This window comes from Sus scrofa, chromosome 10, assembly GCF_000003025.6.
Source record: "Sus scrofa isolate TJ Tabasco breed Duroc chromosome 10, Sscrofa11.1, whole genome shotgun sequence".
Classification (NCBI taxonomy): Eukaryota; Metazoa; Chordata; class Mammalia; order Artiodactyla; family Suidae; genus Sus; species Sus scrofa.
The window spans coordinates 65,811,840-65,883,928 of record NC_010452.4 but is presented as its reverse complement, the minus strand read 5'-3'; the positions used below and the strand labels follow the sequence as shown (position 1 = coordinate 65,883,928).

The window sequence follows — 72,089 nt, the reverse complement described above, 5'->3', positions numbered from 1 at the left end:
GCCTTGGAATTTAGATTGCCTCGTGAGGTCTTCTCTAAAATTCTGCATTTTTTTAATAAAAATAAGCAATCTTCTGAATCCGTAGCTGGTGGACCCACTTGAGACATACGGCCCTACAACATTGCTGCACAAACTGTGACTGCAAGTCAGTGTCTGGCATTGTCCGGGAGAGTATTAAAAATCCAGACTCAGGAGTCTCATCCCAGACCTGCAGGATCAGAATCTTCATTCTAGCAAGATCCTCAGGTCATTGGCCACGTGTATTAAGGTTTGAGACACACAGTTGCTGGTAATTCGTGAGAACATTTGTGATAGAACACTGGCCAAAGGGAAGGTAAAATAATTTCCAAACAACTACTCCCTGTTGCCATTCCCAGCGCTCTGTTGAATTCTATCATTCTTTTTTTAAATTTTTGCTTTTTTTTTAGGGCCGCACCCGTGGCACATGGAGGTTCCCAGGATAGCGGTTCAATCAGAGCTGCAGCTGCCGGCCTACACCACAGCCATAGCCATGCAGGATCTGAGCCACGTCTGTGACCTACACCACAGCTCATGGCAACACCGGATCCTTAACCCACTGAGCTAGGCCAGGGATTGAACCCGAAACCTCATGGTTCCTAGTTGAATTCATTTCCTCTGTGCCGCAAATGGGAACTCCTGTATCATTCTTATTCTTATTTTTCCTTCTGATTACTCTTTTCTCCTTGATGACTGCAATTCCAGAAGAAAACCTAATGCGTACTATGTTTATAATAGTACACATATAAATAGCTCTAATTAAAGCTCAATGGAAAATATACCGCATCACAGATGAAATTGATGTAATTAACAATAATTTATGTGGAATCCTTTATGTTTTGGTAGATCAAAATAAATTAGTTGATTGTAGGAAGTTAATAATTAATTTGAGATGTTTATGGCAAGATATTGATCCAATAATGTATTCTGTTTTCTTTCTAGATTTTAATATTTATATCATTTAGAAGCTGGTTTTAAAATGGGGAATATTTTAAAGTCTTATAATTGGATCTATTTCTATTAATTTATAGTCAAGTGGAGTACATTTATTTAAGATAGAGAAATACCATTTGCATTGCATTAACATTTTACTAAGAGAGACAAAATGCTGGTACTTATTAGTATAAAAGAGCTTATTAGAGTTCGAGTACGTGGCTTTGACTTGATTTTTTGTATAAGGAAACCGTCATTTTTTAAAAAAATATGGCTGTTTGGATACTTAGCCACTTTTCTTACTTTCTGTCTTTGTAGTTGTGTATTTTGTTTGTTTTTTTGGCCGCACTCACACACACACACAGCATGTGGAAGTTCCTAGGCCAGGGATCAAACCCACACCACAACAGTGACCCAAGCTGCTGCAGTGACAACTCAGGATCCTTAACCTCCTGCACCACAAGGGAGCTCTTGAAGGTGGTCTTTTTGTTTGTTTGTTTATTTGACTCTACTTAAAAATTTTTTTTTTGCTTGTTATTTTCACAACATACATCTTTCTATTTCTGAGAAACAGTCCTATAGTACATGGTAATACTTAATGACTAAAAATCTCTAGATGCCTCAGAATTACAGATGCACTTAGAGCTTCTAAATATTGCAGAATGCTTGCCTAAACTAGGGCAAAAACACTGGCCTCCTGTGGCTGGGTACGGCCACTTTGGAAATAAGACAGATCTAAACGAGCATCTGTGTAAAGAGATGCGGTCTGATGGAAGAAGCAGCAGGCAGATTCCTCATCTAAACTTACACAGGCTGGAGTTCCTATCATGACTCAGCGGTAAACGAACCCGACTAGTATCCATGAGGACTCGGGTTTAATCCCCAGCCTTGCTCAGTGGGTTAGGGATCTGGCATTGCCATGAGCTGCAGTGTGGGTTGTAGACAGGGCTCGGATCCCAAGTTGCTGTGGCTATGGTGTAGACCCCCGGCTACAGCTCCAACTTGACCCCTAGCCTGGGAACTTCCATATGCCATGGGTGCAGCCCTAAAAAAGAGACAAAAGACAAAATAAATAAATAAACTTAAACACATGACTGACAGTCCATCACTATAGAGGCTATCCTTCTAGAGTCTGCGTGTAGCCCTTGAGAGGGATACACCTTATGTCTTCCTGAGTGATGGTCCTTAGATTGCAGAGCGTGTGAGAATAAGCATTGCCGGGAAAGGGTCAACAGTCAGTCTGGGGAGCCTCGAGCATGCTCAACACAATTTCTGACTATTTATGAAATTGTCAACTCAGAGATTTTGAAGACAAATAAAGGCCTTTCATTAACAGAGAAAGCTGCCTTTTTATTTATTAAAGTATGGTTGATTTGCTTCTTCTATTTCTCTTGCACAGCAAAGTGACCCAATCACGTGCAGTTTTCTGTGCTGTACAGTAGTGCCCATCCATTTCAAATTAACATCCTGCATCTAAAATCACCAAGCTCCCCATCCATCCCACTCCCTCCCCCATCGGGAACCATAGGTCTGCTCTCCTTGGCCATGACCTGTTTCTGTTTTGTAGCTAGGGTCATCTGTGCCATATTTTAGATTCCATGAATAAGTGATGTGATATGGTATTTGTCTTTTTCCCACGCTTACTTCACTTAGTATGAGAATCTCTGGTTCCATCCATGTTGTTGCAAATGGCATTAGTTTGTCCTTTTTATGACCGAGTAGTATTCCATTGTGTATATGTACCACATCTTCTTATCTGTCAATGGGCATTTAGGTTGTTTCCGTCTTGGCTATTGTGAATAGTGCTGTGATGAACATAGGCATGAAAGTATCTTTTTTTTTTTTTATTTCTTGGGCTGCTCCCGTGGCAATGGAGGTTCCCAGGCTAGGGGTCAAATCAGAGCTGTAGCCACTGGCCTACGCCAGAGCCACAGTAATGCGGGATCCACGTCTGCAACCTACACCACAGCTCAAGGCAAGGCTGGATCCTTAACCCACTGAGCAAGGCCAGGGATCGATCCCACAACCTCATGGTTCCTAGTCGGATTTGTTAACCACTGAGCCATAATGGGAACTCCAAAAGCAACTTTTTGAATGAATGTTTTGTCTGAATCTATGACTAGGAGTGGGATTGCCAGATCACATGGTCATTCTATATTTAGTTTTCTGAGAAATTTGCATTTACATTTTTGTGTATGGTGTTAGAGAATGTTCTAATTTCATTTTTTTTTTTGTCTTTTTGTCTTCTTCTAGGGCTGCACCCACAGCATATGGAGGTTCCCAGGCTAGGAGTCTAATTGGAGCTGTTGCTGCCAGCCTATGTCACAGCCACAGCAACACCAGATCTGAGCCGCATCTGCGACCTACACCACAGCTCACAACAATGCTGGATCCTCAACCCACTGAGTGAGGCCAGGGATCAAACCCACAACCTCATGGTTCCTAGTCGAATTCATTAACCACTGCACCATGACAGGGACTCCAGGAACACCTAATTTTATTTTTTTTAACAAGCAGTTGTCCAGTTTTCTTAGAACCACTTATTGAAGAGACCATCTTTCCTCCACTGTATGTCCTTGCTACTTAGTCATAGGTTAGTTGCCATAGGTGCTTGGGTTTATTTCTGGGCTTTCTATCCTGTTTCATTGATCTATATTTCTGGTTTCATGCCAATACCATACTGTTTTGATGACTGTAGCTTTGCATTATAGACTGAAGTCAAGGAGCCTGATTCCTCCAGTTGTTTTTCTTTTTCAATATCACTTGGCTATTCTGGGTCTTTTGTGTTTCCCTAAAAACTCTAAAATATTTTATTATTGTACTGTGAAGAATGTCATTGGTAATTTGATAGGGATTGCATTAAATCTGTAGATTGCCTTGGGTAGTATAGTCATTTTGACAATATTTACTCTTCCAATTCAAGAGCATGGTATATCTTTCCATCTGTCTTTGTATGTGTGACTGGGTCACTATGCTGTACAGCAGAAATTGACACAACACTGTAGTTCAACTATCCTTTAATTAAAAAAGAAATCAAAAATGCTAATTTCAGGAAGGTAACACTTAATAAAAAAATTTTATTACCAAAAAAATTGCATTTACATAAAGGGAAAAGCCCTGCAGGGTTTTTTGTTTTCAGATTAAAGTATAAGAATAAGTTATATGACATTTGGGAAAAGACAAGGCCACTGGCCAGGGTGCAGGCCCTCTGTCCTCCGGACTCAAAGACCTGATGGTCCACTTGACTCTACTAAGTAGCTGGTATATTGGGAGTAATTTGCTTTGCCTCTTGGGGTCCAGGTTTGCTTGTCTCTGAAGTAAATAAGAGTAGATTATTCTGAATATTCCTGTATTGCCTTCATTTCCCAAAAAACAAGAACAGTGAAAAAGAAAATGAGTAATTCAAATTTTCCCTTCAACTAGTCTTAAAATTACCACCTTAGGCTTACAGATCTGGAGTTGTTTTCTATGATTCAGTGAATTAAAAAGAAAATTATTGGAGAAAAGGGGAAAATGACTTAAGCAAAACAATAAAATCATTATTTCATGTTGAAGCTCCAGGCTTTGTGGGTTTTGAGTAGAATTTAAGGCTGGATGAGTATTTTATTTCTTACTAGGCATTAACCCATTCTTTAAAAGTGACTTCCTGTCTTTCAAAGGACTGCAGTGATTTCTGATATCTTTCAGATAGTGTACTAAGTATGTTATTAACTGCACATGGATTTCTTTCTTTCTTTCTTTCTTTCTTTCTTTCTTTGGGTCACACTCGAGGCATATGAAAGTTCCCAGGCTAGGGGTTGAATCAGAACTGTAGCTTCCAGCCTACATCACAGCCATAGCAAGGCCAGATCTGAGTCCTACCTGCAACTTACACAGCAGTTCATGGCAATGAACAGATCGTTAACCCACTGAGGGGGCCAGGGATCAAACCCGCATCCTCATGGATACTAGTCAGGTTCAATACTGCTGAGCCACAATGGGGACTCTGGATTTCACTTTTAAAGGGAGGAAATGAAATGATTAAGTTCTTGCCTGAAGAGTTGAGAACATCCTGCATAAACTGTTGAATCCCATTAAAATGAATTTCACTATGAATGCACACATGAATAGTAATTATTGATAGGAATAAAATAAATCCACCTACTTTAAGAGTGCCAAATGCTAATGAGTGAGTACAGTTGCACCTGGATTAAATTAGCTAGAAATAGGATTATAAATTGTTTATAAATGTAGATTTTAGAAGCAATTTATATTCCAAATGATTTTCTCTGACAAACCATGTGTCTTTAAATATCCACAGTATCAATATTTTTACCTTTTTAATATCTAAGGCTTAAAGATGATAACGGCGTTGGTGTTGGGTTATCTATAGAGTGAGCAAATTCCACTTAAGCAAAAATATTTAGGAAAGATGATGCTGGAGTTCCTGGGAGCACTGGGATGCAGGTTGGATCCTGGCCTGGCACAGGTGGTTAAGGACCTGGCGTTGCTGCAGGACAGCTTAGGTCACAACCGCGCCTTGGATTGGTGGGGGCACTCCACATGCAGCAGGGCGGCCAAAAAAAAAAAAAAAAAAAAAAAAGGAAAAGAGATGATGATAAAAGATGAATTTGCATATCAGGTGGCGCTATCTAAGAGGTGTTCTCTACACCAACAGTAAGAGATTCTTCATGCACTCAGCCAGAAGTAGTCTGTTATAATCATATTAAATCACTTTTAAAGCCACATTAATAATAATATAAGATTCGAATGGGTTGAGACATCCACTCTTTTAGGATTTTTGGCAAAAGTCCTCTCCAAATGACCCAGCGTTTCTCAAGGGCATTCCAGGACACTCAATTCAAGGATCCGATGAGAGTGCTTTACAACAGTTTCAGTGACTTTTAGCGGTTATTCCCATGGGTTCTCGCCTCTCCTGGCTCAGGAGGGCAGCCCCTTGCCCCACCCATCAAAGCATCCACCACCCAGCTCAGGTTTTGGAGACCGGTCGATTGCTCTTAAGAGGTGTGTGCCGGGAGAGGCCATCTGACCCCACCAATCACACGGACGGGTTGCAGTTCTGCGTTCACAACCCTCTTACTTAAACGGGGACAAACACAAACTCTCTTAACTGCATGAGGCACCTAGAGACTGTCCCCCAATAAAAACAGGACGGAAGCTGATACAATCACGTCACAGAGATGCTTCAGATTTTAGACTTCTTTCTTTTTATAGAACGCCAGTGGAAAAGAGGTACATAGATCTTGGAATAATTTACCGAAGGGCAAAAGAGAAGGCTCTACACCTATTCTGATCTTCATTATTAAAATAGGAACATTATAACAGGCCGAGTGCCAAGTTTGTTTTGCTATCATTTCTATGACAATAAAAGCTGTGTGGCTGTGAGTTCCCATTGTGAGTCAGCAGGTTAAGAACTCGACTGGTATCCATGAGGATGGGGGTTCGATCCCTGGCCTCGCTCAGTGAGTAAAGGATCTGGCGTTGCTGTGATCTGTGGTGTGGGTCACAGAAGGGGCTCAGATCTGGTGTTGCTGTGGCTGTGGTGTAGGCCAGCAGCTGCAGCTCCAATTCGATCCCTAGCCTGGGAACTTCCACGTGCTGCAGGTGTGGCCCTAAAAAAAAAAAAAAAAAAAAAAGTATGTGGCTAGTCTTCATAAAAATATCTTAGAATACTAGCATATGACAGTGAGATCTTATATTGGCCATGTGTCTTATAAGAAAAAGTTTTGGGAGTTCCCGTCGTGGTTCAGTGGTTAATGAATCTGACTATGAGGTTGCGGGTTCAATCCCTGACCTTGCTCAGTGGGTTAAGGATCGGTGTTGCCATGAACTGTAGTGTAGGTCTCAAACGAGTCTCGGATCCTGTGTTGCTGTGGCTGTGGTGTAGGCCGGTGTCTACAGCTCTAATTAGACCCCTAGCCTGGGATCCTCCATAGGCCGAGGGAGCAGCCCCGGAAAAGGCAAAAAGACAAAAAACAATAATAAAAATTAAAAAATAAAAAAAAAATAGGAAAGAGTTTTGCCAGAGTAAATGTCTATAAAAATTTCTTGTCAGTTCTGTTCCTGGAAGAGCAGAATCTATGGTTAGTGATTAAAAAACATTTTTCCATGTCATACCTAATGCAGACTACAAACAGCTGTGTCGTACCGGTTTCAAGGATTATTTGCGAGAATAAGTAACTCATGGTCTGGACCCTAGTGACTTACTAGAAATTTGTATCTTCCACTCTTGACTTTTTCATTTTTTCACTATGAAAGTTCCAGAAACAGCCTTGTGGGCTAAAAGAACAGGTTTGCATTTCAAGGCAAATTGTTGGCCATCATTTTTCCGGTGGGTAAAGAAAGAAATGAAGAATGCTGTGTAATAACCGTACTGTACAGAGAAGCTGGAATATTAAGAAGAGCAGCTCCTAACTAATCTATTGATAAGGACATTCTTTTGAGAATAAAATACTTAAAGATGGAGAACGTATGCAGAAATCAGGGCTTCAAAGATTCTTGCCATCTGATAAAAATCGAACCCACTTCTTTGGCTGAATTGGCAGAATCATAAATCCACCGGTGGAGGGTATCCCTAATGTGACTTTTTAAATAGAAGGATTCCGGTGGTTGAGTTGACAGTTAACAGCATATCTGGGGATGAGACTTAGACTTTGTCGTCAGATAGAATCCCCGTCAATTCCACAGCGATGGAAAATTCTCCCATCCTTGCAGGGCTTTTAAACCTCCCAGCTTGCGGGCGGGGATACTTGGGGCAGGAATTGCTGTGCCCTCCTGATTATTCCTGGAATATCTGGTTCTTTCCACTTTGATTCTTGCAGTCACTTTCTGGAACTGCTTTCACAGGTAGGTTAGCCGGTGGACAGCAGTTTACTTCTAAACCACTCCGCCAAAGGGATCTGCAGTCTCTTTCCAGGTGAGAACCAAAGATGGTGACAGCAGTGTTTTCACTCTAACCGAAGGTGGATGCCGAGGATTTATAGCCAAGTTGATGCCCATATTCTGAGAGCAGGTGTTCCTGTAACTTTGGTCTCTGATGTGAGTTAACTCTGGTTAACCCTAGTTAACTGCATTGAATTCTTTAAAGGACACTGTCCCTTGAGCCCTCCTAGACCACATGCTTAAAATCCAAATTGCCTCAGTTATTTAGAACAAATAGGACTCAATATTAAAAACAATTTCTTAAAGCTACATAGCCATCTTCTGATGGCAAGAGGCTTCCAACCCACTGGCTCTCTTTTTTACCAAAGAGTGAAAAATGGTGATTATGGCGGGATGGAAGTAACAGTTTGTTGTGTTGTAACAGGGCCAGGCATTCATGATACCCATGTGAGCTTTAAAATTTGTGTCAACCATGTATTCATTCTCAAAAGTCATGAAGGCACAGAGGGAAGATTAAGGATACATTATTGATGAGAGATTATTCAGCAAACTCATGTAAAAATGTGAGGTATCTATTTTTCACCTGAGACCTGCAATTCATGGAATCGCATTCATAAAACAGTTCAATTATCGCCCTTGGAAAAAGATGCCCGCCCCTCAGTGAACATACTAACGTGGAGTTTTTGCCCTTTCATCGTCTTTGCTATTTCAAAAAACAATTTTAAATGAAGAGAAAAGCGCATTCTTAATAACTTCTTTAATTTGCCTATTGTATGCTTTGGAATTAAGAGATTGACACTCAAGTTCATATAACTTTTATGTAATTTTATTCAGAAGAATATATATTTTTCAAACTTCCTGTTTGGGGGGCATAAATGTGGACAGAATAAAATGCATGGAATAGGCTAAAATTTAGTCATGTAGACATGTCACTGGATAGAAAAGATAGAATTGTTAACATTTGAGAATACAAAAAGAATAAAGCATAAAATACTCTAACTTGGAGGCCCTCCAGCATCTTGGGCCAAATTACCTAGACCATTTACACGAGCTGGTCTTTTATGCTTGATATTTGAGTAGAGCTACTTATCTTTTCACAATTAAAACTTTTTATTTCGTAGTTTCCTATACTAAAACCTGCAAAAGCTATGACTAGTAAAATAGAATTTGGAATGAGACGAAGACTCAAGAAGAAGTTTGGATTGGGTTTCCCAGCCTCTGTGAAGTCGAGGACCCTAACATTTTAATTAAACAGAAACATCAACATATGGCACCGAATCCTATTTTCCCGGTCAGAGAAGGAGGTTTTAAGAGGCCAGGTTCACTCAGTTACACTGGTTTGGTTGTGGCTTCACTCCTCCTGTCTGTATAATTAACACATCCGTGGCCAATCTGCCAGGGAAAATTCTAACTGGGAAGACCATTTTGGTTCTCTAAGCCGCGTATTTGTTATTCGGTTTTGTTGATAACAGTTCAGGTCTGTTGCCTAACGCCTCCAAAAGGACTGAGATGCACACACTTTGGGTGGTGAGGGTGATGCTAGGTCCTCTGATGAGAGTTCGTAATTTCTCTATAGATTTTCAACAGCCCTCAATTGCCAGGCATCTTTTACATGATCCAAGGTCAGAGAAGCCATATGGCTTTCAGCATACGGCACACACTAAGTGAAAAAAATTGACGTGGCAAAGTTAACCTACTTAGAAGTGGAGTCATGCGTCCTTTAGGGCAGAAGGGACAAGCCTGTCTTCCTCAGGAAAGGGGTATTTTTAGAGACCTCGGGCAAAAAACGTGAAAACAACAACAACAACCAAACGCCTGCATTACAGAGACTGCCAGTGACAGGTAGGAGCCGGAGAAAATGGAGAAATTAAGTGAGAAATTAACCCCAGCCTCTGTGGTCATTTCTTGTATTGAAATTCCATTGTGTTAAAGAGTCTTTGTTATTAAAGACGTGATTTTTTCTTAGCCAAGGGGAGAAAGTTCAGTGGCTGTACCCATGTAATCATCCATTTTAAATCATTTTTGTGTAAAGACGGGGTGTATGGAATGGATTTGTCATACTCAGAATGAAACTGGTACAAATGAAATTCCTGCTAAGGGGCATTAACTTTACTATTTTCTCATTTGCTATAAAAGCCTCGTAAGTGCCAAGATTTGGGATAGACTGTGGCTTATTATCAACCCAGTAGGGGAGGGAGGAGCTTCCTGATGGGCTTAAAAGTGAGTTTTTTAGCTTATACTTTAGGGGGACAATTCAGTCTTCCTCTTCTTTTGGGGGGAACTAGACCATTCTTTTCCTGTTTTAACTCATTTGTTTTTTACATCTCACCGAACAGTATATTTTAATGGGTTGTTTAAAAGCTCACCCCATTTTCTCCATCATTACCATTCCACGTGCTAATCAAACAATTATCTTCTCATTAATTTTATAAGACATTCTGTAAGACCCATAGACTCCTTTCAGAATTAAGAGAGTAGAATTATATGGATCATAAAATCATCTTATTGAGTAGTTCATAGATAATTTGAGTAAGGAAACAAAAGCTAATGTAAATAAAGGGAGAATTGTTAAATTATTGAAACTTTTAAAAAGCAGTGTGCAGCTTTTACGGCTTTTAGAGATTCCTGGTAAAGTGAGCGGGGAGCAATTTTAAGTGATGTGTTCCAATAATTGCCCAATATTAGCTCCTTAGATTTTTGGCCGGTAAATTGTCATTTCTTTATTATTTACTGTCACCATTTAACATTAACCATCACATTCAAGGTACATGGTTTGGCTTAAGCTTTGCGCTAACGAGACCAGCCTGTCTCACGGCCTGTCCAACATGCACTGTACCTGTGCTCTAACCAGTAAAGAAAAGACTGCATTTTAAAATCAAAATGAAGGCGCTGTGGTTCAGGTACCCAGGATGGAGCTGGGTGGTTCCCGTGGATGTGGTTTCAGACGCGTTCCCGCATCCCTGAGAACTTGGATCTTCTAAACTGTGTGTCAGACGAAGGACACCACCTGCTGTTCTCAAAACAGTATCTGCTCGCAGCTGCCAGCTGCGACCTGCTGGTCTCAAGGTCTCTCCTCGTAACTCTGCAGCTTTCTGGACCCCAACCAATCCTTCCTTAACAAGCACCCTTTCTCCTTGCCAGCTCCAGTTATAATTCCTGACCAACAGCGTGTGTACGTCGGTGGCGTTTGCCTTTATGAGCCTCTCCCATCTTTTGTGCTTCTTGAACTGCGCCAAGTGCATCTCCCAGTTTGGCTCAAATAAAACCCTTTTCTATGCCTGTTAGGGGTTGTTTATTGATTACTTCCATCGACAGGCCTAGAGTTAACATTCCCTTTGAAAGAAATTTTACCCTCTTTTCAAGGCGCTGTGAATGACATTGGCAAAATTGTACAGACTCAGGGAGTTCCCTTCGTGGCTGGATGGTTAATGAACCCAACTAGGATCCATGAGGACGAGGGTTCAAAACCTGGCCTCTCTCAGTGGGTTAAGGATCCAGTGTTGCTGTGAGCTGTGGTGTAGGTCGCAGACACGGCTTGGATCCCGAGTTGCTGTGGCTGTTGTGTAGGCTGGTGGCAACAGCTCCGACTGGACCCCCAGCCTGGGAACCTCCATATGCCTCGGGTGCGGCCCTAAAGAGAAAAGAGAAAAAAAGTAAAGAGTCAAATCATGATTAAGGGGCAAAGGACGCATCTGCAAGCAGCCAGGCTTTGTTGTCCCTCCCACTCTGAGGAAAGCCCTTTGGGGGTCTCTCCACGCATTCTGACCAAGGGCAGTGGGACATGGAGGGAGGCCGTTCTGCTCCCTTGGAAGCAGAGGTTTTTGCCTCCCCAGCATGGATTTCCCCTTGGATCAAAGACCACAGCACAGTCTACACTGTCTCGGCCATGTTCATTTTTTAAACACGGCTTCTGTTACCACCAATCCATCAAACCTGAAAGCACCGGAGTCCCCATTGTGGCTCAGTGGTAAGGAACCCAACTATCCATGAGGACACAGGTTCGATCCCCAGCCTTGCTCAGTGGATTAAGGATCCAGTGTTGCCGTGAGCTGCAGTGTAGGTTGGAGAAGCGGCTCAGATCTAGTGTGGCTGTGGCTGTGGTGCAGGCCAGCAGCTGCAGCTCTGATTCAATCCCTAGCCCTGGGAACTTCCACATGCCACAGCTGTGGCCCTAAAAGGACACACACAAAAAAACAAAAACAAAACAAACTGAAAGCATGCAAGTGTCCCCCTATAGCAGCATGGTCCTAAAACCACGGTGTCTGGGCACCTGCGGTCATTCCTTAATTTGTCTGAAATTCACATTGTGGTCTCGTTCTCATTTTCTTCCTCCACTGGCCTTTGGTTTTCGGGGTTCTTCTGTGGCCTTCTGTTCTGATCCCTCAACTCTGGTGTCCTCTAGTGGCTTCGAGTATGACTTCCAGGCTGGGGTCTCCAATCTGTGCCTCCTGCCAGGTCCTCAGAGGAGCTGTGGTTTTTGATCCCAATGCTGGCTGCCACCTCCACCTTCTTTCCGCCCTGGGCATCTCACATTCATTGCATTCAAAACCAAACTGACTTTTTAAAATTATTTTTTAAAAAATATCTCATTGAAGTAGAGTTGTTTTACAATGCTGCGTTAATTTCTGGTATAGGAGTTCCTGTTGTGGCTCAGCAATTAACGAATCTGACCAGCAATCCCTGGCCTTGCTCAGTGGGTTAAGGATCTAGTGTTGCCATGAGCTGTAGTGTAGGTCGCAGGCACGGCTTGGATCCTGCATTGCTGTGGCTGTGGTGTGGGCCGGCGGCTACAGCTCCAATTGGACCCGTAGCCTGGAACCCTCCATATGCTGCGGGTGTGGCCCTAAAAAGACAAAAATAAAAAAATAAATTAAATTTTAAAAAATTTCTGGTACATAGCAAAGTGATTCGGTTATACACGTATATATGTATATATATTCTTTTTCATGTTCCTCTCCATTATAGTTTATCACAGGCTATTGACTATAGTTCCCTGCGTCTCACAGTAGGACCTTGTATTTATCCATCCTATAGATAATAGTTGGCATCTGCCAGCCCCAAACTCCGAAAATATCCTTCTCCCACCACCCTTCCCCATGGCAACCGCAAGTCTCTTCTCTATGTCTGTGAGTCTGTTTCCAAAACCGTGATTTTAATCTCACCAAACCTGTGTCTCCATTTGGACCTCCCAACCTCACGAAGGAAACCGCAGTCATTAAGGTGCCAGAAACTCTCCCTCCTATTTCCATAGCAACACGATCAACAGCAAGTGCAATGGTACAAACATTCTGGAAACAGTTCGATAGGGTCTTAAAAAAATACGTATGTGCCTACCATGAAAACTTGCTATTGCACCGCTAGACACTGATGGCAGAGAAACGAAAACGTAGGTTCACACAAGAGCATCTGCACAAATATTTACAGACACTTTACTCATAATAGCCAAAAAATGGAAGCAAAGCAGATAGCCTTCGATGCGTGAGGGGTGAAACTATGGCACATGCGTACCATAGAAGACGGTCAATTAAAAAACAGGACTGCTAGGTGTGACACGGTGGACCAATCTTTGTTTAAATTATGCTGAATGAGGAAAAAAGCCACCCCCCAAGTTATATTCTATACGATCCCACTTATACAACACTGTTGAAATGGCAAAAGTATAGAAGTAGAACCCACGGGGGGAGAGGCAGGAAGTGGTGGGGTGGAGACAGCCTGCTGCTCGACCGCATCAGTGGAGACACCCTCACGCTGATATTTTGCTCTAAGTTCACCCTTAGGTTATCACGCTGGGAGGGGAATGGTACACGGAGCCCAGGTTCTCTTTTTATTATGTCTCACGACTGAGTGTGAGGCTGGTCATTTCAAAATGAAAATAATTTTTTTTTTTTTTTTGTCTTTTTGCTATTTCTTTGGGCCACTTCTGCGGCATATGGAGGTTCCCAGGCTGGGGGTCGAATCGGAGCTGTAGCCACCGACCTACGCCAGAGCCACAGCAACGCGGGATCCGAGCCGCGTCTGCAACCTACACCACAGCTCACGGCAACGCCGGATTGTTAACCCACTGAGCAAGGGCAGGGACCGAACCCGCAACCTCATGGTTCCTAGTTGGATTCGTTAACCACTGCGCCATGACGGGAACTCCCGAAAATAATTTTTTTAAATTTAATTCAAAATAAATAAAAATAATAAAGAATAAATAAAATCGATTTTTGTCAAACTACCTTGGAGGAACCATCCGAAAGACAACCAAAATATACAATAAATAAGCTCCAACTCTGTCAGGCGAAGACCAGGGCTTATTTGAAGTCTGTCTTCAGAACCCAAAATGCAAAATTGGCAGCTCTCCTGGTCAGAAGATGAAACTAGTTGTGCCAGAACTGTTAACAATGAAGTTCCCCTCTTCAAAAACAACCCTTTCAATGCTCTTGCAAATAGGTTGAGTTTGCAAACAATTATTTTGTGTTATCACCTAGACCTTAACCACACAGATGGTGCCCCACCTACCAGGGGGTAAGGGCAGAGCTTCATTGTGCAGATTAGCTCAATGCCTCAGCTTGGGTGGGCCTCGTGCAGCTTTCGTCAACACAGTTTCCTCACGGTTGATAAGAAGACAGTGCCAGGGGCTATAAAAGCAGCTGCTGTGTTATAACAGCCCCGAGAGAGATGGACACGGCAAGAGCTTCCTATTGTGGGGAAAGCCCTGGACTGCATTGCTGCAAATGGAGAAAGTGCTGGAGTGCAATTACACATTTGCGATGCAGCTTGGAATTCCAGAGCCACAGAGGGCTGCCCTGTTTACGGTGCCATGCCTGCCAAATGTGACTCTGTGTTTGACCTTGGAACTGGCTGTCCTAACGCAGCCTGTGAGGCCCTCCTGGACACATAATGGTAGTATCTGAACTTGGAAATCTGAGCAGGCCAAGGAATCCTGGGATGCTGCAAACTACAAACTTATTCCTAAACCTGTTGCCTCTGACTCTAAATACTTTCCTTGGTGCCCCAAGGGTGAGAACATTTCAACAGCCACCTGTCCTCTCCAGTTACATTTTAACATTGGATATGAGATTTGGCATTAAGCCGGCTCTATCTTGCACATGTATGATGTACCTTCAAAAGCAGAAGTATGGCAGGTTTCTTGGCAGCTATTTTTGGATGGAATATTTCCAGCAAAGACAATAACTTACTGAGCAGTTGTTCTAAGGATATAAACTTAGAACAGATTACAGATGTCCAGGTTTAAGAAATAAAACAATCATTGATTCCAAACAGCATGAGGAAGAACCACTCAGAGGAAGAAATTTGCACCTGGAAATGAAAAACCACCAGCAAAAAAAAAAAAAAAAAAAAAAAAAAAAAAAAAAAAAAAAAAAAACCTTAAAAATTAAAGGACACATGGACTGACTTCAGAGTAAGAGGTGACAAGAGTGACAGATTTGGCCCCACTCCTGCCCCATGGAGTCACCACCAAAAACTGCCTTGCCTCCCAGTCACCTTCTGGAGACCCCGAGACCCACAAACAGACCCAGAACCTGAAAAAAGAAGCTGTAGGCAATCAAACAGCTGAAAGAACAAACTGCACCTGGAAAACAGCTAGAAAAACATCAATGGGACAAAATGCAGCAAGAAAGAGCCTTTCTCCGGGAGCTGAGAACCTGGAATTGGAAATTAAAAATTCACAGAAAGCAAGTTAGTTACCAGAAATCAGTGCAGCACATCTTCTACTAACCCCCCCACCCCCGGCATCTATGGACCAGCCATCCTTAATGGTCATCTATAACTTTAACAATTTAGTCAAGATTTTTGCAGAAAATAGGGCAAGGAGCCCCAAATACCTGAGAATAAATCTACCAAGTAATGTGCAAGAACTGTACCCTGAAAGGTATAAAATAAATCGCCGAGGGAAATTAAAGAAAGCCGAACGTATATCCAGTTCCTGGATGTGAAGCCTCAATATTCCAGAGGTTGATTCCCCCAAAACATGATACTTGACAGGGTGTATCGGAAATTTATACTGAAATACAACGCTCGACCAGCCAAAGTGATGTTTTAGAAACAGAACAAAGGCAGGGGATTCACCCCACACGATTTTAGGAGTTATTCCAAACCCAAAGTAAACAAGACTATATGGCCATTTTGGTGAAAGAATAGATCCATGGAACTTAAGATCTTCTTCTTTTGTGAGCCTGGAAAATCGTTTTCCGACTTTGGCTGCATTGCTCCTTGGGGACAGATAACACTCTGTCACGGGGACTGTCACAAAGTGCAAAGTGGTCTGTGACACCCCTGCCTCCAGCCTCTAGATGCCTCCAGCCTCTAGATGCCAGTAGCATCCTTGAGCTGTGGCAACCAAAAATGTCCAGACAGTCTCAAGCATTCCCTGAGAGGCAAGAGCGTGCCTTTAGTTCAGAGCTTGAGGTTTAGAAATTGACCTTCACATGTACAGCAAATGACAGAGACCAGACAATTCAATGAGAAGTGGAAAGTCATTTCAACAAATGGTATCATCTCATTAGACCCATATCCTTTCCTCGTACCATGTGCTAACACACTTAAAATGGATCCTAGGCAACAATATAAAACCTAAAACTAAAATACCTAGTACAAAATGTTAAAAAATATTTATATAAATTCTTTATGATCTTGGGCAGGTGTACACACACACACACACACACCCCATGAATCTTAAAAGAAAAAAAAAACAGTTGATAGGTTGGACTCATTAAAATTAAAACCATTTTTCTTCCAAAGAATTAAGAAAATCACACACAAGAAAATCAAAGGGCAGTGCACACCATGAGAAAAAAAATATTTGCGATACATATGCCAGACACAGAGTGCGTTAAAAAAATTCTTACAGCTCAATAATAGGGAAAAGATGATCCAAATGAAATAGGCAAAAGATTGAACAGAGCCTTCACGAAATAAGACACGTAAATTCCACCTCCTTCTAAAAAAGAAAAAAAAAAAAGATACACAAAAGATGCTCACTATCCTTAGCCAGCAGGAAATGCACATTCAAACCAAATCAGATACGACTGCACACCTTCTGGGGCGCCTGGAAAGACTCGCCTGAGGATACGGAATCCCTGACATCACACACACAGGGCTGAGAGCCTGACAACTGCTTTGGAAACAGGTGGACATGTTTTCAACATGTTTAAAGAACATGTTTCAGCTAAGAAGCACCCCTCTCCTCCTAAGTATTTACCCAAGAGAGAATGACGTGTGTGTTCATGCAACACTTCCCATGCATGTTCCTAGCAGCTTTATTTGAAATAGCCGAACACTGGAGATAGCACAGGCAAACAGCGTACTTTTCCAATTGAAAGCTACTCAGCAATAAAAAGCAACGACCTCCTAATACACGCAACAACGTGGACGGATCTAGAATAACCATTCTGAGTGGAGGGAGACAGACAAAATCTCAGGGCTGCTCTAGGATTCCTTTTGTACGAGGGTCCAGGAAATGCAGCCTAATCTGTCTTGACGGAGAACGGGTCATTGGCTGCTGATACAGGGTTGAGGGGATGGAAGGGTGGCCCAGGGGCATAAAAAAATCTTGAGATGAGAATGTTTGGTATCTTGATTAGGATGATGGTTTGAATGCATACATCAAAATTCTTTAAATTGTACAATGTAAGTAAGTGTAGTTTATGGCAAATGAGTTCTATCTCAATATAGTAGAAAAATAAAAGTTAAATGGACACATAATTTAACTCATGGATGCAAATTATGCCTTGAGTCTGCAGCTTTTCAATTTGTAAACAAAACTAAGATCATGAAATTAGCTCAAGAATAAGATTATTCTGGGAGTTCCCTGGTGGCTCAGCAGGTTAAGGATCTGGCATTGTCACTGCTGTGGCACAGGTTTAATCCCTGGCTCCAGAATTTCTCTATGCCACAGGCACAGGGAAAAAAAAAAAAAAAAAAAAAAGATGAGATTATTCCTGAGGGTCCTGAATTTCTGGTGTTACCTTTGGAATTCTTTTCTGTCAGGTAGTACGATTCAGGATTCTGCTGAATCGTACTACCTCTCTAGTCAGTGGCTGCTAGAGAGGTCATGTGTTTTCGCAAAATTTCTATCACACTTTCTGTAAAAACCTCTGGTTAGAAAAATACCATTGGGAATGTCACTAGCAGACTTTAAAAATAAATGCTAAGGAAGAAATGTTGAATTAGGTGCATTTTCAGTGAAAAAAAATTCACAGCGAGAGTACGTGCTAAATGGAGAACTCTAGAAATTAACTGATTGCCATTGAATCATCAGCATTGTTCTTTCCTTGTGCATTAAGAGCCTTGACTAAGGGCTGATGATAATTTACACCTGGAAGACAGTAGCTGAGTCCATCGATATTAAAACTGAAAGAAAAAGATTATTTTTAAAAGTATAGTGACATTCGTTGGACATGCATTGAACATAAAAAGTGGAAATTAGATCTCAGAGTTTTGTTTTTTTAATGAAAACTCGAGGGGCAACAGGTGAACAGATTCCATATTTCAAAACAAATGTCTTGACTGTGATGAATGAATGCACTCATCAAGAGCCATCGTGTTCAAACTCTTCTGCAGGGTAAATAATATCTAATTGCATAAATTGGAGGCAATTTAATTTTAAAAATCTAGAATTTGGTGGGAAAAACAAGTCATACTAACATCTAGGAAATTTTACTGGGAACCGACCGTTTGTATGTAATTCCCTGTACAACTCACATTTGACATCTGGGATCTTGAAGCAGCACAGGCTCCATTATTGAAGAAAAAAAGACTGCTGAGCTATTAAAGGGGAAAAAAATCATAATATGAATTACTAAGCTTTGCAACCATCTAAACATACACACACCCACATGCCCACCCCTCAATAACAGGAATACATGACTTAAAATAAACGAGGATTCCTTTAAGGCGAAATGTGAGAAGGATTAATAATAAGTGCATCAGTTTTATTCGACAAAGCGACATTGCCTTAACAAGCTGCCTCAGACCGGTGGCTTCACATCTATGTTTTTACTTAGCTCATGGCTTTGGGGGTGGGATTAAGACTGGACTCCGGGGCCTGTTTTCTTAGATGGGCTCGCTGTGTGTCGGGCAGTTGACGGGCTCTGGGTTGGGGCAGTGGGAGTATCTGTGCCCTGGGTCCTTCCTCCTCGCTCCGCTGCTCTGGGGCCTCCTGGTCACGGAAGTGATGCAAGAGTTGGGGACGCCCTCCCCGGGACACCCAGGGAACCGAATGGGACCACAAGCACTGCGTCTGAAAGCAGACCCTCCCCCAGTCCCGCTTCCGACGAGACGTCGGCTCCTGCTGACTCCCGGATTGTAACCCTCCGAGGCTGTCTGCTGGATGAGTCTACACCGAGGGAGGATCAGAACCACAGGAACCAGTAGCCAGGAAGCTGTCTAGAGTTCTGAGAACTACACATCAACGTACTGGGGCATCAGGTGCCTCGTGGCCCCTTTCTTTCTCCTGAAAAGAAAAGAAAAGAAAAGAAAAGAGAAGAGAAGAGAAGAGAAGAGAAAAGAAAGAAAAGAGAAAAGAGAAGAGAAGAGAAAAGAAAAGAAAAGAAAAGAACACACATTTTTAGTGATTTTTTTTTTAATTTTCATGCAGTGTTTTCCCAGGCTTCTTTTGTGTTAGTATATAAATGTCCTAAACTGTTGGACTTTTTGCCCTCACTTTGCCACACTTGCCTTTGGTTATCTTGACCCATTGCCTATATGTTTGCTAATGCAATGCTCACGGCCCTACATCAGCTTTTGCTTTACTGTTATATAAAAATACACACACACACACACACACACACACACACACATCCTTATCACATTGCCGATCTACATCTTTCATCTCTTCTGAACCCCTCGGGCAGCACTAGTTCAAGTTTATTCCAGCGTCCCTAGACACTGTCACGCAGGAAATCACTCTATATTACTTAAAGCAAAGCCTTAAAAAAATGGTAACCTAAAACAAAGGTTTCTTTTTCTTTTTTTCTAATTTCCAGAAGGCAACCCTCACAACTTAGCTCTTCACCTTGGAGAACAGAGCAGATGTCTCTCTTCCTTGCTTCCTTCAGAAAGTTCCAATTCTGAGATTCCGCATCTTTATGAGCAGTGCCAAGAATTCTACTCACCATTTCTCTCAAGAAACCAAAGGCTCCAAGCGCGTGGACATTTAGTGGCCAGTCCAGGTTCTCCAAAATATTGCCAGTGGACCAATAGGCTTTTACTGCAGACTGAAATACAAATAATGTTTCACATAGAATTTGAGCTTCCATTACTTTTATAAAGGCAAAGATCTTCATGAAACTATCTGGCAGTATCTTTTACAGCAAACAAGTCATTCAAAACAAAACAAAACAAAACAAAAAAAAACCAACCCGCTGGAGTTTGACAACCTTTTAAACCTGGGTTTCTAACCCCATTCTCCTGAAATATTGGAAAATGGGGACAAGGACGTGGGTGATGCTCACCATTAGGTTTGGGTAGCAGGTTCAATAACATTCATTAACCATAGCAACAGCAATCACGGTCAAGGCAATAGAAATGATCAATGACCTGCCTCTGGGCATCATGCCACTGATAATTGATCCCCTGGTTGCTGTTGAGGAAGGGTGTTGATTTCTGTGCTGTATAATATGTGCTTTTGAAGGTCACAGCATTAAACTTTTACAATCCGTGTGTGTGTGTGTGTGTGTGTGTGTGTGTGTGTGTGTGTGTGTGATTAGAACTTTAGGAATTTCATGCTTCCAATTAATGCCAGCTTTTTGATCGATTTTGACAGGCATCTTTTCTCTGTCACACCAAAAGATGCAGGAAAAAGCCTTAATTCTAAGACTACAGCTAAAACAAAATCAGGGTTGGAAGCATCACCATTTTCAATTTCCACTGGTATCAATCCTTTACCAAGATGAATGATACTTATAAAACATCCTCACAATTGCAAAATGTCCAAGTCGCACTAAAATAAACCCTTCTCTTACCATTTATTGGGATTAATTTTACCCTTCTTTCCTCCCTAATTAATTTTATAGGTTGCTTCCCTTGTTAATTTAATGAAGGGAGTCCTTTTGTTTAATATAGCAGAGGCAAAGCAGTAAGAATCAGTCTTTATCTAATCAATGTCTACTAGAAACAAGCTAGAAGTAATATTGCTCTAATTCCAGTGCAATACACTTCCATAGGCTCACATTTTTCCTAAATTTTCTATTGTTTCTGTTTTATACAGACTGTTACAAAGGGCATGCAAAATAGCTGAGAAAATTTAATAGCAATGACACAACAATGGTGTCATCAGCAAAAATTTGTTACAAGTTTACTATACTGTGCAACTAATATAGCAATGTACATCAATTACACACAAATTTAAATATATATCTATATAGATATATAGATACAGGTATAGATACAGATATCAGGGAAAAATGCATCCAAATGCCAACGGTGGTTTTCTCTGGTGGTGGGTACAGATCATAGATTATTGCTAATTTTTCCTTCGTGTTTGATGTATTTCTACCTATCTACAATGAGCAGATACCACTTATAAAATTAGAAAGAAAACAATAAATGTCATTTAAAAAAACCCTCGATTCAGCAAGCTTTAAAAGTCCAATATCAAACTGAAATATACACCATAATGTAAAGTGAAGATCTCACTAATACATTGTGATAGATATTTTCTTAAGTCTGTCAAAATTATTTTTCTTAAGCTATCTTTTATAAAAGGATTTTTATAAGAAAGAGTCCAAAGCATCTTTTACAGAGTCTGTGTCATTTACAGAGATGATTTGAGGATGTAGTTCTTTATGTCACAATCATTCACCTATGAGCATCTCCCAGGAAAAATCTATATAGGTTTAGGAACCCAAAGTACCATAGTTATCCCCAACAATCAGCTTGTTTTTAATCTTATAGACATTGTGAAATACGTGGTCTGATCTGCCAGGAGGCTGAAACACAAATCTAGGTCTAACTAACGCAATGCTTCCCCTGCTTTGGCTGTAGATGAGCCACTTATGGAAATCTTAAAAATCTCACATTATGAGGTGCCCACCTCATGAGACCAAGGAAATCAGACTTTAAGGCTGAAGGGGCTTGGGAACCTAAATCTTTATAATCTGCCACTATGGTTGGGAAGCGCTGACACTAAGTACAACCCATTAACAGGAGTGCATCTTAGTTACATACTTGTGAGATAAGCGTCCCAACTGTTATTTTATCATAAATTTTAACATAGTATCTTCTTGTAATTTACGCATCCTTATAAGCTGTCTTACCCAATTTTCCAAATCAAATAAGCAATACAGCACCATGGATTTGAACAGGGAAGATTGTGCTCAAGAGGAAATTCAGCTTTGGATTTTTGCTTTCTTTCTTTCATTTGTTTGTTCATTCATTCTTTCTCCCACACCCATGGCATGTGGAAGTTCCCAGGCCAGGAACTGAACCCCAGCCACAGCAGTGGCAATGCCAGATCCTTAACCCACTGAGCCACAAGGGAACTCCTCGACTTTGGATCTTGAACTCAGAATACTCTATGCTACCTTTTCTGTCAATAAATTAGTGTGAAGAATAAATAATTATATATTTATTTGCATTGACATGCCATTTTTATGCTGGGGAATATTTAGGAAAATCTAAAATATGAATAAAAATGCCATAGGGGGCTTCCTAACAAAGACTGCACTTAAACAATGTATCAAAATGGAACTGACCAAAATAAAAATATCTTGCACTTATAATTGATATAAATGAAACAAGAATTCCGAAAAAAATAATCGTCTCATTTATTTTTTCTTTTCACATAATATTTTTGATATTGTATAAAACCACAAACGTACTAGCTTTATGCCAAATAGTAACAATGAGTAAAGAATCCTGCAACTGACAGAATAAAATATTCATGAGGGCAGAATTTTGGTGTAAATTTTACTGAAATATCCCCCCAAATCTAGAAGAGTGACTGACACAGTAGATGCTCGATAAACGTTTGTTATATCTGAGATGCATAAAGTCCCCTAGATGAGCAAATATAAGCACAATAAGTGATTCTTATATTTTAATACACATACTCATAGATATACGCATATAAATATTTATGCTTAGATGTAACATAAATATAAGCATATAAATATTTATGCTTAGATATACGTTTAAATATTAAAATCTAAAATATGCAACATAAAAAAATAAAAGATGTAAACTCTAAGCATATAAATATTTATGCTTTGACGTAACCTAAATATAAGTACCCACATGTATAGACACAGAATAAAAAATAATATTTATCCAAATTGCAAAGAAATATACTTAAAAATGATTCATTATAAACACCGAGAAAACGGGGGTAATGTACGCTCATGTTTTCATGGATCTCAAAGTTACTACTCTGCTTTCACATAACAGAAAAAACCTACATGACAGACTATGAATTATGCAGCATAACTTATCATTTTACCATAGAATGTATACCAGTCAAGGTAAAATAGTTGAAGAATTATATTCATCCACTGACGGTGCTTTTAAAACAATATTTGCATGAAAGCAAAGTAGAGAAATGGTGAGATTGCATTTTGGGCAAAAAAGCCTCTTTTATAGTCAAACTGCCATTTCGTCGTAGAGTGGCCTTGCCCCGGAAAAGCTGATGACACTTGGAGCCGGTCACATTTCAGCCCTTAATGGACCTGGAGGGCCAAGTGCTCCTTGCTCTGTTGCGAGAGGCTTCCATGAGGACAACGCAGGCCAGCTTCCCTTCCGGCACGGTCCGCCCTGGCTTCGCTCACCTGCTGAGCAAGGTTTGGAGGGCAGGCTTCCAAAGCAGAAAAAGACACAAGAGATAAACAGAAAGGAGCCCGTCTGAGTCCTTTTATTTTCGTAATCTCTAATGCATGGAAAACTTTTCCATTTAACTGTGTGTTAACTTGTGGGTTGGATGGAGGTGCCCAGAATACAAAATCTGGAAGCAGGAAAAGCCTTACGTGGATCAGTTACCACCCCAGACACATTGACCTCACCATAACTGTCACCTGAGAGTTTCAGGCATCTTCTCAGAGTCTGAAACTTGCAAGCAAGCCTGCGATATAAAGCGAAGCACCTTGATGGCATAAAGGGCTAATTTGGCCTTTGGTCCTAAACGGAGATCTGGGCAAAACCCTTTTCTTGATGGGCGATCTGAGTGGGTCAGCACACAGACCTGGCCAGTACTTCAGAGCTCGTCCACACACCACACGTGGGAAACGGGGTCCAGACACGGACTAGAAAATGAAGGGGTAGCTGTCTTTACTCTCAGCAGATCATTATCCTGTGTGTATAACATCCTTGGAAACGTACAAAACAACCATCAGAACTAATACATCAACACAGTACAGCGCCTGGTCAAGAAACAAAAGCAATTGTAATTCTGTACTAGAGCAGCTAAAGCATGGAAAAATAAATGAGGATATAAAGGGTTTTATTTTTAAATGGCACTTAGAATAGTGTAAAAATAACGACGTCCATGAGGTAAATTTAACAAAAGGACATATTACCTTACAAGGGCCAGTTTCTTTGTCTATAAGACAAAAACATTACCTGCTTCTTGGATCACTTTGAGGCTGCAATGTCTCTTACACACACACACACACACACACACACACACACACACACACACGCAGTATTAACGTTGTCGCTATTATTGTGAGATGATTTTTTTTCTTTTTTTTGGTCTTTTTGCCATTTCTTGGGCTGCTCCTGCGGCATATGGAGGTTCCCAGGCTAGGAATCGAATTGGAGCTGTAGCTACCAGCCTACGCTAGAGCCACAGCAACACTGGATCCGAGCCACATCTGCAACCCACACCACAGCTCGTGGCAACGCCGGATCCCTAACACACTGAGCAAGGGCAGGGACCGAACCCGCAACCTCATGGTTCCTAGTCGGATTCGTTAACCACTGAGCCACGACGGGAACTCCATATTATTATGAGATGATTTTGTCCCTTAAACTATCCTGCATGAGATCATTAGAAACAGGCTGCACATTCGTTTTTCGAGTGTATTTCAAGGACGGGGAATATTTTCAAATAAAATGGTCTTTAAATTTTTATCATGGTTACTTGCACATGGACTCTCGCATCATCTATTCCCTGGTCTAGGGTATGTGCCTTGTCCCTGAGTGCACACTCAGTGTGGTTGACTATTGACTCAAAGCAAGTCTAAAATGAGCCCATACCACGTGTCCTATCTTTCCTTACTTAATCCCATGTCAGTCAATGAGAGAATGTCAATAGCGCAATGGAAAAGCATGGACGAAGGACCTGAGAAAACGCAAGCAGCAAGCAAATACATAAAAATATTGTGTTGGTCTAACAATAAAGGATGCTAATTGAGACAGCCGTAATTAGCATTGTTTTTACTTCCAAGCCAACAGGAATTAATAATCCATGTCAGTAAGAATGCTGGAAAATGAACATCTTTATACTGTTCATTTTTGTTTGTTTGTTTTCTTTTTAGGGCTGCAACTTCGGCATATGGAAATTCCCAGGCTAGGGGTCAAATCGGAGCTGGCGCTGCCAGCCTACGTCACAGACACAACAGTGCCAGATCTGAGCAGCATCTGTGACCTACACCACAGCTCATGGCAATGCCGGATCCTTAACCCACTGAGTGAGGCCAGAGATCAAACCGGCATCCTCATGGATCCAGTGGGGCTCTTAACCTGCTGAGCCGTGACGGGAATTCAGGCATCTTTACACCGTTGATGAAGCTGCAAATTATTGCAAATTTTATGGATGGTAGTTGTCAATATAGATTGAAACAATATTTAAATCTTTTGACCCAGAACTACTGTTAGGAATACCCCCTAAATCAATGAGAAGAAACACGTGTAATGATTTATGTTGGAAGAAGTTTATCACAGTTTATAATAAGAGTGGAAAATAAACAATAACCCAAATGCTTAACTGTAGAAAACCAGTCATGTAAATTATGAATAAAGTCAGAAAAGGGACAACTTAGAAGACTACACAATATGTATTATCAAGGACAAATATTCAAGTAATAACAACATAGTGGAGCAGAGCGTCCTAGTTTTAAAATCTGTCTACAGGTGTCCACTTTATTAATGCAAAATCTCCGGGTGGTGAAATTACAGGATGTTTTCTTATTCCTTATCCGCTTAGCGTTTCATAATAAGCACACATTATTTTATTAGTTGAGAAGCACATGCATGCACATCGATTTTAAGAAGCAGGTTACCAGAGTAAGAATTCTGGAGGCTTGGGGATTCTGTCTCAGGTGTACCAATTATTTTAATATAAAATCGTGGTTAAATTGCTACAGCATTTGTCTTGCATTAAATACTTATTAGGGAGGATCTTTAAGAAGACCAACAGCTCCAGCTTATATCTAACCGGGGAAAGTAGAATGGTTTCCCCGTAGTGGGGAGGGTTATGTAAAAACGGAAGGTGTTTTGCTAGCCTGAGGGGCGGTTGTTAGGGGACCATATATCATTAATGAGAACAACAGTTTCTCCCGGAGAGGCAGAGGGAAAGGCGACATTGGCACAAATGACCTTTGGTTGCAAAACTGGATATTCATTACCTTTGTAAGATAACTGTTTAGTTCTACTCAAACTTTCAGGGTCCACAAAATGAACTTTCTGGCATTTAGTACCTGATAAGGATAAAGAGCTGTCTTCCTAGCATGGTCACATTTTGTGTTGGTGCTGCATTTCATGGAATGTCACCAATAACAAAAGAGAGACTTATAATAACAAGCATGTACTTTTGGACTGTATTATTCTTCTGAGATATGATCTGAATACTTTATATATATTTATAGATCCTATATACAGCTATAAGCTGCTTATTCTAAAAATATTGAGATTTTTAAGAAAATTTCATGCCTTCACAAAGTCAGACAGTGCTCTTTATTTGCAAGTAATAGGTATTAGAACTCATCACCTCTCAATTTTCTTCTGTGAGAATAATCATGTTTCCATCGCAGAGCAAGAGCAGTGGTAAGAATTAAGTACAATCACATTTATGTAAAGTACATTAAAAAATAATAGCATAGGATCTTTCTGCCCATTTTACAAGAATAACAACTCTTTTGAAGTCATTTAATTGGAATTCTATAGCGTTAAATTATACTTTCCAATCTTTAAAATTGCCCAATAAAATATAGTGAAAATTATCCTCATGCAGATTTTGAGTCTCAGTTCTACCATGGAAAAATGGGCTTCCATAAGCTACAGAAAGATGACTCCGTTATGTTTATTGGGTGTGGAGGTCCCCTCCCCCTTCACGCACGCGCACACACACACACACACACACAGGTACAGTGGGCACTAACACCCACCATGCCCCTCAAGATATTGTAGTGTCTTTGTGAATACTTTTGTGGTCAAAGTAGCGTATTGGCATATACCATGATTCATACAATATAAATCTTTATATCTTTATTGGCATAAACCTTGGTGTGGCGTTTTGCTTTTTGTTTGGTTGGTTTTTTACTTTTTAGGGCCTGAGGCATAGAGAAGTATGGAAGTTCCCAAGCTAGGGGTCAGATCTAAGCTGCAGCTGCCAGCCACAGCAATGCCAGATCCAAGCTGCATCTGTGACCTACACCATGGCAGGTCACAGCAATGCCGGATCCAAGCTGCGTCTGTGACCTACACCCTGGCAGGTCACAGCAATGCCGGATCCAAGCTGCGTCTGTGACCTACACCCTGGCAGGTCACAGCAATGCTGGATCCTTTAACCCATATCCTCATAGATACTAGTCAGGTTCGTTATCGCTGAGCCATAAGGGGAACTCCAGATTGGAGTTCTTTGAACATATATCTACTGGAGATTGAAATATCACTTAAATGTATTGTCTTGATTTCAGATTTCAGTCTTAGATTTGAACGCCTAAGAGGAAAGGGACCATTTCTCTAGTTTCAACTCAGTCAGCCATCAGGCAAACATTTTAAAATTCAATCAACCGGTAAGCATCTGTTGAACATCTATTGCAGCAGTTTTCAAACTTAGGCAAGCATTATCTTCATGAGGGGAATTTATTCAAAACACAAGGGCCAATGTGCTGCTTCACACACCTGCCACTATTGTAGTTGCTACAGGGCACTGCTTGCTTATCCGCCAATTCCCCGCTCTCTGTTCCATGAGAAAGATAATGTTTCAAAATTAACTGTCCAAACTTTTATTCTGCTTCATGAAGGGGAAATTTTTCTCTCTCTGTAAATTATGATCCTGAAGGATCACCGAAGGGCTACTCAAAAGGAAATGAGCAGTATCTTTTCTCATCATTTGCCATCTTGATAGAGAGCACTCCCAGGAACGCCGTGAACCCGAAACAACCCTGAATCCATTTCTCCCGGACCATGGTTCAGACAAGCTGATGGGGAAGCAAGGGACTTGCTCCTTTGTGATGGTGCTGCTTGCCCACCTGTGGTGGGATGCAGGAGATGGGGGAAAAGAGATGGCTGATGGACCAGGATACACATTAGCTATCACAAAGGAGGCAGGTCCCCTTATGGAATCCAGTGCCCGCCCCCAGTATATTATATTGCAATACGATTGAATGAGAGCCCTTTCAGTCAACATAAAATCATCATTCTACCTAAGTAGAAAAATCCAAAGTTCCATTTAATAATAAGGCATGAAATATGATAATTGCTTAGAGAAATTTATGGTGCATTTTTATTATTATTACTTTTGCAGCTTACCAGTGCACTTTGATTCATGAGGCAATTGCAAAAGCGGAAAAGAAAGTTGCCTTTGTTTCTAGTGGCAGTGAATGGTGTTATATCTAACAATTAAATGGTAGGATCAAGTGCCATGATAAAAAGAAACAGCTATTACTAGTTTCCAAATTTCTTTGTATTTTCTATTATGAACAAATAACTGAGAAGAGTGTAATTTTATCACAAAGCTAATTGCAGGTAGGCAAGAGCTACCTCTTTTAAATTACTGTCTTAATGCACGGGTTTATGTATGATAAATGCTAATATGCCTGCTTGAATTGAAGATTTCTGCTTTAGTTGAGTTGTTTCTATTTTGACCAAGAAGCACTTACTTTAAATATTTAGCTACATAATAATAATTTGTAAGTGCTATATTTTAATGTGAAGTAGATTTCAGTCAAGAGGAAGGCCATGCTTCTAGAAATATAGAGAGTAATAAGGAGAATTTCAATTCTTTGTGAGCAAGACTTTCTATATCCAACCTAGTGCACTCATTTTTATTCTGCTGTGTAAATGACCTCTTAATCTCCTTGGTCACTCGGGTCAGGTCAGGTTATTTACACACACGCTTCAATCCTGATCCATCTTTGCCACCTCTTCCTAATATCGTCACTGGTGTGAAACCAGACAGCCACACTCCATTTCTTTAAAACAGCCAGCATACGCTACAAATTCCTAAAATTAAATTGTTTTGTCTTTCCACATGTGTGTTTCACCTAGAAGGAGGTAAAGAGTGTGTGTGTGTGTGTGTGTGTGTAAGAGGAAGAGTGGGGAGAAATCATTTGCTTTCGAAGTGACCTTTCCCTTGAAAAACCTTCGAACTTAATACATATTCAACCCACATATCCACTGACACATTCTTCAAAAGCCAATTTAAGAGTTGACTACAGTTCATGACTTGTTCTCCAGGCTTCTTACAGGTCTCTCTGACACGAAGCACCTACATTCCTTTCATTCTTGGCCTTGCTGAGAACTCACTCACCAGTTGTCTGAAGTACAGAACCAAAACATTCCCTACAGGTTTGATACAGAAAGAGAGGCATAAAATAGCAGCATCTCTTTGTCCTCTTTTCTGCTTTGTCTTCATTTTTTCTTTCATATAGAAAACATTTGTCACCTTAAGCAAAGCAAGACTTTTGCAAATAAGTTTTGGAGTCTTAATATAGTGATTCAAAATCTTACTAAATGTGCACTGAGTTGAGTCACCATTGGTGGTGACATGCATAAATTATACACCCCCCCACACAGTAAGACAGGTCCAACATTATTTAACCTAATTTTATTTCTTCATATCACAGAACACTTCAGTGGCACTAGTAATTTGCTTTGCAATGCCTTCTTACTTAGCTGTGTTTTGGGGGGTTTTGTTTTTGTTTTTGTTTAGCATTGAAGAGCTTTGCTCTTACCAAGTAAATGTCCAAAGGCAGATAGAAAACCAAAACTCACCTATAATTAAAATATTTAGTAACAGGAGTTCCCGTTGTGGTGCAGTGGTTAACAAATCCAACTGGGAACCATGAGGTGGCAGTTCGATCCCTGGCCTCACTCAGTGGGTTAAGGATCTGGTGTTGCTGTGAACTGTGGTGTAGGTCACAGATGTGGCTTGGATCTTGCATTGCTGTGGCTGTGGTGTAGGCCAGCAGCTACAGTTCCAATTGAACCCCTAGCCCCTAGCCTGGGAACCTCCATATGCCATGGGTGCAGGCCTAGAAAGACAAAAAAAAAAAAAAAGAAAGAAAGTTCAGTGCAGGCATCAGACATCCATACACACCCATGGAACAGATTCAAGAGTCCATGAAAAAAACTTTACATTTTTGGTTAATGTCAACATGGGAGCCAAAACAATTCAATGGGAAATAATAGTCTTTTCAAAAAAGGGTCCCAGAACAAATGGATATCCACATGTAAAGTAATGAAGTTGGACCCCTACCTCACACCATATTTAAAAATTGACTCAAAATGAATGAAAGACTAAAAGGTAAGAACTGAAACCATAATATGCTTAAAAGAAAATATGGAAGTAAATTTTTGTGATTTTGGATTAGTCTAGGGTTTTTTATATATGACACCAACAGCACAAGCAAACAAACAAAATAGATGAGTGAGATTTCATAGTAATTAACAATGCTTATATATATATATAAAAAAACTCTCAAGAAAGTGAAACAACAGCTCACAGAATGAGACAAGATACTAATAAATCCCATAAGGGACTTGTATCCAGGATGTACAACTCTTACAACTTAACAGGAAAAAGACAACCCAGTTTTTTACATGGACAAAGGATTTGAGTATTTTTCCAAGTAAATATACAAATGACCAATAACCATCTGAAAAAAATACTTAGTACCAATAAAAATGCAAATCAAAAATCAGTGAGCTACTACTTCATCCTCACTAGATAATAAGCAAAAAAGACAGTGTCAGACTTTGTCAGGGACGTCCGGAAACTGAACCCTCATACATCGCTGGTGGGAAAGTGAAACGATGCTGCCATCACAGAAAGCAGCTTTGCAGTTCTTCAGAAAGCCGAGCATGGAGTCACCTATGACTCAGCAATACTGCTCCTAGGTGTGTACCCAACAGAACTGAAAATCCATGTCTACACACAGCAAATTGCACAGAACAGCATCATTCGTTATAGCAAAATAGTACAAACAACTCCAAGGATGAGTTAGAAAATGTGAAGCTATTATTTAAAAGCAAAGCCATTAGGTAACCACAGTTCTGACAATGTCAGCTACCTTTTGTCTACCTACCCTTGTCAGGCACCAAAAGAAAAGCTCAGCATATTTCCAGTGAAAATCAATTTGTCTCTAATACAGAAATATCAAATATCTTCTTATCTGTTGTTTTAACTTTATAAAGTCATTTGAATTTTATATTTACAATCTTTTAAAATAAATTATTTTCATCCTTTCCTACAACAAAGCTATCACAAATCTGTCTATTTTTACACTAGTAAATTTAATGATTTTTTTTTTATGGACAAGTTTTAATCCCAGATTATTATTGGAGGTTTAAGGCTGAGTTCTCACATCTTATTGATCTCTCCATCCTCTTCCTATTTATCAGCTCCCTACTTAAAATTAACTTTTTGATAATAATTAATGTCATAATAATGATAATACTCTCTGAGTGCAAAAGCTTAAAATCCCCCAAATTGTGAATTTGTCCTCCTTCCTGCCCTGGCTATATTTTACATTGTATTTTTGTTTTACTTAGTGCAAGTAATTGGATTTATTTAGGTACATAGTCATCCCATATTAAATCCTATATTCAATAAGTGTGATTTAGAAAGTCTCACCTATTCTTTAAAAAACATATAATTGGATTTCTAGTTTATTTCTTATATGAAAATTAATTCCAGGAGAACCAAATAGTAAACCATTAGAAATAAACACAAAAAAAGCTTTATAAGAAAATGTGGGAGTTCCCGTCGTGGCGCAGTGGTTAACGAATCCGACTAGGAACCATGAGGTTGCGGGTTCGGTCCCTGCCCTTGCTCAGTGGGTTAACGATCCGGCGTTGCCGCGAGCTGTGGTGTAGGTTGCAGACGCGGCTCGGATCCTGCGTTGCTGTGGCTCTGGCGTAGGCCGGTGGCTACAGCTCCGATTCAACCCCTAGCCTGGGAACCTCCATATGCCGCAGGAGCGGCCCAAGAAATAGCAACAACAACAACGACAAAAGACAAAAAAAAAAAAAAAAAAAAAAGAAAATGTGAAGCCATTCATCTACAAACATGGGGTGAAAAAGCGCTTTCTCAGCTGGCCATAAATGCACATGCCATGAAGAAAATATTTAACTTTACTCATTCATACAGGCATTTTAACTTAATCATAAATTCATAACAGAAACAGAAATTGCAAAAAAAAAAAAAAGCCACAGTTTTTAGGCAGAGAGCTAACGCTCTTATTTTAAAATTACCTAAGGAGGAGAAAATAAACTAGTAAAAAAAAATGGGTCATGAACATGATCAAGATGTCACCAAAAAAATCTACACAACTAGATTTTACAAAAATCATGACACTTCCACTGCTCAAAGAGGGTAGGACAGTGAAGGTTTGTGATGGAAGAAAGTTGACATTTTATCTCATACACGACCATTCATTACAGCCAGAGACTCGGTGGCGGGAGAGTGGGGGACTTCCCCTTACAGTGTTAATTTCCCTCTATTTCTTCGTTTTCACACAAAGCTGTCAGTACCTGAACCAGACCAGGCCACACAATCTGGTGTAGGTTGTACAGCCGGTGAAAACGATGATGCAGGTTCTGTATCATTTGTTTGCACTTCAGTTGTAAACAAACAAACAAACAAATGAAAAAAGGGTAGAGGCACAAAGCACACACACTCAAAAGCAGTCAGTCATCGAGGTAAGCGGATTCTGCCCTGCAGGGCTTTTCCACCTTGTGGATGCGCACCCCAAATCCTGACCACCCCGCCCCCCAAGGAACTTGCAGGACCAGGGAGGGGGATCCTGGGTTTGCTGCCCTTTAAGCAATGAGGTCCCTGCAGAACCCCTCACCTCCCCCCAGATCAAAAGTTCTGTTGACTCTAATGAACAGCATCCTTTTTGAGCCACAGCATGTTCCTTCTTGCGGCAGGAGGCCTTCAGCAGGCTTGGCCCTGACCTAGGCGCCCCCTGCCCCGGTCGTGTGTAAGTGATGCTCCACAGAGACTGCGCAGACCCTGTGCTGGCAGGAAGCAGCAGGAGCCGGCAGGGTCCATGGGACCAGGACAGCCCACGAGAGAGGCTGATGGGCACCTGCCTTTCAGGCGTGAAAACACCGGGTGCTCCTTCAGCACCTGCACGCGGAAATGGCCACTTCTCCTTCCGGACCCAAAGGAGTTGTCTACACCGCCCCAAAGAGAGGAGGGACATAAATCACATCCCTTCTTAGCTCATGTTCGTGTTTGATCTTTGCTGGTCGAACAGTGGGTGGTCGCAGCGCTAAGCCACCAGGAGAAAAACCCAGGACGCTTCATGGACCCACCAACAGCCGCTGATTCTGAACGTCTAGCCTGTGTTGTAATTGCCTTGTGGCCATAACTGCCACGCAAATCCGTCTTCTTTAGTACGTTAGCACATTGTCATCAAAACCTGTTAACGCAGAAGCCGACTAGAAATACGGCTTCAATTGAGAGTATTCTCTTGGCTGCTTGTGATCTGCAGGCTTGATACATAACAGCTAATGAACAATTCAGGAAAATCATGGCAGTTTTCTGGAAGACGTAGCAAGATGTTATCCTAGCTGTCTTCTAGAGCCTTCGGATTAACAGGTATCTGCTGCTTATAACCACTAGATTTATGAGTACCGAGGATTAACTATGGATTCCTTTTGTTTCCTCCCAAATCAGTAACCATAAAGCACTGAAATCGTTTTCACATTTTGCTGCCCTTGAATTGACGATGTTGTCCCCAGCTCTGTGAAAACGTGGCACTTTTTGACATCTGTAGAAATAGCAATTATCCCTAGTGAGAAACACGAAGACCCCCAGTCATCCTGTGTGAATGTAACTGTTCCCACTGACATGGGTCCAAATTGCTTCAGGACACAGTTACTCAAGTGAGAAACGATGAAAGCAACACGCCCAGGATGGAGAACCTCTCTTAGCTGAACCAGGTAGGGGCAAACCCTAGACCAGCACTGGAGCAACAAAGTAGGGCCTGTGTTTACCGGAAAAGAAGGCCAAACAAACAAAAAGGAAGTTGCAGCATTTTACCTTATTTCTCCTTTTTTTTTTTTTTTTTTCTTTTCTGAGACGAAATTTCATATGAAGCATGTGGCCACGTCGCTGGGGAAACCCATACAACCTGCTTGATTTCCAAGCCCTGGTCTGACCTCTGAGGAAGAGCCACCGCTGCTGCTTCAGGCAGATGCTTGGAGCCCAGAGGTTGTGAGCCAAGCGTTAAAACCACCAGCCCAGGCCCCCCCAGCTCAAGCTCTGCTGCCAGCTTACAGGGCACTTCCAGCCCTTTCACTTGCCTGCTCTCCCGCCTCCTCTTCTAATCTGCAGGAAAAATCCAGACATGTCCCTCTAAGTCATTTTTTGATTCTTAAAAGGGGATTATAATACTCCTCAACCTTACAGGTATATTGCGCAAAGAATATTGTTCAGCTTTCATGAAAGCCAAAGAAATTAAGACCAAAATCACCGCTGTAATCAACACCATGACCCGTATCCTTTTAAGTCCCTTGCAGGTCTCGCAGTTTTGAGAACAGATTGTAATTATATCTTTTAAGGGCTTCAGAATATGCCATCAATACCCATACCCTAATCTGTTTATCTTCTGCTCACTCTCTCTCTCTTTCAGTAAATTGCGCTGTATGGCTCAGATCCGCCTCTCAGACCCTAAGGCAGGTCTCAAGAGAGACCTTCCCGATAAATCCTGCAGACCCAGGACTCTGCCTCTCAGCCTGTTTGCTGAGGACCTCAACCTCACACAGGACGTACCCCTAAGAAGGTGACAAGATCACGTCCCGTGACAGGTAGAGTCTCAGGCAAGATCCGAGTTGTGTTAGCAAAGAAAAATGGGGACATGAGTTTGGGGTAAACTACGAGCGCCTGACATGTTTCTAAAAACAAATTGGCCTTATCCATAACAAAGTCAAACTCCACAGCCTTAAAAAAATTAATCACAATATTAAAGACGTGTAGGAACAAGTCGGAACCATTAGGTCTTATGAGAACTATTATAATCATAGCTTAGGTGTGGAAACCTTGCAGAATTTCACTGTTGCTGCTGCTCTTAGTCATCATCGGCTTTACAGAGTTGGAAATAGAATCCCCCTTTTGACAGATGGGGTAACAAAGGTACAATAGCTGGGTGATTTGGCGGGGGGCGTGCATAGGATCGAATGGTGTCAAGGTCACAGGTAAACCTAAGTTCCTCACCTGCGTACCGATGCTGTCTCCCAGGCAGCCACTAGCCACACGTGGGCAGTCCAGACCGAATGTGAGAGAAGTCTAAAATGCACATGGGATGTTGAGGATCTAGTGCCGGTATTAATAAGCAAATTACCTCAGTAGGTTTTTCGTATTGGTCACTTTTGAAATGCTCTATTTTGGATATACTGGCTTAAATAAACTATCTTTAAGATTAATTATACCCATTTGTCTTTTTCCGTTTGTGTGTGTGTGTGTGTGTGTGTGTGTGTGTGTGTGTGTGCGCGCGCGCGCTTTTTAGGGCTGCACCTGCAGCATATGGAAGTTCCTGGGCTAGGGGTCGAATCAGAGCTTACAGCTGCCAGCCCTCTCCACAGCCACAACAACGCCAGATCTGAGCTGTATCTGTGACCTGCACCATGACTCATGGCAACGCCAGATCCTTAACACACTGAGCAAGGCCAGGTTTGGAACCCACATCCTCGTGGGTCCTAGTCTGCTCTGTTACCATTGAGCCTCGGGAAGTCCCTTTTTCCTTCTTTTATTGGTTGTTAGAAAATTTAAAACCATGTCTGTGGCTATAGGTGTGGATTTCATTTGCAATTTTTTTTTTTTCTGGTGGAAGGTGCTGTGATATATATGGTTTATGCTCTAAAGACATTTGCTTCCTATGTAACACACACACACACACACAAAACACAGACACACACCTCTTCCGAACTAGTCTGTCAAAAGAAAATTGCACATATTTTGTTTCTTCTTTGGGCTAAAATTTCAGGTGCCAAGTCCCTGATGTATTTAATTTCTCTACAATTAGAACTGAAATGTCCCTTTTAGTCACGACCAAAAAGACGTCTTTGTGATCAGTTACCTCTATTGCCGTTGTTAGGATAATGTAATTTGGTGTGATTCCGTGAAAGTAAGATTCAGTATCTTCAACTGTGTCTCCCTTGAATGAAACAAGTGCAATGAACACACCAAATAACCTCCCAATTTTACCTGTAACAAAAATTCCAAACCTACTGCTTTTCCCTACTAGTGCATTGATGTCCTCAATGACAGTACAAGGAAAGACAGAATAATAATTGAGGTTTGAGATTTCACCTTTTTGCAGATGAAGGAAGCAGGTATTGGATTTATATGCTACGATATCCCCTTACCAGCGGATGATAGCAGAGGGCAGAAAGACAAGGAAACAAAACCAAATAAAACATAAAACATACCAAAAGGAATTTGAACTGCTCTAACCTCCGATAATCAAGTAACTGGAATATTTGAGTTGCTCCCTGATTGGAATTAAGGATTTAAATTTGACTTCCGGATGCTCACAGCATCCATTTTCTTCCCATCTCCCTTGTCACCGGCATCCGGAAAGCAAAGCTGGCAACAGGCTGTGTACACTGCCTGGGTTAATAATAGCTAGATTTGTCAAAGAAGATGGCTCGTTCCCTCTCACAGTCGGATGAAGTTGATTTAATTCAGCTCCCTGAATTGTCCCATATTGTGAATTTCAGTATGCATGTGCAACTGCTTCCTTTCTAGTGAATTTTTCTGAGGAAGTTATTAATTGCCATTGGATTGGGTTGGGGGTATTTTCTCTTCATTTTCATTCTCAAAGGCTCTGAATTTATGCTCACTTAAAATTACATGATTAATGACACTATTAGCTTCATGATAAAATTTGAAAAGAATAAGCACAAACCACTTAACTAAAACAAATAGAACTTTTTTTTTGGTTAATTGCCAGTGACATAGTAAGGTCGTAGGTGGCCCACTTCCAAATCACCACTCATTTCCATCTGACTTAAAATTCTCTTCACCTGCTTCATTTATAATCAAGGACACTGAGCACTCATACATGAATATATTTTTTTCCTTTTCTTGAAAACTCATAATTTGGGATTTATGTCTCTACGTTAAAAATGTACTTATACAGTCATTAGGGCCATGCAATTTAGAAGTGCCAAGACATAATTCCGTGTAGTTTCGAAAGACATGTTTCATTTGTTCTCAACAACTGCAGTTCGTTTCCTGTTGTTCGAGAGCCCTTGAATCTTCACAAAGAGCATCGTCACTGGACATGGTGAAGGCAGGAGCGTATTCTGTCACCTGCTCCTTCTTTCCCTATGATGTTTGTGGGAATGAAAAATCAAGCAAAAATAATACTAAGGAAGCACTGATCTGTCATGTAACATCACCAGACACTGCGTTCCTTTGCATGTATGATATCCTGTCGCCTCCACTGAGTCGGTGTGGGAAGGGATTTGGGGAACATCCAGAAGAGCGAAACACGACACAAGCGCTCTCGGGTCGGCCACTGGCTCGGGGGACACGCTGCTGCATTCCACGTGCTGCAGGTCCCTGGGCTAAGCACAGACCTTCAGAGGGAGTGCACTTTAGTGATTGTGCATCTAATCTTTCTTGGCTTTTACCAGTGTTCAACAGAAGTATATTTCATTGCTATTCATTTGGAACTTTAATGGGCCCTGGGGGCCTGCTTGCACCCACCTATTACCCAAATGGCGAGCAACCCAGTTCCCTGCTAGTGCAAGCCTTGCCATTTCCCATAATTTTCCACATAATCTTCTCACCTGGTGCATTTGACCAAAAACAAATAAAATTACAATCTGATGCAAACACACTTTTGATGACAAAATTATGGATCTGTTATTTGCTTGATTTATGAAACCGACGCAGATTGTGCCAGATATCTGTTAATTCAGAAAGCATAAGGGGCTCTGAGGCTGACGCCTAGAATTCAGATAATGTGTGCCATAAGTTGGACTGATATTTTTTCCTTTTTTTAAAAAACGTAATGAAAAAGTCCAATTGACTAGCATGTCATTGAATCGTACATATGGACTATCCAACAGATGGTTCTTTTGGTGCAGCCTAATATTACAAACTAAAGTTCACTGTATTGCTTATGAAATTCTGATTCCATCCAGAGATTTCCAATACAATTTTCTGAAAAAAAAAAATTTTTCCCGCCTAAATTTTTAGGAAATTTTTGGACCATGAAAATGATGTAGCATATCTTTACCTCATATGTGAAAACTTTGATCATTGCATGGATTCATATTTAATCATGTCTGTACCAGATCAAAGCTATTATTCAAACTGAGGAGTTCCCCCTGCGGCACAGTGGGTGAAGGATCAAGTGTTGCCACAGCTGTGGCTCAGATTTGATCCATATGCCACAGGTGCAGCCAAAAAAGAAAAAGAAAAAAAAAAAAAACCACCTCAGGTATTCCATGAGTTGAAATTTATTCTGCTTCCAAATTGTAAAATATATGTCCACTGGTCCTTATTTTTAAAGAAATTGTAACCATAGTGATTATTGTAATGTTTATCTTTTGGAGAAAATTGTCTTTCCTCATCATGCCATCATAGGTTTCCAAAAGAGTCTAACTAAATCTTTACGTCATCGTTTTTCACTTTACACCCCACCCAACTCAGTTTTTAAATTTTTAAAAGCATGGATCGTCAGAAGAAAATGAAAATCTTATTTTTTTATTTGTTTGTAATTAAACTATCCAAATGTATTTTCATGAGTGTGTTTGATGTTAGGAAAACCTAACTCCCTTAGCGATATTTTTCTTTGAAGGAAGCTTTCTTTTGCCACGCACAAAGTGCAAACCCCAAAGGCTTTTCAGTTCAGTTGGAAACTCACAAGTCTTATAATAGATTCTTCGTTGACAATATATTTACTTCCACTTCATATAAAATGACGCTACAGAAGGATATTTGGGTATTTTCTTTCAAATGGAGAAAGTGTCATGTGCATTCTTTCTACTTAATTATCAGAAAGAGAAGCAGTCTAGAAGAGGAAAAAGAAAAAAGTAGGATACTGACATGTTTTTCAAACATTAAAAGACAAAACCCTCTTATTTCCTTGTGCCAAATCTCCAGCTCTGCTTCATTCTGACTTCTCTCTGTTTCTGCACACTCTGTGTTTACCAGGCTCCAGCCCAGAAGCGCTGAGGCAGACAAAAGTAAGGACCTGAAAAAAATCCTCCTAATGTGCCCTCAGTCTCAGTTTTGTCTTAACATGATCGAATGGAAAACACGCGAGACTAAACTCCTAGTGGCGTCTTAATGCTATTAGCTATTTTATGTGAATCAATTTTCAGTTATTTTGCTTATTCATTCATTTTTGAGACAAAAGTCATACACTGTAAATTTCACCCATTTAAGCATATGATTCAGTGAATTGTCATATCTTTACCAATTGATGCAGTCACCACCATTGTCAGATTCCATATCATTTTCATCTCCTGATAAAAAGGAACCACAAGCCTGCTGGCAGTTAGTTCATCCTCTGGTCACTTCCCATCCCAGTACCTGGCCATCAACAAGCTACTTTCTAGCTTCCTGATCAGCCTACTCTGGATATTTCATACAACTGAAATCAAACAGGAGTTCCCAACACGGCCCAGTGGAAACGAATCTGACTAGCATCCATGAGGATGCGGGTTCGATCCCTGGCCTTGCTCAGTGGGTTAATGATCTGATGTTGCCATGAGCTGTGATGTAGGTTGATGACGTGGTTTGCACCCCGTGTTGCTGTGGCTGTGGCGTAGGTCTGCAGCTGCAGCTCCAGTTCAACCCCTAGCCTGGGAACCTCCATAGGCTGCAGGTGCGGCCCTAAAAAGCAAATAAATAAATAAAGAAATAGAATTAAACAACATACAACTATTTGTGACTGGCTTCTTTCACTTAGCATAAGGTTTTCCAGGCTCATCCAGGTTGTAGCATGTCTGAGCACTTCATTCCTTTTTATGGTTGCATAATATTCCCTTGATTGACAGGCCTCCCTCTGATTTTCCATTCACCTGCTGATAAATGTTGGTGTTGTTTCCACTCTTTGGTGACTATGCCTGATGCTTCCATGGATATGCATGTTTTAGTGTGGACCTAAGTTTTCAGTGCTGTAGGTATGTACCTAGGAATGGAATTGTTAAGTCATACGACAGCTCTGTTTAATATTTTGTTAAATGGCCAAAATGTTTTCCAGTATGGTTATTATTCCAAGATTTTAATATACTGCTGCAATTTTATATCCTTCTACACATTAATGCCAAATGGTGTCCATATGTCTGATAAGCAAAATTAGCATGTTAAATTCTTTGAATCCTTTCTTCTACCTTTTAACATGTCACTGATATCAGCAATTTTAAAAGGTAGGAATTTTCATGAATTAGATTGATTGTAAAAGTTATTTTCTGAGACAGTAGTTGAGGAGTGAGTTTCAGTGAAGATGATGACTGGGTCATTTTGGATCCACTGTCCATCAAACACTGTAAATTTTGATCCCCAACAAGAAATTTCTTTAGAAATGTACACCCTTTGGCAAAAGTATCTTCTTGGCAACAATTACAAAGTGAATTATTTCGCTATAATCATTCATTCAGGATAAACCAATAAAAAATTCAGCCCATTTTCCATAATGAGCACGATTCATGAAGACCATAAAAAGTACGTGTCAAGAAATTAGCTCTGTGTCATTGACAGCAATGTGAAATAGCATATAACTAATGAAACGAGTGACATGAAACTAATGAAATATCAAGGAGAATTAATATGATGCCCTTCCTATTTCTAAAAGCATTTAGGGAGAAAAGGCCCCAACTCTAATGGATCATACAGCATGATTATCTCCAGCTGGTAATTCTAAAACAATCATTGATCATGTGCAAGAGATTTGCTAAAAATCTTACCTTTACTGAAGAACCTCCCTGCCTGCAGTGACTTTGAAATAGATGACATGTCAGCTGCCAGTTATGCTAATTTCAGAGCAGAAACCAACCAAGGTGAATTACTGAGCTGCCTTCCAATGCTAGTTCCACGTTGCATCATCGATTTTTCAGCCTTTGTTCTGATTTCGGATTAAATGAGACACAGTAAGCCTCTCTCTCTCTTTTCTCTCTCTTTCCCCCACCTATCTTTCTGTGTCTCTCTTTGTCTTGCTGTCTGACTATCTCTATTTCTCTCTCCAACTCTTTCTCCTTATGACATTAATGTAGTAATATCCCAAAAGAAATGCCATTCCTGACAATTTCATACCTGTTCTTTCATTAAAACTCTTTTTTCATCATTAGTCTATAAGAATACGTTGGATGAGAGAGTTTATAAATTGAAAAAAAGTATAATGTGCTTTGGTGTAGCATATGCTTTCAGAATCAAACTAGCCTCTTAAATTCAAACAAAATACCTTTGACTTCTTATTTATGATATGAAAACCCAACTTATTTGCTTGCTTTCTAATAAAAATTGACATGGCCTTTCTTATAATCATGAAATTTTCTAATTAAAAAGAGTTCTATTTATCCTCACATGGTAAATTGTCTATCACGTCTTTCACGTCTTTCACCAGCTAGTTTAACTTGTCTTCTTTATTCATTTTTGTATATATTTTAGCTTTGCACAGAGAACACCTCCATTGCTTTTATGTCTGAGAAGTGTGTGTGACCCATTTGCCAAATATTAGTTGAGTTAATTTCCTCTTTGCAGTTTCTGTATCACTTCTGGCTCCTCCACTTCTACATCGGACTAAGTTTCCACAGGAATAAATAACCCAGATTATGAAACGATTATGGATTGATTAGCAATCGTGCATAAGAAATATCTCAGCGCGTTTCTAAAACGAAAGAGGTCAAAGTGCTTATTCTCATTTTACAGATGATGAAACAGCGGCTCGTTGAATGGAACACAACCATGTACAAGGTTCGGCACGCTTTTTAAACATTTAACTTATTCCATCATAATAAATGTTCTTTATGTCAATTACATTTGTTAAAATTATTGTATGTTGGGAAGGGGGTGAAAATGAGGCCATAGCAATTGTTCCGTGAACACAGGTATCAGAGGAGGTTATATACCAGGCATCATTGCTGAACAGTTAGTGTCGGTTATAACAAAATTCAGAATCAAACATGGTACTCAGGCACCCTTAAACCATCACCCACACTCTCTCGTTTTACTGCTGCTGATAATAGGCATGATGTAGCAATCTCAGGAGAATACAAGGAAGCTGGTGATTTTGTTCGTGGCTGGGAAATTCGCGGTGCCATTGACAAAGGAAGGACACAGAACTGATTGGTTGACCTGGGGGGAGGATGAACTATGTTTAGATGCTGTAGCCATTCCCATGCATGAAAAGTTTTTTATGGGCACTTTCTCAATAAACATATGGGTAACTGGGCAAAGGCAGGTTTCCTCAAGGTCAGCCTTGGCCCAACGTCGCACTCAAAAGAAATCATACCCTGAAACTAACATCCTTGAAACGTCATCAGTGTTACTGCAGGTCTTCCTGAAGTAGTGAATCAGGGGGTGGCACAGTCTTCACACCTCCGAGATTTCCAAAACTCTTCTTCAGACACCTCTCATGCTCCCCCGTGTTTCACACTCAAGTGTGAAATGGAACGGCAGCTGTTAAAATTCTCTCGCCCTGCTTCGGGTTCCTTTGCTTTAAAAAATGCTTCTGTTTTCTTGTTCTCCCTCTACCCCCCTGCCCCCACACCACTCACAAATGGCTCCTGCTCTGACAAGTGACATTTCATCTCCCTGGTGTCTGCGAGCTGTCTTCTGCTCTTGCTTAGACGTGTTTTCTCACGGGCACAGCTGTGCTGGAAATTTTTGCACCTCCTATCCCCTCCCTTTTCCCCAAAGAACATGATGTATCGTAAAATTCTTTCAGAAAGTTGGGTAAGAAGAAGACAAAGGACATTGTCACTTGTGATAGTTAGAGACTCAAGTGGAACAACCCATGTCCCCTTCTCCTTTCCTTCTCCTATTGCTTGGGCACTAGGCTGGGCTCCTGACACTCCAGGGGACTGGAGGGTGTGAGTCAGCATTGTTTTAAGTGATCCTTGAAGTCGCTATTCTGTAACTGTTCTGGGAGCAAACACCTCCCAGGGCTCTCAATCTCCTACACTTCTCTTCCTGGGCCTTTCTCTGGCTTTCTCCACAACTGATGCAATATTGGTCTTGTCTTCTTTTCTGATTGCTACACACCTCTTCTTATAAACCAAACTCTTCCAGGTCCTTTTAACAAGCAGACAATACTTAGGGCCAGAGACAACCCCAGTAACCAGGGGTCAGGCATCTTATTGCGCAAGCAGAGAAAGACGGTTGCTCACTTCTCTGCCCTGTTCAGAAAGATCCTGAATTTGTAATCAAATGGCTCTGATACTTGTTTGAAAAACTAATTTTCTGCTTGTGACTTCACAAAATAATTTGTGAAATGTGCTCAATTTAGGGAGGTAGAGTAAGGCCATTTTTGTTGTGTGTCCATTCTTGGCTGTTCATTCTCCTCCAAAAAAGCAATCATCATCTCATAGCAGTCTACTTTCTTTCTTCCTTGGATAGTATTTCAAGAATCATAAAACCCATGATGAAACTGCTGCCCCAGGAGTTCCCATTGTGGCTCAATGGTCATGAATCCGACAAGCATCCAAGAGGACGTGGGTTCTATCCCTGGCCTCACTCAGTAGGTTAAGGTTCTGACCTTGCCATGAGCTGCAGTGTATGTCACAGACCGCTCAGATCCCATGTTGCTGTGGCTGTGGTGCAGGCCAGCAGCTGCCGCTCTGGTTCTATCCCTAGCCTGGGAGTTTCCACGTGCCATGGGTGCGGCCCTTGAAAGACAAGAAAGGAAGGAAGGAAGGAGGGAAGAAAGAAAGAAAGAAAATTGCTGCCCCAAACACTCCCTTCTTGTATGATTGTCAGCAAATAACATAATTCCACTCATGATCCTTCTAAGTGACGTCCATGTTCTAAATGCAGAGGATGAGGGCTATTCATTTGGAACTTAATTGCTGAGGAATTAAGGTTTATTAAAATGTATTATTCCTGAATCAAAATTAGCACATTTCTGGAAATTTAGAGGATTTCAATGAACACTTCTCCTGGAAAATCTGCCCCCTTCACCCCTTAGGACAGAATTGAGTGTTTCTTGGACAGAGGGCTTGGAGGAATTCCTACAGATACATCTATAGAATAACTACAGAAAGCACTGTGGTCATGTTTGTATCAGTAATGTCTTGAGCCGGAGTTTGAAATGGCAGCTCTGTTTTTTACTTTAAGGAAGGTACATTCATCATTTTCAAGTTAATTGTTGTGACTTGGTTAAGCCGTAATGTGTGGTGTGACCACATTTTCATCACATGTTTTATCAATTTCCATTAACTGCTCCTTGAACATGCACATATAATGTAAAATTATTCATCATCTTCATCTCATTATTAAAGCCAATTTAACAATATTGCTCCAAAAGGGCTTTGGGTATGATGTTTTCTTGTGTTTCACGGATGTCTTTTTCTAGGAAAAGTTGGAGAATGTGGAAACTTTTGCACCGTCTTGGGGGGCTGCCATTTAGAAAGTAGGAAATCACCTTTCCAGAAAGTGGTAGATTGATAGTGTTAAGAAGTAAACTGCAGTGTGCTACCTTTTTTCCAGAGTTTGAGTATGCATCAGTTCAAATTGGGCAGCACCAAACTCAAGGAGTAGGACCACTCCATAGGAGCTGAGGGGTGGAGGGGGCAGTTTTTATGCAGAAGACACTGAAGCAAAGCAAAGCAATTATTTGCTTGGCTAAAGCTTATGTATTTGCCTTATTTGGAAAAATCTTAGTTGGATTTTGTGACCGGTTGTGTATTAGGGAAGAACGAAATTGACTGCATTTTGGATCTGTTCATTTTATTTAAGCTTTATATTCTGTCGCTTTTGCCACAAGTTAAGAATGTTGCCTGTAGTCTGAAATATACAGGATAGCCCATTCTCAAGGCTCTGACCTTTAAGGGTATAACACTTTACATTCATACAGAGATTAAAAAGTTGACGAACAGAGAATAACATTTGTCTTGTCAGAAGTTTATAGGAACATCGTGATCTGACCTGTGTGGATAGCTGCAGGAACAAAGGATTCCAGCAGCAACAAGTTTGCAACAATCAACCATACTTCCTCCACCTTTCAGTATGAAGGAAGTCTGAATTCTAATTTGGATAACTTGGTTCTTTGGGACATTAGTCCACCATCTTGGTCTGCTGGCTTTCCAAATATCATTGCTATTTCTTGCCCCAACACCTCATCTCTCAATTTATTGGCTTGTCATGCAGTGAGCAGTCCAAGCTTGGACACAGTAACGGAAGTGCTTAGGTTTTGCTTTCTAAGACTCTTGCAGGTTGACTCTGGCTTCAGTTTTGGTGTGGCCGTAGAGCCTCCTCAGTCCAATGGTCACCCTGCTCAACTACTTTGACACTAGTCTTGGGGATGATACAATACAGTAGTGAACATAACAATAGAACACTCCATATAAGTTTAGAGGTACCTTCTTATTCCTTTCTTAGCTCCTCTTATTTGCATAGCAAAATCATCTAGGCATTAGTTTCTGCTGTTGGAAATAGTTGAGACTGTGCCCATCAAATGGTAAACTGAAGAATGGGTCTTGATTTGTTCTCTCTCTCTTTCTTCCTCTCTCTGTTCCCCTCTCTCTTCCCACCCCTCTTGATGGGGAAACATTACTACAAAAACCTCCTCTTGTACAAGTCATAGAACATGTGTTTTGAGATTGCAAAATTGATTTTTATTCAAGTTTAGCATGCAGTGTAAACAACTGCATTTAGTGGAAGATTTCCCAAAGCCTTAGTAACTACAGGAGGAAAAAATAGTGACTCTAAAGTACTGATAAATAAGAAAATACATTCTAGAAACTTTAATATAGAGCAGGACCATAAGTCACTCGCCTAAAAAATTAAAGAGAATCCTCCCTTTTCTTAATCCAACTGGACATTACTCCACGTTCACTTTGCACAAGATGAAGCAATGGCTGCAACTGCACTTCCGTTGAAGTGTGATACTCTTTCTTTTCAAGGGAAGCAGTTGAGTTTGAGATTGAGTCAGCACATCTGTAATCAAAGCCAAGCTCCTGCTGAATGCAATTTTGGTCTGCATGATGATAATTTACGGAACAGGAGTACCACACTCAGGGCTTTGAAAAAGATGGATGGAAGGAGATAGTGGATACGTGTGTGGTTTTGAAAACTAACACTGGATCCAGGTCCCTTTCTACCACATGGCTGATTCAGAGGATGGAGCTGGGTGCTAAGTGTGGTCATGGCAGCAAAGACAGATTGTTAAGGACTTTTGCAGATTCCTTATCAAATGGAGCAAATTCTTGAAATTTCCGTATTGGGTCATAGATGATTTTGATGAAACCAGCATACCTAGTTGAGATCCTGATGTTTCTTCTTGGAACCTCTATGAGTCTCAGTTTTCCCACTAAAAAATGTAGACAATTACAATAAAATATAAAGTTCCCGTGATTTTTAGTTGGATAAATGTGCAAATGTGAACCTAACACCAGGCCTGGCATTTGGTGATTTTAACTTTAGCTGTAATACTTACTGGCCAGTAAGGTTATTCTTCCAACAGTCATTAAGACAACTGGTCTTCTGACCTCTGACTTGGGATCTGTTCCAAGGCTTCACATTGTTCCTAACAGCCCATTTTCAAGCTCACTGCAAGCAGGAAGCTCCCAGGACACTTTGTTTGCTTAGGGGTGGTCATTTGTTGGAAATAGGGAGTGGGGTCCAGGGAGGGCTTAAAATCAGCCCAGAGCCACCATCAGAGGAGAATGGAAGCAGGTGGACAGCTTGATGGTGGTATCACCCTGCTTCATTCCTACAGGGCTGCATGTCAGTCTCTGTGTTATCTTTTCAGCAGGTTTGGGGGCACAGAATCTCCTTCCCAGCCCCTTCTGGAGGTGGCCTTGCCCTGGGCTCTCCTTCCCGCCACACTACTCTGCTCTTAAGGTCTCCAAGATCCAATGCATCTTTCAGAATCTTAGTGAATGTCACGGGTATTCATTAAATCCTGCATATCACACTGAGTTGTTGGATTTAGCTTCAAAATATTTCCACAGTCAAGACCTTTCTCCCATCTTCACTGCTGGAATCCTAGTGGATGTCATTAAGACTCCTTAACCGAGAGCCTGCAACTGTCTTCTAACTCCTCCCCCTGACTCAGCGCAGCTGGCCAAGGTCTTCCAATCAATGTCTTCCAATTAACATAGGATGAACTGCAAACTCCACATCAGGAATCCAAGACAGTCTTGGAAGAACTTCCCTAATTTCCATCTCAGCCTCACCTCCATCCACTCTGCCAGTAGTTCCTCAAACCCCAGCCATCCTGACTCCTCTTCCAGGCCTTTGCACGGGCATCCCTACTGCCTGCACTGTTCTCTACCCTTCAGAGTCGCTCACATGCCATCTGGTCAGAGAGGACACCAACACATCTTCCAGGTTCTTGGCTCCATGACTGAGGCATCACCCATTTATTTCCTCTATGAGTCTTTCTATGCTAACAGAATTTCTTTCTTTTTTAAGGGCCTGTACCACATGACGTGCCCTGAAGTCTGGGCCAGCATTCTGAATCACAATGCCAGTCTCTCAATCCTTCAGTGTTGGGTTAATTTGATTAATTGATCAACTGAGGACTATCAAAAATATTTTAGATACTTTTGCTAATTTTTAGTGTGCTAATCTTTTCTGTCTTACAGTACTTAGCAAATTAACTCTATTGATGTATCTATGTATCTATCTATGTATCTATCTATCCATCGTCAGATGATATTATAATTCTTCATAGTGCTTATTCCAGACCTTGGCTTTACTAATTTTTATTACTGTAGGGAAGGATGAAGTTAAGGTTATGGGTCATTGAACAGCCTTTAATTGACTCCAAGTTATACAGTCATTTTTTTCCTTTTGCTTTCATTTTTGCTAAATCAGGTAATTTCCTCCTATGCTCTTTCTCCCAGATCTGAGGCCCAGTTATCTAGAAACCTCATCTTCTCTGCATTTAACTGTCACAAGCCAGCTAGCACACGAATCGCATCTCCCCTCTAAGTGCAGGAAATGTTTCTTTTAAAGAAGAAACAACAGAAGTTCCTGCCCTGGAGCAGTGGGTTATCTGGAATCCAAGGGCAGCAGCTCTAGCCGCTGCAGAGGCTCGGGATTGATCCCCGACCTCGGACACGAGTGCAGCCATAACATGGAATCGATAAATTAAGAAGAAGAAATTGGGGTGTCTGTAGTGTTAGAAAATCATAAGAAATTCTTGGAGTTCTCTTTCGCAACAGGCACTCTGGCCGGGCAGTGAGAGTTACTTTCCTTGCTCCCCAGGGTGGTGACATGAAGTATGGCCCTTCTCAGTCTACATCTGTGTTTTCCAGGTACACTGTCACCTCAGGAGGGTTTCGCATATGCGGGTAGTTCCACTTTCATGCTGAATGCCTGGTGAAGGTGTTTTGAAAGCTGTGGTTACAGTAGCATCATTTCACGTGAAAAGTAACACAAAGATTGACTGTCACAATTCAAGAGCTTTCCTAGATTAACAACCAAATTCTTTTTTTTTTTTTTGTCCTTTTAGCTATTTCTTGGGCTGCTCCCACGGCATATGGAGGTTCCCAGGCTAGGGGTTGAATCGGAGCTGTAGCCACCGGCCTGTGCCAGAGCCACAGCAATGCAGGATCCGAGCCGTGTCTGCAACCTACACCACAGCTCACGGCAACGCCAGATCCTTAACCCACTGAGCAAGGGCAGGGACCAAACCCGCAACCTCATGGTTCCTAGTCGGATTCGTTAACCACTGCGCCACGACGGGAACTCCACAACTAAATTCTTAATATATCTGATTAGCTAAATTTTTAATTCCTGTTCATGTCTCTTTTAGAATTTCCCAAGCCTGTGCTTTAAACAAACAAACAAACAAACTACTCCTAAGTCATAGAGAACATGTTTTCTGGAGATTTCAAATAATTACAAATTACCTAAGGTAACTGTCTTTGGCAAACATTTTGCATAAAATCTGTTACTCTGTTTAACTTTATAGTGGAAATGTAAATAAGCAGAAAGGGGAAAATCTACTTTGTCTTCATTATTTAAACACACAGCCACATTTTACTTTCCAGTAGCTTCAGATAGTCTCAGTAAAAACTGTCTAATGGCAGTAAACTGCACTATAAGGAAAATTGCAGAAAAGAAGGTAGTGTGTAAGTAAATAAAATTTAAGATTTCACTTGCCCCATAGCGATCCTTTGGAATCCAGGAATGTTCCAGAAACCTAGACATTAAGAATGTGCTTTGTGGGAGTTCCCATCGTGGCTCAGTGGTTAACAAACCCAACCAGTATCCATGAGGATGCAGGTTCGATCCCTGGCCTTGCTCAGTGGGCTGAGGATCTGGCATGGCCATGAGCTGTGGTGTAGGTCACAGATGTGGCTCAGATCCTGCACTGCTGTGGCTGTGGGGTAGGCTGGCAGCTACAGCTCCGATTCGACCCCTAGCTTGGGAACTTCCATATGCGGTGGGCGGGGCCCTAAAAAAAAAAAAAGAGCAGAATGTTTTTTGTATAATTACGCCAACTTTAAAAAACGTGGTCGCCTATAATGCCCTTTGTTTAGGGTTACAGTTGTGGTTTATTGTGAAACCTGTTATTCTCCTTCTTCCTTTCACCTCCCAGCCCATCCCAAACATGTCTTGACCCAAATGATGAATGAAGCTTAGGAAAAGAACAGAAATTGTTTTAAATTTTAATGTTGGGGGGGTACACATATTTTTATATTTTAATAGAAGCAATTTCATACAAGTTAATTATTCATATGAGTAAACACTCTGGTCATGTGACCCTCAACTGCAAAAGCAAACCCCAAAGCCCATCACTGGAGGCAGTTCCTACAAGGGAAGTTCACCTCCTCCATTGCCTGTTGTCATCTGCAGCATTGGGGGACAGCTCCTGGGAGGGGGAGCCTGCCCTAAATACTAAGGCATCTCTAACCTGCAGCCACGTTTCTAAGTACCTGGATGTAGGATGAGATCCTATAAGTGAGCCGCTGCCTGCTGCCGTGGGAGCTATTGCTTCTAAGCCCAAGGAAGTAGGGAAACCCATTAGAAAACTGATTAGATGCAGTGATTTTCTCAAAAAAAAAAAAATCCTTCCTTTTCTCCCCTTTTCTTCTTACTAGGTCATTCCATCAATATTATAAGCAAATTCAAAATAAATAAATAAATAAATAAACAAATGAACACGCCCCATTGGAGCCAGGCTCAGCTCACCTCACCCTGTGCTCCCACTTGTACCCAAGACACACTGTCCATGCCTGTGCTTCACAAACAACTGCCTCACCAGTCGCACGGCCTCTGTCCCTGTCCCCTAGATTCTCTTCTCAGAATGGCAGCTAGTGTGACCCTAGGCATATGTCTCTGCTCAGAGCCTTGAAAAGGTCTCCCTTCTCCATTAGCAGAAAAGCCAAGCCCTTCAACAGCTGAAGGCTGAGTCACACCTTCTCCTGCTCCTTTCAGCCTCACCCCGACACCCTTTCCCCCGATCCTTCTGCTGCAGCCTCCGGCCTCCTTCCTGTTCCTCAAGCAGCAGCTCTATCCTTGCCCCCAACCCCACCTTTGGCTTTTGGTCACTGCTGCATCTCCAGCACCTAGAACAGTGCCTCATGCAGAAGCTTGATCAATATCTGCTGAAGGGAAGATGCAAACTATCAATGAATATCCTTAGTTTTCTAAGCATCGATCTCTAATTCTTTTCAGACTCCTCAATAGACATGCAAAACACCTCTTAATAAGGTCAAACACATTACGGCAATCTATCTATTTCCTATTTTCCTTCCAGAGGGAATGAAGATAAAAACACATGGAAACACTCTCACGTGTACCCAGAGGTTCCTTTTCTTTATCACTAGTTTGACTTCAAAAGATGCCATTATTTTATAGAGAAGAAAAAAAAAATGAGTGAGTGATGGCAGATATAAACAACGTTCTGAAAGGTTTTCTTCCCGTTTGTGTAACTCTGTCAGAGTGGATTCACAGTTTGTGTATCTTACCTTCAAACAAAGAATATCATGTATTTTACTTCTGGTCTTCAGTCACCCTGTGCATCATATTGGGAACAAAGGAAAGGGTTCCAGGAAATGGTAATAAGAAATTATCCTCCTTTTTATATGATGTTACAGTTCCTGGAGCGTTTTTATGTGCTTATTTCACACATTGCATTTAGAAAATATGTTATATTCTTCACAGGGTTTTTCATTAGCTACACAACCCCGGTAATTTAATCACTATCTGGACCTCGATTTTGTGTCCACACAGTGAAAAGATTTGGACTCTGCCAGCCCAAAATTGCTTCTATGTGTGGAAATCATAGACTTTGTTTCATTCAATTTCTACAACAGCCCAGCAAGTTAACACAACCGATTTGGGGCGGGGTATCAATTTAAACAATAACTATCTCAGCTTGAATATTAAAGATCAAAAGCCAGGTAAAAGGTTCTCTTTAGAAATTCTGGAAACCAACTCCGTGGAAAAACAAAAGTAAACAAATACATCAACAGTGAACAAACATGGCAAGAACACCTTTTCTGTATCTAAACATGTGAATTATTTGAAAGAGTTCTTTCCAACAAGCAGAGCACGACAGGAGCACACCTAAGAAATTTTTTGTACCAGAAAACTATGAAAAGGTTACTTAAAATTAGAGAAAAACTATAAACATCAAGTATGCGAACTCCCAACCACTGGATTGGTAGGTTACAAATTGGCCCAGACTGCCCTAAGACCATGTAGGGTGAACACCTGGGTGACCAATCAAGGCTTAGCATCTAAAGGATGGAGGAGTCAGCCAAGTCGGCGTGGACTGATGAGAAAATCACCAGGGTTTACCTAGAACCGAAGTTCAAGCTTCCAGACCCCACAATCACCACCAGGGATTACACAGATATGCAAAATGGCAACGTCTGAGTCAACAACATAAAGCATCTTCTGGAAGATGGACTTTCCCCCTCCCGGTCCATATGTGATGTGAAATAAATGTCAGATCTGAAACCATTAGTTCTTCATGTCAGCGTGCAGCATGAGTGTGCCGGGGGCCAGCTGTAAGTCATCCATGCACGGGTCATACAGCACGATAATCGTACCAGGTACAAAGGGAGTGCAGAGTTGATACCTTATGCTCTGATAAGAACAGGCTTCTTCCCATGCATTACTGTCAGCCTCCCAGGCTGATACAGCCTGGTGCAAGCAGAGCGCTGAGTGTGGAATTGCACAACCAGAATGAATTTGTTTCCAGAACTCTGTAAATCATGCTGGTCGGCTCTGGCCCAACTGTAGGGCCTGTCCTAGTAGAGGTCTCTGCTGGCAGGAGACACGAGGAATCTTGGCTAACAAGGAAAAACAGAATGCTTTGGAAGTACTTGGTGTACCTTGAATAAGTGAGAAAAAGTCAAAACTGACCTCAAAAAGGAAGGGAACTAGAACAGCTCTAAAACGGGTCGGCCCAAGGGAGTTGAACACTGATGTGCACACACAAAAAGCCTGCACATGAACATTAATAGCAACCTTATCATCTTTTCCAAAACTTAGAAGCATCCACGACGTCCTTCCCTAGGTCATGGACCCGGGTAAACTGTCACCTTCACTAGGTGACTGTGGTCCTGTGAACAGTGGACTATTATTCAGGGTTGAGAAGAAACGAGCCATCGAGTCATGAAAGGACATGGAGGAAAGAAACGCAAATGCATGTTATTAAGCGAAAGAAGCCAACCAGAAAAAGCTGCAGACTGGATGACTCCAACTCTATGGCATTCTGGAAAAGGCAAAATTATGGAGACAATTAAAAGATTAGCGGTTGCCCACAGCTGGGGGAGGGGAGAGGGAACAGGCTGGGGGAGGGGGGAGAGAACAGGCAGAGCACAGAGGATTTTGAGGACAATGAAAGCACTCTTTAAAATGCAGTGATGGGCAGTTCCCACTGTGGCTCAACTAGCATCCATGAGGATGTGGGTTTGACCCCTGACCTCGATCTCTGGGTTGAGGATGCAGTGCTGCTCGGAGCTGTGGTGTCAGCTGGCAGCTCAGCTCTGATTTGACCCCTAGCCAAGGAACTTCCATCTGCTTCAGGTATGGCCCTAAAAAGCAAAAAAACAAAAACAAAAAAAACATACTGGGAGTTCCTGCTATGGTACAACAGGATTGGAAGCATCTCTGGAGCCCTGGGACATAGGTTTAATACCCGGCCTGGTACGGTGGGTGAAGGATCTGGCGTTGCCACAGTAGCAGCATAGGTTGCAGCTGTGGCTCAGGATCTGATCCCTGGCCTGGAAACCCCATATGCCTCAGGGCAGCCAAAAATTAAAATTAAAATAGAATAAAATACCGTGATGGTTATTATATGCCTTTATTGACTTGTTCAAATTCATAGAATGTTATGACCCCCGAGAGTGAACCCTCAGGTAAGCTGCAGACTTTGGGTGATGACTATGTGTCAGGGTAAGTTCATCAGTTGGAACAAAGGTCTCAGTCAGGTGGGTGGTGCTGCTAAGAGTTGAGGCTGTGCCTGTGGTGGGGGAGGGGTAAGAAAGAAATCTCTATACCTTCCTCTCAATTTTTACGTTGAACCTAAAACTGCCCTAAAAAAAAAAAAAAAAAAAACTAAAGTATTTTATTTTTAAAAAATAGACATAAATATAGCTACTAAAGCCAGAATACTTTTAAGAGCAAACACAGATTCTTCTGAGGAAACCAGTTTATATACTTAAAGAATTGAAGTCCCTCCATTGGGACCCAAAAGGAACAAATTCTGTGTCTGTATAAATATAGAAAGGGATGTGTGTATACCTATTTATTAAGTTCCTGCTGTGTACACACACTCTGGTAGGTTCTGAGCATCTAATGCACTTGAACCTGTGCTGGTAAGACTGAAGGCTTCAGGGCTTCAGATATATGGCCCCATGAAAAGCAGGGCTTACAGAAAAAGGGAGAAAAAAAATCCAACAGGCACATATATTTACAATAAACTTCAGGGTAGATATCACCTTTCAGTTATTCAATGAGATTTCTTTGTCTCGGTGGGAAATTCTCTTTCATATCTTGTTATCATTTCACAGACAATAATCCTGTTGAGATCAATGTACGAACAGCACAGGAAATTACAGATAGGAACTTTGGATTGTAAGTTCACCACATGACAGAAATGAATTTGCTTTCATTTTTTGTAGCGCCTATTTCTAGACATTGCTACCAATTGTTGCTGAAAGGGTTAGGACAGCAGAATTGGTAATGCAGCGAAACTCAAATTTCTTTAAGGTTCGTGTGCTTTGCTGTTAGTACCTTTTACATTTCTGAGATCTAGTTTGGCTTAATATTATTTTTAAAAGCCACAAAAATGTATGCTTGGCAGACTCTAGCACTCAAAATAGGCCCCGTTATTTTGTCCAACGACAAGTCATCTGTTTGATTCCACTCAAGTGGAGAATGAGATCGCCTGGCCAGACCAGTGTTTGGGTAACACCAGTGGCTAAATGGCATCAAGGAAATGCTGCCCAGGATAACAAACAGGCCACAGGTGCAGGAGGTGCAACCCCGCTTTTAAGAGAGCCCACCACGGACCCTAACAACGTTGGCAATAGGAGTCTTCGTTAAAGTGAGATAAATGATTTAGCTGATGCAAATAAGTGAAATTTAAATAGGAAGAACTCCACATAAACCCACCCACATCACGTTCAACTTTGAGAATTTACTGATAAACATCAGCTTAGAATTAGAAAGGAGAATCGGCCATATGGCAAACTTAGTTAAGCTTTGGATAGTCAAGAGTAAATAACAGACAATCCTGCTTTCAAAGTGTTGGATAGAGCAGGTAAGTACATTAGCTTCATAATCACTAAGTTAATCTGAAAATTAATTTTAGGAGGGACAAATAAACAACATACTGCCCAGGTAAAGACCCTGAGGGCTGACGGGGCCCTAACATCTCACAGGGACCAGAAAGTCCCTCTTTCTACCGCTGGAGGGTAGGTCCCATACGAACTGGAGACCTCGCTGCTTCTCACCGAGATCATCCAAGCACCTCGCTTTGTGTGCAGCACATACGAAATATTAGCTTAATATCCCACCGTGCAGAATTCACAGGACATAGTCATAGAGTGAATGTGGGTGTCAGGTGGCAGGGAGGAGAGTCTGGAAGGAGTTAAGAATGATAGATGCTTCCCACCCTAACAAGAATTCTCCCCGCAGCTTTAGGGACCCTGAATTACCAACTGAGCACCACACGTGCTCACTACTTACCAAGGCTTCCTAAGCCGTGGCTGGGCTCGAACAGACATGCTTTTGCAATTTTTTGATCCATCTTCTCTAACTTTTGTGCCTCTTCTTAAACCAGTCTCCCGTAGAAACACACACACAAATAGCCACTACGGTCACCCTTTTCTCCGGTACACGTTAAATATTTTCCACCCTGGAATTATCCCTGTTGCCCATTTTCTCTTCCCTCCTCCAAAACATATCCCAGTTTTCTAAATCTCTTCCCATTCGCCTTTTTTCCCTTAATTTGAAGGCACTACATTCTATTAGTCAGTTAAGCTTAAAGCCTTGAAGTTATTTTAATTTCTGTTCTCCGAATTGACATAAATTATTCCCCAAAGGATTCTAATTATATCCCCATTGTTCCTCTCATATGCATCCTGTGGACTCGTGCTTGAGATTTCATAAAGTTCACTCTGTTCTCCTTGGCTGTGCTCATCGGGTTTTTGTTTTGTTTTGTTTTCTGCCTGGTTCCTATGCCTTTGTGTTCTCTTTCTTGAATATTCCTCATGAATAGCTGACAAGATGAGTCCACTCTTGTTATCAAAGGCACTGCTGTTGAGTTACGGAAAACCCAGGGACCAATTACGAGACCCTTAGGCGTTTTTCTCCACGTGGCCAAACCTTACTGTGAAGGTGGAAGGAGCTGCTGTGTTTGTGGGAGCAGAGACTGAGCAGGATGGAGGCAAGAGCACTTCCAAAGAACCTCCCCCAGGGAGGTATTAAAGCGACATCCGCGATCAACACGTGCAGATTTTTTTTTAGAAAGTTTTAGGGATGCAGAGTCTGGGGCATCACAAAAGGAGCTCGAGAACCCGCAGGGCTAGTTCACCTTGATGTGAGATGCACTTCAGCCAGTGGGGAGACAAGGGACAGGCCACCCAGGGAAGCAAAGGTAGTGCTATTTGCTCAAAAGGGGCTGTGTGGGCCCTTTCCTCTCCAAACAGCAGGAGCTCAGAAAATAACAGGCTGCAGCGTGTCTCTTTCATAGAGGCACCAAAAATAGTTTTTTTGTCATCAGTCTTACTGGAGCTAAAAAGTGAGCCCCATAGAAATGAGAAACCACGTGAAGCTTGTCTAGATTTTCCTGGCAGGAATGCAGTTGAGCACCAATGGACAGTCTCTGCATGTTGTCACGTGTGACACGCAAGCTCGGGCGAGGGGAAATTTAGAAGAACCCGTCTCTTCACAAAGACAGACAGGGAAGAGCAAAGAAAATGGAAGACGTTGGAGCGGAAAAGGCCACATCCGCTCTGCCCTCTCTGCCTTCCACCCCAAACACAAAGAGCGCGGATTCCTCCCGGTTTTCGGTTTGCTGCCCACTTGCCCAAGTGTCAGAGGTAGAAGGAGAACAATTTAAACAATAGAATTAGTGAGTTTTAAATGTTAATGCATTCCACTCCTGGTAATGGAAAGCCATGCCAATTCTTCAATATTTTATCCTCAACTTAGATGTACCAAAAAGATGGAAAAATCTGTCTAACATGTAATTTATCTTCTCTATACACGTAGAAATGAAAATAAGATATAAAAAGAAAAATCGATTTGCTTGATGGTTTTCAGGGCCAGGGCATTTTTTCCAGCAAACATGCAAGGTTGTTGTCTCAGAGAATAAGAAGGGTGTTGCCAGGTGACGCGGGCAGGAAGAAAATACTAGACTTTTAATTCTGACTGCATTTCTTATTTTCACGCCGTTCCTTTGAAAGTCTAATAGGAATCAAAGTGCCAAGGCCTTGCATGTGTGTGTTGGCTGTAGTTGTGTTTCAGGAACCCAGACAGGTAGAGACACCACCCTTTGGGGAAACCCCAGCTGCATCCTCCGGAGAAAAATATGGGGTTTTCAGTGTTTTACCCAGAAAGGAAACACGCACACCCCACTTATACTCTACCGCCAGGACAAATGGCACAGTATTGCTATTACCCTAGTTCACTCTACGTTAGCTGGGGCTTTCTTAGTGAATCGTGGCCAGCATCCTGGGAGACAGGAAGACACAGAGACAGAGAAGGAGACAAAGCAGAGGCGACTGCCTTCCAGGAGCTGACCTCAGAAATCATGCAACATCGGAGTCCCCTTTGCAGCTCAGCAGTAGCAAACCTGACTTGTGTCCATGAGGATGCCGGTTCAGTCCCTGACCTCGCCCAGTGGGTTAAGGATCCAGCGTTGCTGTGAGCTGTGGTGTGGGTTGCAGACGCGGCTCAGATTCTGTGGCTGTGGTGTAGGCCGGCCGCTGCAACTCCAATTGGACCCCTAGCCTGGGAACTTCCATATGCGGCGGTGCGGCCCTGAATAAAAAGGAAGAAGGACGTCACGCAGCAGCATCTCGACCTCATTCTGTTCATCCCTAAGCCCAGACCATGTTCCAGAGGAAGGGAGTTAGATTCCATCTCTTGACAGAAAGACGATCAAGGAAATGGCCAACAGGTTTTAAATGCAGCACGGCAGAGGCGAAGGTTGGCTTGAAAGAGAGGAGAACGTTGGAAACTGGAAGAGCCAAACACAAATCTCATCACACACGCACATTTCACGGTATTTTGTTTCACCCAAGGTTGGTTCCTGAAACTTCTTCAGCGGTGGAATCCTGACCATTTGAGACACGGCATGATGAATATATTCCGTCCATTTTCAAACATTCCAATTTGATATGTCTTAGTCAAAATAACGGACCCAGGCAGCTGTTCTGGAAGCAGGGCTGTGGGTGGACAGACGGTGGTGACTCGGGGGGTGGGGGTGAAAGACAGCAGGCGTCTCACCTCCTCCCTGAGCCCTGAGAGGGAGGGAGTCAGTCCTGCCCTCATCAGCCAGAATCGGAATCTGGAACCACTCAACCATCATTTAAAATTTGTGAAGAACTTTCCAAATTTAGACCCCTTATAACCAATTTGACATTGGTACTGCATAGGCTTCAAATACAGAAATTCTAATGTACAGATACTGATGCCTGCTAAGAATGCCAGGCCAAACTTTAAAAAAAAAAAAAAGACACAAAACTAGATACTAGGGAGAAAACCTCACCACTGCTCACCAGTCTGCAACCACGGACCACTTCTTACGTCCCCCCTGGTGTCTATGACTTGGGGGAACTATGACACAACCATTTATATTAATCCAAAAGTTCCCACTACATGCGCAGCCATCTGAACCGTGTAAATATAAATAAAAATATCCTCCACTGGATATTGCTAGCAATTTGTGTTCTTTTTGAAGGATGTTAAGGAGTGTAGGTTTTCACCACGAGCGCAATTCTGCTTATGACACCTTAAGATGATTTTGAAACATTTGATGGCTAGAGAAAGCAACGTAGGGGTAAAATAAAAATAAAGCTAGAAATTAAGAAGTCGATTAGAAATCTCTATTGGAGGTCTGAGCATCTGACATAAAAATTAGTATGATTTATCCTTCCTAAACTGGAAATCTAGTAGGTATTTTAGGTAACTTACCATAGTTTTGATTCAAAATTCAGTGAACATATTATAACTTCCCAGTATCGCCAAACACAATGGAAGTGTCAAAATGGAACGGAGTGACAGTGTTAAAAAAATACATGGTTCCAAAAATGATGACATTAATATTCGCATCCACGAAACACTTTCGAACTATATTTCAGGCCCTGGTATGACAGAATTATTTCCTAGAATTTCATCATCAAACACACATCACTTATTGCTGCTCATAAAAAAATCTCTTGCTTGAAGAGATTATAAATCATAATAATTTTATATCAGATGCTCAGACCTCCAATAGTGATTTCTAATCGACTTCTTAATTTCTAGCTTTATTTTTATTTTACTCCTACGTTGCTTTCTCCAGCCATCAAATGTTGCAAAACTTCTCCACACATCAAATGCATGTGTGTTCTTGCAAGGGATGGGGAGTTCCCTGGAGCCTGATCTCTATTTACTCTGGAAACATCAGCAGGAACACAACGGGTGTTTAGGAGTGGAGATTCTAGTTCAGATGAGTCATGATTTACAGGGTAGCCCTCTGTGGTTTTAACTGTATTATCGGCATCCTTCGTGTTAAAAACAACAACACAGTTAAATCAATGTCATGCTACCCATTCACTTGTTCAAGGGATATTTATTGGGCATCGCCGGGTGCCCAGTAAACCAGGAGTGAACAGTCTAGTCGTGGAGACAAGCAAATCGATCACTAGCTATGTGTGCGTGAGGGTTGATAGAGGAGGCGTGGTTTTTAGATCAGGGAGGAGTTCAGAGGAAACACAACGCCTAAGCTTCAAATGTAGATGACCAGCCTGGAAACATTCCAGCTCACTCAAGGACTGCCAGCAGAGGAGTTCCCGTTGCGGCTCGGTGGGTCAAGAACACAACACAGCGTCTGTGAGGACGCAGGTTAGATCCGGGCCTCTCTCGGTGGGTTAGGATCCAGCATTGCCATAAGTGCAGTGTAGGTCACTGATGTGGCTCAGATCTGGTGTTGCTGTAGCTGTGGTGTAGGCCAGCAGCTGCAGCTCCAATTTGATCCCTTAACCTGGGAACTTCTATATGCCTTGGGTGTGGCCCTAAAAAGAGAGAGAGAGAAAAAAAAAAAGGACTGCCAGGGGACGGCTGCTTTATCAAGTTATAGGCCATAGTCTAAATCAATTGCGGTCACTTCGACAACTCATCAGGTTCACCATCTGAGATGGGCGTGGTCCAGGGCCCCCCAAACCATCACAAGACGTCAGAAAGAGCAGCGATCCCAGATCCCTGTAACCAAAATGACAATAGTGAGCCAGTGAGAAATGATGCCACCAAGGGAGCCGGGGCTCTTGGAGAAATGGTGCCGACAGCGTCGCTGGACGCAGGGTTGCCACACGCCTTTAATTTGTAAGAAATGCAGGGTCTGAGAAACACAACAAAAGGAAGGATGCCTGTATCCTTCTGGATGTAGAAAATGCATGGATTCTTAAATGAAAGAGTGACGCGAGGTTTGTAAGTTTCTTTGCCAACAAATTTTAAGCTCTGGAAAGTACTTGCTTTCCTTAAATGCACAACACGAAGTCTCCCAGTCTCTCTCCTCAGGCCCTTGGCTCCCTACCCCCGACCTGTTTTTTGCGGTGGTTCTTTTACATCCAGAGTAAGACACACGGACAGGATCTGTCGGTTCCAACTCAAGCTGCCTTTGGATTGTAACTCCTGTCTTTGAGTCTTTGAGGAGGGCACAGATGACTAAGCAGCCCTGGGACTGAGTGACATTTAATAAAAAATACTATTTGTTTAACCTGATTGTGGATGTTTCTGAATCATAAAAATACTGAGCATTACGGTGGCTGCCAGAGGCTATTATCTGCGCCTGGATTTTAAGTGACTTCAGTGGGATGATTGTGCATATTGACGTTTTCTTTTTCTTTTACAACAAAAAAGGAACGCGATCGGATTGTTGACATCGTTGGGGATGCGAGGAAGGAAATACGACATGATTTTAGCAGAAATGTGGCTTTTAGGCTGGGAGGCATGACACATTATAAACGTCTCCATCGCTGTAATCGGTCCCCTGACATGAAAATAACGGTGCTGCACATGCAAGGTCTATTTCCATCTTGAGCAAAATGCTTTAGGTGAAAATATCACGCAGAAGGGTTGTCAGTGGAAAGGACGTGCATCTTGGAAGGATGTTTGTTTTAATATTTGAACTTGCTTTGCAAGGCTACACACTCTTTGGTTAATCTTGAGGACGATTTGGCAAGGCTGTCACTTGAAGGGTGTGACTAATCCAGATCCTGCCTCTGTAGGTAGAGGAAGATTAACCTGCTCACAAAATACTCATTTCATGGGTGAGAAGCTCTCTGGATTACCATTCTCCTCTACTTGCTAATGTTCTGGACATACTGCTCAATCCAGGAGCTCCATTTCAGCTTCCGTTTCCACTTTCTTTCCATTTTTTCCCCTCTGATATCCCAGGACCTCTGTCATTCCCTGATTAAAACGGGAGTGACTGCTTCTCAGTATTTACTCAAAAGAGTTAAAAACACCGTCTAGCAGAGAGCTCTACCCAACACTCTGTGACAATCTCTGTGGGAAAAGAACCTGAAAGAGAACGGATGCATGTGAACCACTCCGTTATACAGCAGAAATTATCACAACCTTGGAAATCAACTATACTACGAACTTCAAAATGAGAAAAAAAACACACCTATACAAAGCCCTGCACACGAAGGCTTATAGCAGCTTTATGCATAATTTCCAAAACTCGGAAACAACCAGAATGTCCTTCGGTAGGTGAATGGATAAACCATAGTCCATCAGACGATGAAATATCACTCTGATAAAAACACATGAGCGCTCATCCATGAAAAGACATGCGGGAAGTTTAAATGCCTATTGCCAAGTAAGAAGCCAATCTGAAAAGGCCCCGTGCTGTATGCTTCCAACTCTATGACATTCTGGAAAAGGCAAAGCTACAGAGACAGTAAAAAAAAAAAAAAAAAAAATCAGTGGTTGCCAGGGGTTGAGGAGGGAGGACTGAAGAAGCAGAGCCCAGAGGATGTTTTTGGCCGTGTATCTGCTCTGTGCGACACTGTGCTGGTGGACAGAGGTCATTAAACATTTGTCCAAACCCTCAGACTCTACGACACCAGCGTGACCCCTAAGGTAAACGAGGGACTTTGGGTGACGGTGATGTGTCGGTGTAGGCTCATCTGATGTACAGACAGAGACGGATATACGGAGAGAGGTAGGTATATAGAGATACATGCCATTCTGGTGCCTTACACTGGTCATGGGGGAGGCTGGGCTTGTGTGGGGTCAGGGGTAAATGGGAAATCTCCGAACCTTCCCTGTTCAATTTTACTATGAATCTAAATCTGCTGTAAAAAAAAATAATAATTAAAAAAAAAACTGCAGTAGCTGGGAAAACTGGCTACATCTTCTTATGTGGTGTTACCGCCGGCATCCTTTTAGGGTTGAGAACGTGATGCGGTGCTTTGGTTTGTTCCAGTGAAAACGCTAAAAGCCCATCTACGTTTCCTGTTCAATATGGTCCATGAGTCATCACTGCGGACCGTTACACCTGTCTGTCTCGCCTCCTCTCCCAGCTCACTGGCTGCTCCCTTCTTCTGTGTACCCCTTGGCTCATCTTCTTCCTCTGGACAGCCAGCTCTGACTGCTTTAGACGGCCAGAGGCCATCTTCCTAACTTCCACAGTCTAGTCTTCTGTTTCATAATTGTAGGCTGGGAAAAAAAAAAATATGAGAGACTAAGGTCTCTCGTACCAGTAAAATGTGAAATTCTGAGCTGCATTTTTGTGACGTAAAGGGGGCTGACCACCATCACCGCCCCCTCCCCAACAGTGGTTATCAGAGAGAAATAAAGGTATTGCCCTCATCAGTTTTTATTTACCAGTTTCCTCTTAGGAACTATATAAAAATATGGACCTGAAATTGAAGATGAAGGGTTCTTCATTAATAAAAAGTAAAGAAAGAAAATGGAAAAGAAATTTGCAGCTAGATAGCAGAGAAATAAATAAACTCTCATATCTTGCTTAAGGCATGCACAAATGTTTTCAAGCAGGTTTAACAGATTTTGCTTCTGAATTTTGTAAAGTATTAGAGTAGTACTTCACGCATTATCCATTTATAGATTGATAAGGTGTTTCATTTTTGTATTATTTTGTCTACAACCTGAAAACATTTCAATGGAGCACCGCCTATTGCTAAATGGAGCCAAATAATCCTATCACATGGTCAATGTTATTTAAAAGAATGAACAGAGCAACTTTTCAAAATAATCTTGAAAAGCAATCTCAACCATTCCCCTGCCACCACCAGAAACTCCCTGAAGCTGACTGTGATGGTAACTTACAGACACGAGGACACTGTAAAATCACAGACTCATTTCAGCCAACGATTTGCTTCACAACCACTCATTAAAGATGAGAAACTTGCATCTGTCACCACGGAGGTGGGATGCCTTGCTGGTCTGACCCAAAGGCTTTAGGCTTCAGCACAGCACTCGAGTCACCCACAGCAGGCAGCGTCTGCATCTTCCATACGAATTTTAAAGCATTAAAGGGTTTCCTTAGGATTTATCTTAAACTGGATCTTGGGGCCTTTGATGGCGTCATCGTTTTGCCCATGGTACTCGGTGGACGCCTGGAAGAGAGAAGTGTGTCCACAGAGGAGGGAGGGAGGGACAGAGTCTTACAAATGATGTATGCGGTGCGCACACCGAGGTATACGCAAGGGTTAGCCAACGGGGAGCTCTACCGTATGCTACGGTAGTCTCTGCGGGAAAAGAATCTGAACGCGGATGGGTGTGTGTACACGTACAACTGAATCACTTGGTTGCACAGCAGAAACTGTCACAAGCATGCCTCAAGAACACTTTAAAACGTGACAATAAAAACGCTCTGTGCAAAAGCTTTGGAATTACATTGGTGGCTTTTCAATCCTACCAAATTATCCCCAGAAAGAGTATGAAACCGAAAATATAGACAATGGGGTGATACTAAAAACTATTAAATGGGAATGATATCCGATGCCTAGTTTTGAACGGTGGTACCGTCCTTCCACGGCTGGACTTTTTCTTTTTTTCCTCTGCACTCAACCATCTGGACTAATTACCTTCTTCCCTACGCCCCTTCCTAACAGCGCTTAAACTTGACGGTCTTGCTCATCTCCCAAGCCAGCACATGGATATCCACGGGTCCCCTCATTCCGCTCCTATTTGTGTTCTGGGAGTGATCTTTCTTCAGATCTTATGCTCCATGAACTCTCCTCTCTTCCCTGAGATTAGCTTTCACTCGCACATAAATTTACAATTACAAACAACTGTATTTCCACTTAGCTTTTTCCTGCCTTGGCTGAAGACACCTAAGATTTCAGGCACATCAGGATCTTTGGCAAAAGCAGCCATTTTCTTTTGCATGAATGGAGTTGATTTAGTCCCGTTCTTTTGTTCTTAAAAAAACACATTGCTCTGAGAAAAATGTAAACAAAATTATACTAACGTCGCTTCTCTCAACTGTCACATCCATCTTAACTTAAATGAATAGCACCAGATCCTTTTAGTGGCTCTGTTTAAATTGTTGGAAAGACAGACCGAGATTATTTTAATGAACAACCTCAGGAAAACAAAAATCCAGGGAATAATAAATTCTCGTTTATAGCGATATAAAACTATACTCACCAATGCTGCCAATGGACATTCAGTTTATTTCCCTTTTTTTCCACTATTTTAACACGTCTGCATCATTTTATTGTCCTATAAAAATTCACCTTCTGTGAAGTGTTCTGTTCTCCTTATCTTTCCCTTTTTTTCCCCTTTTTTGGTCTTCTTCTTGGAGTTATGTTGTAAAATTCTACTTTGGTTGATAGTTTTGTATTAATTGTATGCACTGTCAGTCTCTTTATTCCTCCCGTCTGTGGCTTGTTATTTTTAATCAAAAATTTAATATAATTAAATATTTATTTAAATTGTTTTAATTTAATTTAAATATATTAAATTTGATTGATTGATGAACTGATTGCATTCATGATTTGTGTTTTTCCTTTCTGATCGGACTTAATTTTTCCCTCCCTGTGGACATGAAGAGACTCTTCTGTGTTTTTCCTCCACATTTTAAAGTTTTGTTCTTTACACGTAGTTCCACCTTAGGTAAAATTTACTTTTTAATGTCATTTACCTTTTCCACGTGGATAGCTGATTTCCAGTAATATTTATTGAATTAGAAGCAAATTTTTTTTTAATGCATGAGAGTATCTAATATATTCTCTAGCAGAACCGGATGTTGGCTGAATTAGGTTGATTTTAATTAAATTAATTGTCCCAGTGGTTACAGGAAGGCCTTAGAAGTCATTAATGAGCCCCAAGAGTGCAAGACACGGGGTTTGAGCCGTAACCCTGGGACCTACCGCATTCCTCGCCTCACTACAGACCTGCGAGGTCTCTAGGTTTGTGTGCCTGACTCAGTAATGTCCAAACTAAAGTTTTTCTTTCTGTACCTAGAGGTGACAGAGAAACACATCACTTTGCTGCTGAGAGTGGCATTTTAGGCAGAGGCTAGAAAGTAGGCAAAGTCTGCCTTGTGTAACATTTGTCCATGAATCAGACTGCAGCAGAGTCTCACAAAATATTTATTAAGAGAAAGAGTAAACTTAGCTGATCTAATTTCTGCCTGTTAGTTCTTGGCAGTCTGAAAGATTATATTAGTCAAGCTTTCCAAGTTACCCAATAGAATACAAAAATGATGGGAAAATATTCCAAGTAAATACTGCAGAAAACATGTCTTCCAAAGGCTGGAAGATGGCAAGATGGAAAGTTCTAAGGCATAAAAGTCGTACCACGGTACCGCATGTAAAACCAGAGCTTTTAGCAATAGGATATGCTAAGATTTTGACATCCTTAAACTAGCTAAGGCTCTTTGCAGCAAGTAGGGTAGAATATGAGCTTGCAATGAAGTCTCTCCTGAGTCTGTGACCCAGACGTGCTGATGAAAATTGGAGATATGCCCTCTTTTTTTTCTTTTCTTTTTTTTGTTTTTGTTTTTTAGGTCCACACCCGTGGCATATGGAAGTTCACAGGCCAGGGGTCGAATTGGAGCTACAGCTGCTGGCCACAGCCACAGCCACAGCAACTCGGGATCTGTGCCGCATCTGCGACCTACACCACAGCTCATGATCCTTAACCCACTGAGTGAGGCCAGGAATCCAACCCGCGTCCTCACGGATGCTAGTCGGGTTTGTTAACCACTGAGCCGTGAGGGGAACCCCCTGCCCTCATTTTATTTCATGGAGCCCACAGTCAGTACAATGCTGAATCCCTTTTGCAGAGTGCTCAATTCTCATATATTTTGTCATGAAATGTATGTGTTCACCACCCAAACTGAGAAAAAGTATAAATGAAATGAGAAGAGAAACAGAATATAATTGAGTATTTCAAAGCAATCTCCATTTTTGAAAACTATACATGTATGAATGATATGGTATATGCAAATATGATATAAGATATAAATATACATTATATATTAAATTATATAATTTTGGGTATTTCATAATATAATTTTCATTTATATTCATTTTGTAACATTCATTTCATAATATAATTATATATATATACACACACACACAAATACACAAAAACATATAGGCAGAAAACCAAAATATTGTCAGAATATTTATTTCTTGATGATGGAAATTTTAGTGGTCATCCTTGGTTTTGTTTCTGTGGTCCTACCTTAGGTATTTTCCAAATTGTTCACTGAATTTGAATTAACCTTTACAACGATAAAATGTAATTTGTTTCAAGGCTGAAAAGACTTGAAAAGACGGGGAAATCTTCACCTGAAAACTCTAATTGCAGCAATGATCTGAATCAGAGTTTCCCAGCGCCAGGGAAGCACAGCTGCCCCAAATGCAGAAACGTGGACACCTGTGCCCCCTAGTGGCCACCCTCAGTAAGTGTCCGGGGAGCCTCGTCCTCTGTTGGTAGGAATCTCCAGGGAGACTTGTGTTTATAAAACCGGGAAACCCCGCTCCCTCCTCCCAGGCTGGGGACCCACAGTCTACACTGAGAAATGAGGACTTAGAATTAGGGAATATCCTAATCACGGCTAATGAGAGAGACCCGGAAAAAAGCGGCTGCCACCCGTAGGAACACAAATAAAAAGGAAACTAGGTTTCTTTCAGTTTTAAAAAATACATCAGTATATACTATAGTGTGTATTAAAAGAGTATATATTTTAAAATATATTAGTCTATATACTTAGAATATACTACTAATATTAATAATGGTATTAATGTGTAATATATTACATATGTGTATGTAATACATGTACTAATAATAGTCATATATTACATGCACACTTTTATAGCATTTATGTACTTTAGCATACTTTATATCTTTGAACATATATATTTTTATAGTGTGCTTTTTAAATGTATGCCTGTGTTTGTGTCCGTATTTCTATACCTGTAGTTTTACATAGTATTGTGTGTGTGTATACTGCATATGATGTATATATGTAGAATATGTGTAGTATTCACACATGCCTATTTTTACAAATGATTCTGCATTTGTCAGGGTTTTGTTCTAATCAAGAGCCTAAAGTATGACACATCTGCATTTCTAAGTCCACAGCTAGCAAAAGCATTTCTTCCTTTTGAAGTTACGTGCAGCTCCAATTTGCTTGGAAAGTTGACACATCCAAGTTCATCGTCATTGCTGTTATTATTATTTATGAAATTCAGCATTTCCTCAGAGCCAGTTTGGATACAATAAAGTCTTCAGATCTACAGTCTCACGAGCAATTTATTACGGTCAGCAGAGGACCTTGAAGCCAAATGCCTTTCTTAGACCTGCTTTCAGCAGTGCTCATTGAATTCAGTTTCATGCGCTGGTTTGAAGGAAAAATGTGGGCAAGGTGATAAACACAGCCTTGCCTTGGCCGTAACCAAATTAAAACAGCCACCTCAACCGTGGTAGTCAGGGAATCACACAGGCTGAAACAAGAAGAAAAATCAATGTGAAAGCAAACCTACCTACACCGTATGTCCTGATGGCAGATTCTGACTCTGAGACATACCGCAGTCAGCATGAATCCTTCAGTGCCTGTTGAGTTATTTGAAGAGATTCCATCATTATATATTGAAACTTGGTCCAGGCTTTTTTAGACCATATTCTTAAATCTGCTTTAAAAACATGGGACAATTGCTTTAAAAATAAGTCCATATAAATAATATACGATTCAGGAATATATTGGATTAGGGTTGGTGACACATAAATGAGAACTTGTCATTTTCAAACACAAGCATTTCTTCTTGCTCATGACTTACTTGCCTAGATTTTAACCCGTCCTTCCGTCTTAGTGCATGTAGAGCTACTGGGGGAAGCCCCTTAAGACTCTCCAAGGAGGGACCTAGAAAGGTATACTTGCCGGGATTTGGGGGACACTGTCAGGATCAAACGAGATACATTATGTGAAAGATTATGATCTGACTAACACCCATGTCTGGGCTACTAACTCCTTACTGCCGATAAGCTGAAGACAGATATACGTAGATTTCAGCCTCCTTTCCTCTCAGAGCCAATTGCCTTTGGCCCGGCTGTCCGACGGCAGTTTGGACCTTGTCTGCCTACGGGCTAGGAACGCTGTGTCCTCTCTGCATTTGACTATCCCCGTATACAGTGGGCTTCACTGAAAATTTTGATTAAAAAGGGATAATGTCCTTATGTAACGCATCTTCTATGCATCAACTCATAGTCAGCCAACTTTTCTCTTGTGTCAACAGGAAGAATAAATTTTATGAAACCCAAAAAGTGGGTTTTGTTTCTGAATGAAGGCGGGAGAATATTTACTTTCACTTGGGAACAAAGGTTGACTTTTGAGACCTAGGTGTCACAGTTAGGCACTCTTGGTCCTCAAGCTGAGCATGTAACAACGACGACAACAACGGATAAAGTCAGGAGGTAGACAGAGCTCTCAGAGGGTTTTACTGTAGAGAGTCCACCGCCAGACCCTCCTTGCAGAGACAGGATCCATTGACATCCTAGTTTGTCCTTGTCCACCAGCTGCCCCCAAGGGAGAGGGAAGGCAGAACCTCCTGGGCCAGGGGGTCCCTGTGGGTGGTCTTCTCCGGAAGAGGACGAGCCACCATTCCCAGCCACCATTCCCAGCCGGATGTCCCAGCTGCCCAGGGGGTCTGCGATGCCGCTTCTGCGATGGGAACATGACCCGGGTCCAGCAGCTGTGTGAAGCCACCCTCCCCAGGACACGCCAGGGCCACGGAGGGAGGGCCCCTGGGCAGAAACTGGGTTTCCAGGGGATCGAAGCCACCCCTGGGACGCGGCGCCGCAGGCCTGCAGGAGGGAGATAGGCTCGCACTGTCCCCTTTTCACTTTCCCATCCCCTGCCCCGCCCCCGCGGCTGGTTCACCTCTAGGGAGCCTGGGCTGCCCAGTGGGTTGCGATTAGCTTTCTTGACCCCAAATCAAAAGGCGAGGGTGGAGAATGAGAGGGGGTGTGAGAGAGCGAGTGACAGACGATGAGGTTTCCGGGGCTCCTTAGAGTGGGGGCGGGGCAGGGGGATAACAGAACCACAGACCCCAGGGGCCCTCCTCCGTAGCTCTCCGTCCTCAAGTCTCCCCGGGTTTTTCTTCCTCTTCCTCCTTCCCTCTTCTCTCCCTTCTCCCCCTCTCCCCAGCTGCTGGCCCGCCTTCCCTCCCACTCCCTCTAACCCCCACCCCCAGCCTCACTGATCACAAAGTATTAGGGAACACGTGGCTTGGCCACCCCCACGAACAGACAGGAAGCCCGGCGGGATAGGCATGGCCATTGCTGCCAAGTCGGCCTGGGAGCCAAAGTGTGGTGTGGAACACAAGGAGAAGAAATGACCCGAGGTACAGAAGTCACACGAAGCCCATGAGATGAGCATCCATAATGAAAAACACCCAGATTTCCAGCTGTGACTCTCGGGGAACACGGGGCTGTGCAGAGTGGCCAGGAGTCCAGTTGGGGGATGTCTCTGCTCGCAGGCATTAACTGCAGGTGTGTACCCAACAGACCATGAACACAAAGTCCCTGGATGCTCCGTATCTGGCAGCGATTAACCCACCATCGTTAACTTTAGCAGGAATTGGTCTTCTTAGCATGGACCCGTCCCACGCTGGGGCCGGCATGTGGACGCGCAGCCTGGAGAGGCAGGAGGAACGTGCGGCAGCTCTGCTGCCTTGTTCCAGTCTTTCTGTGTTTCCTTTTCTCTCATTTCTCTGGAAACAAATTAGCCTTTGGCCTACCCACAGAAGGACCATGTGAGATCAGGGGGCCCCGTGGCCACGTAACAGGTCAGCTCCCAGGGACAGCTTCCTGGGCCCCTGTCCCACCTGTCACCTCACAGGCTGGGCCCCCGGGAGCCCCGCCAGCCTCTCTGCCTGTATCAGCACCGGCAGGACCATGCACCCCCTGTTTTCTTTCTGCTCTGAACCCCTGGCTCGGAACAACCCCTCCTGCTCAAGTTTCCTTCCCTCACAGGGTCCCCAGCGCACCAATCCAACGCCAGCTCCTGCCAACGGGCCCCTTTGCAGCTAAACAGCCCCATCCCTCTTATCGGCCTCTGGCTGACTTGTTGCTTGTCTCTCCCGTCCACTTCGTTTGCCGATGTGCTGTAGTGCCTTTGAACTCCCGCACATAAAGCAAATTGAAGCCTGTGCTCCTTGGAGAACACAGCGGGGCGTGAAGAGCACAGCTGTGCCAGGACCCCGTCTTGGTAAAGTCTGGAAATTGGAGTTCCCGGGGAACCATTTAGCACCTCCTCTTCCTTGGTTTCTTCCCTTCAACTCTTTCTCAATGTCTCTCCGTGTATCCACATGGTGACACATGGATGCATTCAAGCAGGTGCCTGTTGCTCATGCCTGTGGTTCTCTGTAACTACCCCCGGGGCTTATAAAGATGTCTTCTCAAGACAAAATGTAGTTTTACGGTAACCAAGTGCTAAAGGATGGGAAGTCTCTCAATTATATTTTCATCACATTGTTTCCTGAATTTTTCACATAACAGTTTGAAGAACTCGGAGTTCCCGTCGTGGCGCAGCAGAAAAGAAGCCGACTAGGAACCGTGAGGTTTCAGATTCTGTCCCTGGCCTCTCTCAGTAAGTTAAGGATCTAGTGTTGCCGTGAGCTGTGGTGTAGGTCACAGATGAGGCTCGGCTCTGGTGTTGGTGTAGCTGCGGTGTAGGCCAGCAGCTATAGCTCTGATTTACCCCCTAGCCTGGGAACCTCCATATGCCTCAGGTGCGGCCCTAAAAAGAAAAAAAAAAAAAAAATAAGAGTTTGAGGAACTGAAAATTTCAAAAGGATAACCTGAGAAGCCAATCTGAAAAGGCTGCTTATGTTTTATCCCAACTCTATGACATTCTGGAAAAGGCAAAACTTTGGAGACAGTAAAAGGATTAGGAATTGCTAAGGGGTGGAGGAAGGAGGAAAAGGAGGAGAACAGAGGATTTTTAGGGCAAAGGAACTTCTATGTATGACACTGTAATGGTGTCATTATGCATCTGTCCAAACCCACAGATGATACAACACCAAGAGTGAACCCTAATGTAAACTATGAACTTGGCATAATTATGATGCATCATTGTAGGTTCATCAGCTGTAACAGATGTACCATCTATGGAGATATTGATGGTGGGGACGTTGATGGTGGGGATGCTGATGTGAGGATGCTGACGGTTGGGATGCTGATGGCGGAGATGCTGATGGTGGGGCTGCTGATGGTGGGGATGCTGATGGTGGGGATGCTGATGGTGGGGCTGCTGATGGTGGGGATGCTGGTGGTGGGGATGCTGACGGTGGGGATGCTGATGGTGGGGATACTGATGGTGGGGATGCTGATGTGGGGATGCTGATGGTGGGGATGCTGATGGTGGGGATGCTGATGGTGGGGATGTTGATGGTGGGGATGCTGATGGTGGGGATGCTGGTGGTGGGGATGCTGATGTGGGGATGCTGACGGTGGGGATGCTGACGGTGGGGATGCTGAGGGTGGGGATGCTGATGGTGGGGATGCTGACGGTGGG

At 42.0% G+C, this 72,089-nt stretch overlaps 1 long non-coding RNA gene and 1 pseudogene across 1 annotated transcript; one reads left to right on the top strand and one right to left on the bottom strand.

The window, feature by feature from the left end:
* LOC110255606 lies at positions 14,075-15,558 on the top strand (annotated as a pseudogene).
* LOC110255726 lies at positions 18,731-56,226 on the bottom strand. Its single transcript, XR_002336437.1, has 3 exons — positions 55,568-56,226; positions 19,956-20,057; positions 18,731-19,294 (listed from the first exon to the last, which is right to left on the bottom strand). It is a non-coding gene; the product is annotated as an uncharacterized LOC110255726 (long non-coding RNA).